This window comes from Triturus cristatus, chromosome 5_2, assembly GCF_964204655.1.
Source record: "Triturus cristatus chromosome 5_2, aTriCri1.1, whole genome shotgun sequence".
In the NCBI taxonomy this organism is placed as follows: Eukaryota; Metazoa; Chordata; class Amphibia; order Caudata; family Salamandridae; genus Triturus; species Triturus cristatus.
Genome location: NC_140588.1, coordinates 895,569,132 through 895,641,220, shown reverse-complemented (window position 1 = coordinate 895,641,220; position 72,089 = coordinate 895,569,132).

The following is a 72,089-nucleotide window of genomic DNA, read 5'->3' as shown; positions in this document are numbered from 1 at the left end:
CAGCGGTGCGCGTGCCACCTTCGCAATGTATCGCCACGCCAGAATGGAACTCGAAATCGTGGAGCGGTATGCCGTATGTGTCTCTGGTGTACTGAGTATCGCTCCCTCCAGTGGGATAGGAGCAACCAGCCAATGTTCCACAGCCGTCTGCGGCAGGAAGGGCATGGGGCGAATCCAGTGATGAATGTAGTGGGCCTGCGCGCTATGATAATACATCTCAAAGTCCGGGAGGTCGAGCCCTCCCTGCACGAATGGACGAGTCAACACCTCCCAACGAAGACGCGGCCTCCTCCCCCCCCAGACCAGGCGAATGAGCTCAGACCTCAAGAGACGAAAGAAGGACTTGCCAGGGTAATATGGGATATTCATGAAAAGGTACAGGAGTTTCGGAAGAACCACCATCTTAATTAAGGAAGCGCGGCCCGCAAAGGAGAGGGGCAGCGTGATCCATCGAGACACGCATGCCTGGATATAGTCAAACGCACGGCCATAGTTCATCCGCATTAGCTCTTCTCGGTCATGGGAGAGAAGTATGCCCAGGTAGCGAACCTCATCCATCTCCCACCATAGAGGGTAGTCCAGAGGGAAAGGCTGAGCGGCCGCAGTCAGGGGAAATATAGTGGATTTTCCCCAATTGATATGGATACCAGACATACCCGCGAAGCGAATAAACTCACGGAGGATAGGGTTGAGGTTGGTAGTGGGATCACGTATGTAGAGCATGATGTCATCCGCGTACAGGGAGATGAGGACCTCTCGCTGAAGACAGCGCAGTGCCTTGTCTCGGTGATGTTGGCGGAGCCGGGCCGCCAGAGGTTCCATCGCCACCGCAAACAGCAGCGGAGATAGTGGGCAACGCTGCCGGGTACCCCGCGACACCACAAAAGCGTCCGATATGTGCCCATTCAACCCCACCCTAGCAACCGGCCGGTCATACAGGAGATCTATCCAGCGCGTGAAGCCCAGCGGCATGCCCATGTTGCGCAAAATACAGTGGAGATAGTCCCATTCCAGAGAGTCGAAGGCCTTGGTGGCGTCCAAAAAAACCGCCACCAATGGCAACTCCGGGTCTACATTATGCAGGATGGAGAATAGCGTCCGGAGATTATTGGAAGTGGCCCTGCCAGGGACGAATCCTGCTTGATCTGATAACACCAGGCCTCCCAGCAACAACTGCAACCGGTTAGCTAGTATTTTAGTCAGGATTTTGGCGCCACAATTGATTAACGAGAGAGGGCGGTACGAGTCGCAACACTGAGGCGGCTTCCCAGGCTTCAACAAGGAGGTGATCAGTGCCTCCTGCATTGACGGAGGAAGCGTGCCCGATTCATGCGCTTCCATGTAGACCTCCCGGAGCAACGGAGCAAGGATATCCATATACGCCTTGTAGAAATCCATGGGCAACCCGTCCAGGCCAGGGGCCCTTCCCGGAGCCATCTGTTTGATCGCATCTCTAACCTCCTCCAGGCCGATCGGCTCTGCCAGGAACTCCTGTTGACGGTCAGAGAGCCATCCCAGTGTGAGCTCCCGAAGGTAATCGTCCATGTCCAGTGCACCGACCCTAGTAGTAGAGTATAGCGTGGAATAGTGTGTAGTGAAGGCCGCCAGAAGCGAGTGCGTGTCATGTATGGGAGTCCCATCCTCCCCCTTTAGCTCCAGCACAAAATTAGAGCCTCGCGGTGGGCGGACCGCTCCTGCCAAAGATTTACCGGGTCGTTCCCCTTCCCCGTACGTACGAGCTTTAAAGTACTTGCCCCGGAAATTTACCTCTCTTTCAGCGGTGGACATGTAGTCCGATAGCGTCTCGCGGTACTTTGCCTGCGCATCTGTATTATTGGCGTAGTCTGGGCTATGTTCTAGGGTGTGGAGTGTAGTTTCAAGTTTGCGTAATGTATCTCGCAAGGTCCTTAGTACCCCGGAGCTCTTGGAAATGCAGAAGCCCCGTATTGTGACCTTTAGCGCCTCCCAGAGAGTGGCCGCCCGGTCTACCGTTCCCTTGTTACGGGATAGGAAATCTTCTAGCTCTTGACCCAATTCGATTCGAAACAGTTCATCAAGTAAGATAGTGGGCTGGAGTCTCCAAGTCCGAGGCTTACCCATTATTTCGGGTAGACGGAACTTGGCCAGTACCGGAGAGTGATCGGAGTACGTACGGCCCACATGTCGCACCTCCACCAGGGAGGGGGCCAGGGCCCTATTCACCATAATGTAGTCTAGTCTGGCCCAAGTTGCATGTGCACTATTCCAGTGCGTGCCTTCCAAAGAAGTCGGGTGTAAGTGTCGCCAGGTATCCACGACATCATGGGTGTCGCAGATGTCCCTTAGGTATCTGTGTGTATTAGTGTAGTGGTGCATAGATGGGTTCGACCTATCCAAAGTGGGGTCTAAAATAGCGTTGAAATCTCCCCCCCAAATGAGGTGTGTGGATCCCACTTCTCTAATCTTGTTCCAGAGAGCAATGAAACTGCTCGGGTTGTCGCAGTTGGGGCCATAAGAGCAGGCAAGGGTGATGGTCTCGATACCTATCCTACCCCACGCCATACAATAACGACCCTCGCGATCCGTGGTGGTGCCTATGGGAACATAGGGAACTCCCCTTTTAACTAGGATAGTAGTGCCTCTCGCATAAGACGAGTATGGCGCATGAAGTGAGTGGGCAGCCCATCTGGCAGCGAAGGTGGCATTGCGAAGGGGGTCCATGTGAGTCTCCTGAAGAAATACAACCTGAGCCTGCAACCTGTCTAAGGCACCCAAGATTCGCCTCCGTTTCCTTGGATCCCCCAGGCCACGTACATTCCAGGTAATAGCAGTGAGAAGTCCTCCCCCCCCCAGCTCAGTGCGTGTGGTGCGGGTCATTTGTGCCGATAAATGAATTATGGGTTAAGGGGCGCATCTGGCAGCAAGGCCATAGATGTATTGGTCGAAAAAGGGTGGCACGCTGTGCTATTTCAACAAGTAAGTACGCAGTGCTCATGCTGAAGAACAACAACAACCCCAAAACAGTCCCTAGAAAACCTAACCCCCCACCCACACCGACATCCCAATCATGTCGGACATCCCCAACCCCCATCCCACCCCCTCCCACCACTGCAGCCCAATCCTGCCGGAATTTAGACCCCCTCCCATCCTTTACAACAAACATATACGCAAAAGTGGGGTATACCCTCTAGGGGACTCGCCGGTGTGCCGGACCCGCCTTTCCCAATCCCCTTTTTTTCACCCACCACACCATCACCCCAGTGGGGGAGGAGTTCAAGTGGGACAGGGGGGGAATGCCAGGGCAAATCCCGTCATCAATGTCCAGACCAGTACCCTGTTAACAGTACGTGACAGCACATACGGGTCCCCAAACAGTAAAGTCTGTTCATCTCTCACATCCTAGAGAGAGGGCGAAAGGCCAAGGCAGTCCCTTACTGGGCCAACGGAAATGGTCCCTCTCAAAAGCATCATCCTCCCCAGCTCCACAGCCAAAGTACAGGTCACTCCAGAGAGAGGAAGCAAGAGCGAGGGGGGGCTGGCAGTGCCAAGGAAGAAAGACAGGCACATGAAGGGGGAAAGAGACAGAACATGAACCAGAACAGTGGTACTCATCAGTCCGGTGCAGACGTCGGAGAGCTGGAGCCCGATCCCGTCACAGGACTGCGTCGCCGAGGGGTCGCAGAAGGCTGTTCTTTCAAGAAGTCCTCCACCTGTTGCGGATTGCCAAAAAAGAGGGGCTTGCCATGATGGGTGACCTTGAGCTTGGCTGGATATTGCATGGAGTAAGGAATGTCTCGTTGCTGTAGTTTCTTTTTTACTCCTGTAAACCTCCGACGGGCATCCTGCACTGCCTGGGTAAAATCCGGGTAGAATGAAATGGTGACGTTTTCATGCAGGATCGGTTGTTTCTCCCTGGCCAGGCGCAGTACGGCGTCCCGATCCCTGTAATTCAGAAATTTGATGATGACAGGGCGCGGTGGGGCACCAGGGACCGGACGAGGCCCCAAGGAGCGGTGGGCCCGCTCCACCACCAGCTGTGGCGAGAAAGAGTCCCTTCCAAATTTATCGATCAGCAGCCGCTCAATGAAATCCTCCATACGGCCCCCACCGCTGGACTCCGCAAGGCCAATCAGGCGAACGTTGTTCCGTCGGGAGCGTGCCTCTAAATCTTCATTTTTGTCGGCAATGACCTTGAGCAGCCGGTCCATCTGCGTCAACTTAGTTGCCCCAGCCACTGCTCCATCCTCCAGCTCCGATATTCGGCCCTCCGCCTCTTTCAGGCGCTCTCCGTGTTGGTCCAGCCGGTGTACCACCGCCTCCAGGCGCGTGTTCATATTGTCAATTTTGGTGTCAATGGACGTTAAGCTCTTCTGCATGCCGAGAAGGGTAGTTTTCCAGTCCACCTCCTCCTCCTCGCTGGGACACGACTCTCCACTCTCCGCGGGCAGCGCGCGTGTTTTCTTTTTGGGGGGGTTGAACTGCAGCGTCGCTTGTTTTGCGTCCGATTTGCCCATGGCGGCCTCAGACGAGAGCCCAGATCTCCAAGAGTTAGTCCGCCAGGTGAGTTCAATGTTGTATGTGACCACGTGAGCACCAATTCGAGGGGTCAGCCACAGTCCGCAGTGCTAACACCAGCTCATCAGATGACCAGTCCCCTCTATCCGCCAGGATTCTGCAGCTCAGCTTGGCTTCAAGGCGCCCCGTGCAGCCACAGCACCTCCTCAGCCCCCGCAAGGACAGGGCCGCGCCACTCCGCTCCGCAGGCCACGAGGCGCCGACCGGGGGATGCACCAAGCCAGGCCCAGAAGAGACGATCGTCAGGCAAGGGGCGCAGCCACCTCTTAGCGTCAGTGGAGGGGTTCTGCCACCAGCCCCCACCTCGATGCAGCTCCCGGTGCCCCCGGCCACGGCACCCCCTCGACCCACGGGCCCAGAAGCGCGCTCCTCCGCCTCAGTGCGGTCCAGCCGGGCGGGCAGGGCACTTACACGCGCCGCGTCCGCAGCCCCGATGCAGCGAGGTCCCTTCAGCGTTCCCAGAACGCCCGGCACCTCAGGTAGGCACCGGCAGTCGCGATGCAGGGAGAGGGACGTCCGGGCCCACCTCGGCTGTCCAGCAGAGCGTCCGCCGCGTCAGCCACAGTCCACAACTCCCCCGCGGCTCGCAGGGCCCGATGAATCCCCGGTCTCGCGTTGCTGGGAGCCTCCGCTCCGACGGTCCGCTCCTCACGCTGCCCCGTCCGCAACGGGTAATATCTTCACCGCCAAGACGCCCACGGACCTGGAACTCACACCGAGTGTACCCGCGACCTTTAGCCGTCCATTGGTGTTGTTTGGATGTCGGTAACTGGCCTGTAGGATGGTGCTGTAGGGTTTATTGTCGCCCGGCTGGCGAGAGCCTCACTAAAGCGCGGCCATGACGGTCCAGCGCCACCTAGCGCCCCTCAGACTAATGAATGTTGTTCTGTTGTTTTTCCTAGCTCCCTTCAGCCTCTCCTTGACTACATACATTCCATACTCCTGGTACATTGTGCTCATGGTGAAGACTGCGCATCCTGGAATAAAGACGGAGCAGAAACAACAACATGTGTGTAAGGAATATTTATTTACAATGGTGAGGGGGAACATTTACATTGGGGTGATAAGTGAAGCAGTGAGTTGACAGTTATGGTAAATGAGAGAATCGAGTAGTCACCACATTGATGTGGTGACCCAGTCCAACAGACAGATGCCCTTTACAATGCAGTGTGGGAAAGGACAGTCCAAAAAGTCAATGCAGTAGTGAAGAGGGTTGCCATCATGGCTGGCTCCATGCCTGACTTTTGGCAGGTGCTTGGTCACGGGATACTCCCAGGGATTTATTGGGACGGCCCCTTCGTCGCTTGGCAGGGTGGGCCTCTGCTGCAGGGCCAGTGGGGTCTGAGGACTCACCCCTCTCTGTGGCCTCAGAGGAGGATGTTGAACTGTCATCCTGCAGCCCAGCAAGAGGAGGTAGAGGTGTTATTTGTGGTGCAGGGCTGTCCCTCAGTACCGCCACTAGCTGGCCCAAGAGGTTCACAATTTGTCCCATGCGGGTGTCCATGGACCTCATAATCAGGAGGAGCTCACAGGAATCTTCCTCTGACCGGCTGTTCGTCCCTGTGCCCGTTCATATGCCCCAAGGACTCTGTTTATGTTGTCCAGGGCTTCGGTCCCAGGCTCTGGTTGTCTGTGAGTGACCCTGCCCCTTCCACCTGCCCTGCTGCCACGGGCCTGTTGCCTCACCACTGTAGGTACCCGCATCCTCTCCCTGCCCTCCTCAGTTGGTGGTGTGGGGTGGTCATCCTCTGTGATAGGGGGGGTGTTGCAGGCACCACTGGTGGTGGTGGTGGTGGAGGATGCACAGGCCGTAACAGCAGGGGTCTGCGTAGCTGTTGGTGTTGCTGCAGATGTGGTAGGGGGATGATGGGGTCCTGGGACCGGTTGCGCCCTGGCATACCAGATGGGCCGGCTCGGAGCTCCTCGACCTCTGAATCCCGGGAGTCAACATCCGAGAGTCCATGTTCCAGGGGGTGAGACTGGCTCTGCAGGTTGCTAGTGTTGTCCTCTGCAGTCAGTTCTTGGTCAGCTGTGGGACAGATGGGAAATGGTCATTGTAGTGCACCCCGCAAGCTTGGTGTTAGCTGTGTATTATTCACTGTTTGTACATCACACAGTTGACTAATCATCACATTGTTTGTATGTGCACAACTGTGCCTCCTGAGATGATGTTGAGGTACATGTATTTCTTGTCCATGGTGTGAGGTGTCAAAACTTACCATTTGCCACATGTATGTTTTGTGATTAAAGGGACATATTGCCATCTAGATTTTCTGTGACGCCTCTTTGTTGATTACTCTGCCCTGGCTGACGTAACATCTGAGCAAGAACTGGCCATTGTTATCTCATGCAAACCTTTTTCATGTCATGTGCAAATCTGAATTTGGACCAACAACCATGCTTTCTTTGTTTTCATGTGGTCCTTGATGCTCTGGCCACATGGCACTTACACATGGCATTCAGTGCTGTGCATGATTGTGCAGACCTTCCTCAGCATGTTAATTGTTGTGCTACACTTTGGTTGCTGTAACAGTTTAATTTGCTTAGCTGTCTGCACACTGTGAGTGGCAATGGTATTGGTGTGTATATTTGTGCAATGAGAGGGCTGGTCTTGTCATATGACACCATGCGTTTTGAGAGGAAGGGCTGGGTGCATGTACTGGCTACTTACCTGTTATTTTTTCACATTTGGGTTGGATTAGTGACACATCTCTGTGTGTGTGTGTGTGTGTGTGTGTGGTGTAGGTCTACCTACCTGTTAGTTTGAAGTGGACAGTGCAATGGCTGACACATGCATCTGGGTGGGAGGGAGTGCTCCTTCTTGATGAGCTGGGGAACAAGGGGGCCTGGTGTGAGTTGTGCAGGCCTCCCGACCCCAAACAGCCCTCCCAGGGAAGGGGTCTACCTACCTGTTAGTTTGTTTGTAGTGAGACAATGGCATCCAAATGCTTTGGGGGGGTTCTCCATCCTGCTCAGGTGTGGGACAGGGGGCATGGTGGGAGTTATAGTGCAGTCTTCCCACCCACAAACACCCCTCCCTGTTAAGATGGCTACCTACCTGTTAGTTTGATTTGAGCAATGCAATCTCTGCCACATGCTTCTGGGGGGGTACTCCATCCTGCTCAGGTGTGGGACAGGGGGCATGGTGGGAGTTGTGTTGCTGGCCTCCCACCCCCAAACAGACCTCCCTGGGAAGATGGCTACCTATCTGTTAGTTTGATGTGAGCAATGCAATCTCTGCCACATGCTTCTGGGGGGCCTCCATCCTGCTCAGGGGTGGGACAGGGAACATGGTGGGAGTTGTGTAGCTGGCCTCCCACCCCCAAACAGCCCTCCCTGGGAAAATAGCTACATATCTGTTAGGTGAGTGTGAACCATTCAATGGCTGGCAAATGCTTCTGGGTGGGGGAGTGCGCCATCCTTCTCAGGGATGGGTAGGGGGCCTGGTGTGAGTTGTTGTGCAGGCCTCCCACCCCCAAACGGCCCTCCCAGGCAAGGGGTCTACCTACCTGTTAGTTTGTGTGTAGTGAGACAAGGGCTTCCAAATGCTTCTGGGGGGGGTGCTCCATCCTGTTCAGGTGTGGGACAGGAGGCATGGTGGGAGTTGTAGTGCAGTCTTCCCACCCACAAACACCCCTCCCTGTTAAGATGGCTACCTACCTGTTAGTTTGATGTGAGCAATGCAATCTCTGCCACATGCTTCTGGGGGAATGCTCCATCCTGCTCAGGGGTGGGACGGGGGCATGGTGGGAGTTGTGTTGCTGGCCTTCTACCCCCAAACAGCCATCCCTGGGAAAATAGTTACCTATCTGTTAGGTGAGTGTGAACCATTCAATGGCTGGCAAGTGCTTCTGGGTGGGGGGAATGCTCCATCCTTCTCAGGGGTGGGTCAGGGGGCCTGGTGTGAGTTGTTGTGCAGGCCTCCCACCCCCAAACAGGCCTCCCAGGGATGAGGTCTACCTACCTGTTAGTTAGTTTGTAGTGAGACAATAGCTTCCAAATGATTCTGGGTGTGGAGTGTTCCATCCTGTTCAGGTGTGGGACAGGGGGCATGGTGGGAGTTGTAGTGCATTCTTCCCACCCCCAAATACCCCTCCCTGTTAAGATGGCTACCTACCTGTTAGTTTGATTTGAGCAATGCAATCTCTGCCACATGCTTCTGGGGTGGCTCCATCCTGCTTAGGGGTGGGACAGGGGGCATGATGGGAGTTGTGTTGCTGGCCTCCCACCCCCAAACAGCCCTCTGCGGAAAAATATCTACCTATCTGTTAGGTGAGTGTGAACCATTTAATGGCTGGCAAATGCTTCAGGGTGGGGAGAGTGCTCCATCCTTCTCAGGGGTGGGTCAGGGGGCCTAGTGTGAGTTGTTGTGCAGGCCTCCCACCCCCAAACGGTCCTCCCAGGGAAGGGGTCTACCTACCTGTTAGTTTGTTTGTATTGAGACTATGGCTTCCAAATGCTTTGGGGGGTGCTCCATCCTGCTCAGGTGTGGGACAGGGGGCATGGTGGGAGTTGTGTTGCTGGCCTCCCACCCCCAAACAGACCTCCCTGGGAAAATGGCTACCTATCTGTTAGTTTGATGTGAGCAATGCAATCTCTGCCACATGCTTCGAGGAGGTTTTCCATCCTGCTCAGGGGTGGGACAGGGGGCATGGTGGGAGTTGTAGTAGTCTTCCCACCCACAAACATCCCTCCCTGATAAGATGGCTACCTACCTGTTAGTTTGATGTGAACAATGCAATCTCTGCCACATGCTTCGGGGGGTGGGTGCTCCATCCTGCTCATGGGTGGGACAGGGGGCATGGTGGGAGTTGTGTTACTGGCCTCTCACCCTCAAACAGCCCTCCCTGGGAAGATGGATACCTATCTGTTAGGTGAGGGTGAACCTTACAATGGCTTCCAACTGCTCCTGGGAGAGGGGGAATGCTACATCCTGCATAGGGGTGTGACAGGGGGCATGGTGGGAGTTGTAGTGCTGTTTGCCTGGACACATAAAACCCTGTAAATGTTGTCTACCTTTGGGGTGATTCAGATGGAGTGAATGTTACATCTGTGGGACATGTTTTGGATATTGTGGTGCATATGGATATAGTTGGGCCTCTGAGATGTGGCTTTGTAGTTTAGCTGGACAGTACATAGCTGTGTAATGGTCTACATTTGTTTGTACTTACCAGCCTGCACTCCCCCGGCTATTCATGTGAGACTCTCTAGATGCAGTATGGCAAGCACCTTCTCCTCCCATTCAGTGAATGTTTTGGGTGCAATGGGAGGGCCACTGCCAGTCCTCTGAGCCAGCTCACGGTTCTTGCTCCTCTTCTCTTTCACAACCTTCTTCAAGTCATGCCACCGCTTCACGATTTCCTTTTTTGTTTTTGGGGTGGTCCCTACTGCATTGACCTTATTGACTATCCTAGCCCACATTTGTGCTCTTGTGGCTAATGGTGTCTGTTGGACCAGGATACAAAACACTTGTGGTTCTACTCTGCTTATCTTATCTACCGTGAACTCACTATCTGTGAATTTGGGCATTTTCTGTGTTGCCATGGTGTGTGATGTACAAAGGGGTTAGAGATGCAGGTGTGAAAGTGGTGATTGTGCTGTGTGTGGTGTGAGTAGTGATGGTGTGTTGATTCGCCTCTCCTTTGTGCTCTGGTGTTGGGCCCTTCAGCTGTGGAGTTTTGCAAAGGATTGTGGTCAGGGAAGGGGCTGGTTTTATACTCAGCTATGTGGGTGTGTCCAAATGGGGTATTTCTGTCATGTGTGTTGTCCAGGGATTTGTATTTTTGTAGTTGCCATGTGGTTGTGTCATTTGGGTGTGTTCTGTGTTTTGGGTGCATGGCTGGTTTGCTGGTTTGCTGTGTCCACTTTGTGGCCTCGTTGTGAGTTTTTCCTGTCGACCACCATATTTGTCACGGAGCGTCCGCAGCGGTGGCTATGCTACAGCTCTTCAGCCGGCGCTCCCATTCATCACTGTTAGCGACCGTGGCGGTCGGAAACAGCGGAACATACTGTGACAGCATCGGGGTTATCCTCATTTTCCATGCGGTGTCTCCGTTGTCATGGCGGTGGTTTAGTGATTTTGCACCGCAAATCCGACCACTGCGGAGAGATTTTGGCCTTCTCCACCCGCTATGGGCGTTTTGTCTTTGCCTCGTTCCACCGCGGTCATTTTTTTCTGCGCGGTTGATCCTAATTGTTCCGCCGGTTTTGCCGCGGTACTGGCGGGCGGTTGTTTTCTGCTACCATGGCAGTCGGGTGGTTTTCTGACCGCCATCCTAATGGGCCCCTAAGGTACTGGAAGCCAAACATCCCATAGGAAAAAACATCACCCAATACGGTGAGAGAAGCACCTTAAAAAGGTAGCTGGTGGTGATGATAAGAAGGGGGAAGCAGCTCGATCATGGTGATAGATGGAGGTGATACGGAAGAAGAAGAGGACAGCTTTACGCAAAGAAACCCTGTCCCCTGCAATTTGCCAGCATCACCAGCATCAGAAACCTCCAAATGGCACCAGACTCAGATGCATACATCACCATATACAGCTATTAGCACAGGATGCACATTGTGCCTACCATCTCTTGGTTCTTCCTGGCAGTATCCTCTGTAGGAGGCACCACAAAAGAAAAAAATCAAAGCTACTATTACAGGAATGTTTAGGCGGCAGGGGCCTTACGGAAGCAATCAACCAACTTACCAATGCAGCGAGCACAAGGTGAATAGTTTTCTTTATTTATTTACTTACCGTACTCTTGCCCATCGTGTGTCTGACTCCACTACCCCCACCCTGCCGATACCCTGCCCTGCCCCACTGTCCCGCAGCACTCCCTCTGCGAGCCGCCACTGTCCCCTTTTATTCAGTCTTTACATCCACCCGTTGATAAATGACCTACAAAGGCGAAAGTAAGAATATTTAACTATGCCGATGATATGCAGCTATTGTTTAACCTTGAAGATATCCCTAACTCTTTAGAGTTCTCCAAGAGCACTATGATCTTTATCAGGTACAGGATAAACTGCCATCAATTGTTATCGTATCTTGTAGAGCGCGACAGCTACCCCAGCAAGGGGGCGTCCCGGCGCTAATGCAGGAACGACAGACACAACAAGAAGCCTGCCAAAAAAACTAGGAGGCGGGGAAAAGATGGGTTTAAATGGCCTTTCTAAATGCCACATAGTTGTCAAGGCCACAGATCTGTGCAGGGAGTGCGTTCCAGAGGATGGCGGCTTTATACCGAAAGGAGCGGCCACCCGACCGAACTCTACGGGGTAGGGAAACCACCACCAGATGCTGGCCCTGTGAGCGGAAGCATCGCGAGGGGGCATAAGGTAGCAGAAGGTCAGCCAAAATGGGAGGTGAGGCCAGTTTCAAAACCTTAAAGGCGATACACAAGGCCTTGAATTCAATGCGTCAGGCTACTGGTAGCCAGTGCAGGCGGCGGATAGCATTGGACACAGAACAGAATTTACGTAAACCTAACAGTGCTGTAGCAGCTGCATTCTGTGCTCTTTGCAGCCTTAGGACCTCCGCTTTGTTGGATCCTAAATAGAGGGAGCAGGCATAGTCGAGTCTAGACAGAACCGTCACCTGAATGATGACCTGACGGGTAGAGGCGTCAAAAAGGCCCAACAGGGGTCTAAGCCCCCGAAGGAGACCAAAACATGTCCCTGCCATTTTTTTTGTTTGGACTTGATAATTTAAGGAAGAGTCAAGCCAAACCCCAAGATTTTTTTTCACCTGTTTATGGGAAGGGCGATTACCGAGACTGGTAGGCCACCAAAGATCACTCCACCGACCATGGTTCCTACCCACTAACAAAAACTCAGTTTTGTTAGAATTCAGTTGGAGGCAGTTGTTGTTCATCCACTCGGCCACTGCCGCAAGGTCGCCCTGAAACTTGATGGCGTCCTGCTCGGTGTTGTTAGAGAGTGCCACCACCAACTGAGTATCGTCCGCGTAGGAGACCATGGTCAAGCCCCTACTGCTGACAACTGCTGCTAGAGGCTGAACATAGATATTGAACAGTAAGGGACTAAGGGAGGAGCCCTGAAGCACCCCTTGTTTGACTTGATGTTCGCCAGAGGCGAACGGGGGGTCAATGACCGAGAATGACCTCTCATGAAGAAATGAGCCCAGCCACTCCAAAGCCGAACCTGTAATTCCAGCCTCTGCAAGGCGTCTCAGCATTATGTCATGCGAAACCGTGTCGAACGCAGCGCACAGATCTAACAAAATCAGCGCCGACGTCCGACCCTCATCATTGGAACTGAACTTGGTTAAAACTGAGGTGGTGATGGTCAATAATAAATTGCACTGCTGGAGTCCTTCTTTTTGGCCTCAGGAGCTGGGTCCTGCTCCTTCTCCAAAAAAAGCGGGTAAGTACCTTGGCATTCTTGGCGATGAAGATCTCTCAATGAAGCCTCTGATTTAAGCAGTGACTTCTTCCTGCTTCTTTCAGTTCCGCAAAATTAAAAAGACCAGGACATTTTTCTCGGTCAAAGCCATCATTCAGATTGCAATTGCTCTTGTGATATCCTGTTTCAATTAAGTCAATGTTCTCTACTTAGATCTCCCTAAGTGCCTGAGTGAAAGACTGCAGCTCCTCCAAAATTAAGCAGCCAGATTGGTCTAGATACTGTCATTCGAAACCTTTGCTAACGGAACTGCACTGGCTCCCAGTTGCTCAGAGAATGTATGATCTTTAAATTTCACCATGGTAAAAGCCCCACCTTTGTGGCTTCTAGAATACGGAATTAAACCCCCCGGTGTAATATCAGATCGGCACACCGCAATCTCTTAGAGGTTCCCAAATTCAATAGGAAAAGATTGGGGTGAACAAGGTGTACTGTGCTAGCTGATGACATTTGGAACTCCTTCCTGGGCAACATAAGAGCCGCTACCTCTCGCGAGCATTTCAGTACCCTGTTAAAAACATGGCTTTTCAGACAAGCCTATGATTAACTGTTGTTTTCACACTGCTGCTTGTGCTTTTAGAGCCAAGAAACCGGCTGGTGAATGTGCACTTTAGAAGTCCCATGCAACATAGCTTAAAAAGCTTACACTGTTACTGGAACAGCACAAAAGGATGAGGGTGATTGGTCAGACTCAAATGCATTAGCTGACCAACTTCTGGGAGACCCCCTGAGTTTGAGAATGACCTGTCCTTTCCTGAATGAGTAAACTACAATTGAACTGTCACATTATTGTCGAACTGCTTTGGTTTTTGGAAAAAATGGATATAGATAGGGGAACATTTTAAAATTTTGTGTCTGACTTATGCAGCTCATCATTTATTCGAATATATGGACTGAATTGGTGTTGGACCAGTGTGCACAGAGGAAGCCTCCCCATTTGCTTAAAGGACATGAACACAATGCCTCCCATCGCTATACTTCTTTATTCCTTCCCTAGCTAGGCATCCCCAGTAAAAATCATTAATTTAAAAGACTGCCATTGTTTGTTTCTTCCATGGGAAAAGAGGAGATACAATAGACAAATGTGTACCACGATGCTCGAAAGAGGTAACTATAGCACTAATGAGTCATATATTGAGTGAGTGTGAGTGATGATTCACAATTGGATTTGCAATGTTTGGGGCCCGATGAGTAATTCTTCTTGAATGTGATGTGATTGGTCGTTTCACACTTCTCTAGAATTACTTACATGGTCCACTCCTTGCTTTACTTCTTCTTTTTGATGAACAGTCAAAATATCGATTTTTTTATATCGACCTTTAGTAATATCGAGTTTTTAATATCGTAGGGACAGAATATCGATGTCAAGAAAATCGTTGACCAGAATATCGACCTTAAGGTAAGTAATACCGTTTTTTTAAATATCGAAGTAAGTACTATCGAAGTTAGTAATATCGAAGTAAGTAATATCATTAGAAAAAATATCGTTGTTAATAATATCGATATTCATATTAGTGTTATGTATTTTAGTATGTATTTTATATGTATGATTAACATTTTTTGTATTGTATTTTTATTATTTTTAAATATATGTATTAAATGTTTAGATATTAGTTTAAAAAAATCAGTAAATTTAGCGTTTTAGTATCAGAGCAAAAATGGCAGATGGGCAGCCGCTCAGTTTAGCTATGAGAACTATAAATTTGTACTATGTGTTGTTTATGGTTCCAATACAGATGAACCGATAATTTTTGATCAGCTGAGCACTAAACTTTTGGATTGGGAGGGAGAACTCATTATTATGGGTGATTTCAACTGCATCATGAATTATAAAATAGACACAACCAACCTCGGTAGCTTTAAAAGGATGCATAAAACTAGGTCCTCTATTCTTGAAATATGCCGCATCCATAATATCAAAGATGCTTGGCGGTATTTAAATCCAAACTTACCTGGATACACATACTATTCCGCACCTCACAAATCTTGTTCAAGATTGGACATGGCATTGGCCAGTGATAACCTATTAAAACATAGCACTATGGAGATATGCCCCCGAATCTCATCAGACCATAATGCTATAATCCTGGTCATTGCTATACCACATAGGAGGCCCGTGCCCAGACCGTTCTCCTTCCCTAGGTATTTAGCTACAGACGTGCAATATTTGACTCAGCTTAAATTACATCTGACGGAATTCTTGAAAATCAATACCAACACAGCTATATGTATCACGGTTTGGGACACCTGCAAGGCCAGTATGAGGGGATTCACTCAAGCATATTTGATTAGACAAAACTCCGAACGTAAAAAAAACAGCGTCCAGATAGTTTCCGAAATAAAGACCCAAGAAGAATTGTTGGTTTCTGCACTACGATCAAAGTCACCAACATTTACAGAAATAGGTCTTAAACTTACCTCACTCAAAAACAAAGCCAAAGCTAAATTTATTCAAAAGAGCAGCGCATATATCCATAAATTTAAAATAACACAATATGAAGGTGGGGATAAAATCGGCAAAATCCTGGCCTATAAAGCTGCGGAGGATAGAGCTCGAACATTGATCACCAACATTCGGGGTAATGGCAACAAAATGTATAGTCAACCGACGGATATAGTGGAACAATTCGCAGACTACTATAGAACTCTATATACTCCAGAAAGCACACCAAATTTAGAAATAATACGGGACTATCTGGACAAATATTCAATAAATTTGCCGACTGATTCAAGAATGGAATCACTCTCGGATGTCATCACCAGGGCAGAATTATGCCAAGCAATAGATCTACTACCGACAGGGAAGTCGGCGGGGGAAGATACAATACCTCTGGAACTGTACAAGGCATGTTTGGATGAACTGGCCCCCCTTCTGTTGAAGGTAATGCAATATGTCGGGCACAATGGCAAAGCCCCAAAGTCATGGAATAAAGCAAAAATAATTTTCTTTCTAAAAAAAGACAAACCAAAGGAGGAGAGAGGGTCATACCGACCTATATCCCTAATTAATACCGACGCCAAAATATTCGCAAAAATTTTGGCTTTAAGAATATCACCTATTCTGCCCCAAAAAATTAATCCCCAACAACACGGGTTCATAATCGGGAGGGACACAACCACACACGTGAACACGGCTATTACAGCTTTCGATGTAGCAGAAACAGAATCCACCCCACTCGGTATGATCTTACTGGATGCCGAGAAGGCTTTTGACCGTGTGGGATGGGACTATCTTTGGTGTGTCCTTTCCAAAATGGGGTTTGGGGGGCAATTCTTACGAGGTATACAGGCTCTGTACGATAACCCTACGGCTTGTACCTGTTACGGGGGTCTGACCTCTACAGACTTTTCAATCTCACGCGGAACCCGTCAGGGATGCCCCCTCTCCCCCCTCCTTTTTGCTCTCACGCTTGAACCATTTTTGTCCGCCCTTCAACTTCAAACTCAAATCCGACCCTTTAGATCAGGTACACAAGAGCTAAAAATAACAGCATATGCCGACGACATCGCGGTCTACTCACAAGACATAGTGGAGGCACTGCGTGGCATCGCTTTTGAGGCCGGGAAATTTGGGACAGTCTCCGGATACAAGCTCAATATCCAAAAGACTCAAATCATAGCTAACTACATACCAGCTGTCGCGGTCCCTGAGATACGTAAAAATGTAACTTACTTAGGAGTCAAATTAACTGCTAAACTCCAAGATATTAATAATATAAACTATAATGAACTAATTAAATCTACTATACTTACACTTAAAAAATGGCATAGGCTTCCTCTGAATATAATCGGCAGAATTAATTTAATTAAAATGAAGGTTCTGCCTAAATTTGTATACTTATTTCGTTCTATTCCACTAATCCTAAACAACGCCTTCTTTAAAAGACTCGATGGGGTACTCAGCAGTTTCATCTGGGGTTACAAAAAACCTAGAAGGTCGGTGAATCTTTTAAAAAATAGCACGAACACCGGTGGACTTAATTTTCCTGATTTCAAGTTATATTTTTGGTCCACATTTGTTTTACGCATACGCTCTCTACTAAACAGAGGAGGGGCTCTTTTTTTTCATTCCTTTATGCTAAAACAAGATTCAAATATGTTTCTACTACGAGCTAATGACCCCAACTATTTTAAAAGAGTCAAATTTAAGACCGCAAGAGACTTAAAAAAAATTTGGGACAATATACTAACCTACTGTAAAACCAGTTTATTTCACTCAAAATTACCTCTATGGGGTAACCCTGGGCTTCCAGCAATTTTCTACGAACAAATCGACAACGGCTGGGCTAGGCTGGGCATCAGAACATTAGGGGACCTATACGGCATGCAAGGGTTTCTAGATTTTAACGCCTTAAAACGGCTCTATGGTCTCCCTGAAACTATGCGATATAAACATCGACAGATGCATGACTATCTGATCAATAAAAAACATCTCGTGGAAAACTCTGATAGCGATATATGGAACCACTTATATTCCACAGAAACTAAATCTGTAATTAGTAACACCTACAGCCTTTTAGTTAATTTTAAATCAAACGACTGCTCCAAACTAGCTGACAAATGGAGCAGGTTATTAGGCTCTAATATTACACTAAAGGATATAGAACGATCTTTTTCAAATATCAATGAAAATGTACGATCCTCTAGTTTAAGGTTACAACAACTCAGAACGAGCTGTATGTTATATTACACTCCAAAACTAATTTCCAGGTGGTCCTCTAATAATTCTTTAATTGACCGTACAAAATGCCCTAAATGTTCTGCCCACGCAGTAGACTTGGATCATATGCTGTTTTCCTGCCCCACTTTTGTAGATTACTGCAGGGATATTCAGAAGGTTCTTGAAATTAAACATATTCAGTTGCCTCCATTTTCTGCTGCATCGGTCCTATTAGATATATATCCCGTTTCTCTCCCTCAGCCTGCTCTGGCCTCAATTCTTATGTCCTGTGCTAAATTAACTTTGGCCAGAGCCTGGATCCGCCCTGACCCACCAACTGTGTGGGATTGGTGGGTGCTGGTAACCGAGATTCACTCGATGGAGCTAGCATTAGCTAATCTAAGGGGGACACGCTCTCTGATGAAATATAAAAAGAATTGGGGTACGTTAATGGAATAGTGAGATCTTTTCCCTCTGTTTTGGATTGCTTTTTATTCTCTTTTCTTTTTTTTTTTCTTTTCTTTTTTTTGTCTTGTTTGCTTTTTTTTTTTTTTAATTTATTGATTGTTAAAATAAATACATGTATTAATGTATGCTATATCCTTCAGCCTGTACTCAAATAAAAAATTTAAAAACAAAAAAAAAAAAGTATCAGAGCGGATTTTTGGTTTATAGGGGAATAGGGTAGGAAGTAATTTAATTATAATTAATTAATTAATACATATATTTTTAGTTATTGTTATTGGTTATTAATTTATTGTTAATTAATTATTAATTGGTAACTAATTGTTATTAATTGATTAATTTATCATCATGTTATTTATAATTAATATGTTATGTTTTTATTTATTGTTATTGTTAATTAATGTATTATTACTTAATTATTAATTGTAATTATTTTTTATTAAGTGATTCATTGATAATTACATTAATTATGTTAATTTTTTAAGTGTAGCGGGTTGTGGGTTTATAGGGGAATAGGGTGGAAAGTAATTTAATTATAATTAATTAATTAATATTGTTATATTAATTGTTAATGATAATTAATTTGTGTTAATTATTAACTGGTAATTAATATATATTAATTGATTAATTTATAATTATATTCATTATAATTAATGCATTATTACTTTTTATTTGTTGTTATTGTTAATTAATGTATTGTTAATTTATTATTAATTGGTAATTAATTTTTATTAATTGATTAATTGACAATTAAATTAATTGTGTTCTTTTTTATGTGTAGCGGTTTGGTTGTATATAGGGAAGTAGGGTGGGAAGTAATTTAATGTTATTTAAGTAAATATTAATTTAATTGTATTGGTATTTATTAATAATTTTTTAGTTAATCCATTTTTAATGTTATTTATTTTACAAAAGTTATTTAATTAATCAGTATGTTAATTTAACCCCTACGCTATCCTAGATTTTCCACACTGTTACATTCACTGGTGTTGGAATAGTAATTTTAACCCCTATGCTATCCAACACTTTCCTTACTGTTGCACTCACTGGAGTGGGAATAGTAATTTTTACCCCTACGCTATCAAGCATTTTCCCTACTGTTGCACTCCCTGGAGTGGAAATAGTAATTTTAAGCCCTACGCTAACAAGCATTTTCCCTACTGTTGCACTTACTGGAGTGGGAATAGTAATTTTTACCCCTATGCTATCCAGCACTTTCCCTACTGTTGCACTCCTTGGAGTGGGAATAGTAATTTTAACCCCTACCCTATCCAACACTTTACCTACTGTTGCACTCACTGGAGTGGGAATAGTAATATTTACCCCTACGCAATACAACACTTTCCCTACTGTTGCACTCTCTGGAGTGGGAATAGTAATTTTAACCCCTACGTTATCAAACACTTTCCCTACTGTTGCACTCATTGGAGTGGGAATAGTAATGTTTATCCCTATGCTCTCCAACACTTTCTCTACTGTTGTACTCCCTGGAGTGGGAATAGTAATTTTAACCCCTACGCTATCCAATACTTTCCCTACTGTTGCACTCACTGGAGAGGGAATAGTAATCTTTACCCCTACGCTAAACAACACTTTCCCTACTGTTGCACTCATTGGGGCGGGAATAGTAATTTTTTCCCCTACGCTATCCAACATTTTCCCTACTGCTGCACTGTTTAGAGTTTGAATAGAAATTTTATTACCTCCGTTATCTAATATTTTTTGTATTATTTTATTTATATTATTGTTTTATGTGTATAGATGTATTTATAATGTATATTTTTAAACAAAGTATGTTCTTAAAATAATCATTACAAATTATTAGTAAGTATTATCAGTAAGTATTATATTGTAAGTATTATAAGTAGTAAGTATTATATATTAAATGTATATATTTAATTTATTTTTGCATTACATATATATTACTTATAATTTTTAAACATTGTAAAATATTTTTGACTATGTTTATTTTAATTATGTGTATTATTTACTTTATTTTACATTATTTTTTAACTTAAATTAAAAACGATCTTTTTAACAACTATGGGGCCGATTCCGATCCTGGAAAAACCGGGTACGAACTGTCGGTCGGAGCGTTTTCTCTGTCCGACTCGTACCCGGTAAAAACACCATACAAACTTGCAAGTACGATTCTTACAGAAACACCATTTCTGTACGAGTCGGAAAAAACACCGACCGACAGCAAAATCCATACGAATGTGGTCCGGGACACCGCGGATGTGACGTCCGGACGGAGTTAGGCGTGTTTTTATGTCCCAGAAAGTACGATTCGCACCAACAGCAGTCCGGACGGCAATATTTTTACGGCACCCAAAAAGTGCCGGAAAAGAGAAGGACGCCGCGATGCGAGCGGAATAGGGGGCCCGGTACGCGCCGTCTCCCACCCAGCCCCCCGTATGTGCGCGCCATCCCCCCCAGCCCCCCGTATGTACGCGCTGTCCCCCCCAGCCCCCCGTATGTACGCGCCGTCCCCCCCCAGCCCCCCGTATGTAACAGACCAGTCAGTTTAGTTAACAAAACTACACGAAATGCTCAAATTAGTTTGCTCTTCTTGTTCATCAACAGCGCTACAGGTCAATCTCATTTGGGTCAGGACTCGGAGTCAGGACTCAGAATGGGGCTGCCTCAACAGCCAGAAAAAGAAAGTTATGAACAATGCCTATCTGCTTCAAAGGTAAACCAACATGATTTAAAGACTTAAGACTTAAGACTTGGCTGGCCGAAGCAGTGGAGAATTTCGCTGGTCCGCCTGGTCGATTCGATTCATAAACTTTATTCGATTCAAAAAGAAAGAATCATAAAAGTATACAGAACACCACTAGAAAATCATTCTACAATTTGTACATTAAAAGAATAAAAAGAAAAATGTGTACAATTTTACATCATTTGTCAGAAAGCAGTGGGAACCACAAAAGGTTTTTAGACCAAACTAGCTATACTGTTTCCTAATCTGGAGAGACAATCTTATAAAACTTATAGCACATCATACTCCAGGAGATGATAATGATAACAAGTAGTCATAGCCTTCTTTATAATTACATGGTTGCTGTTCTTTTAGAATAGGCTTAATAAACCTACTCCTTGGTTCCTTATATAAAGGACAAAAAAGAACAATATGGATAGTACTTTGACTAACTTTGTTAATACAAGGACAAGGGGGCAGCCTCTCACACCAAGCCCCTTGTTTTGGAAAGGCAAAAAGAAAATGAAGTGTGTTTAGTCTAAACCTTGTCAGGTAAAAACGCCATTGCACATGAGTGGTAAATGTTAGATAAAATTGGTGCTGTAGTTTGCCCAAGCAGTTTATTGACTGGTCTAGACATGACATGCTTAAACTTTTACGATAACTTGTTTTAATTAGAGTTTTTATGTCTCCCTGTATTTTTTCGGGGTTGTCATAAAAGTGGCCCAGACCTATTCTGTGCAAAGTATCGCTGACGTATGAAAGCCATGGGATCTGCATTGCATGGTCAAGATTTTTGCAGTCTTGGAGGATATCTTTAGAGAGCTGAAGGTCTTCTGATAGCCATATTTTACCCCATAATAATAAGGGCGAAATGCGAATGATGTCAGTCACATATTCCATTCCCATCTCAGTGTGACAGAAACTGTTAGATGATCCTGATGGGATTGACAACAAACGCTTCATAAATTTGTTTTCCATGACCTGGATCATGGCTGGGCTTTCTGTACCCCAGACCCCTGCCCCATAAGTGGCCACAGATAAGCATTTTGCTCTATACAAGCTTTTTAATTGTGCGACCGGTTTTTGCCCTAGTTTACTACAAAAGCGAAAAAGACCCTCTATGGATCGACTAGTACTTTGTACTCGCGCCTTCATCAAGGGGACCCAACTCAATTTACTGTTAAAAAGATTTCCCAAGTAATTAAAATTATCCACTTTTTCAATGGTGTTGTTGGTTACCATAAACTTACGGGTTGTTGTCCCTTTTGGACCACAGACCATTACAAAAGATTTTGCAAAGTTTACCTTTAGGTCCAGGTCCAACATGAAGTTATTAAATGCGTCCAGACAAGTCTGCATGCTATTTGCTGTGAGGGTCATTAATACCGTATCATCGGCATAAGATAACATAGGTATCTTCTTGCCGTTTACCTTTGGGAAATCAGAGCAATGGTCCAACAAGTACTTTTCCAAGCCATTTGTATAAACTAGGAACAAAAAAGGCGCTAAAATGCAACCTTGTCGCACACCCTCAGTTGAGGGGATAGATTTTGTTTTTTCCCCCCCTGGCCCAAACCTTATTGCCACGGTTGTAGCTGCATGTAATCTGCGGAGCAGGGTAACCAAGGGTTCCTCAAAACCCATATCCTCCATCATTCGCCATAATTTGTTTCTGCAAACAGTGTCAAAGGCACTGGATAAGTCCATGAAGGCCAGATGAACAGAAGAATTCCTGGCCTTCATGTACTTACTCATAATCAGTGCCAAATTTAGACACTGTTCGATTGTTCCCTTTCCTCTTCTGAATCCATATTGGGAATCTACAATTAGGCCCACAGAGTCTGCCCACGTCTCCAATCTAATAAGGATTATCCTTCCCAGTAATTTACATGATGCGTCAATTAATGATATTGGGCGATAACAACGAGGGTCGCTCTTATCACCCTTCTTGAAAATCGGCACCACCACTGCCTCCTTCCAGGATAGGGGAATACGACCAACAATAACCGCTTTAAATACATGTAGCAGCAATGGGGCCCATACAACAATGTTATGTTTAAAAAAGTCCAATGGCACTGCATCTGGGCCAGGGGCTTTTAGTGGGACACCTTTCCTCAAGGCCTCTTCAACTTCCTGCAATGTAAGCGAAGAACTAAGCAAAGAAGCTGTCAGCGAGAACTCCATATCCTTTGTTTCATCCTGCAGTCCTAAGAGCGCTAGTGAATTGGGATTAAAAATTGCCCCAAAATGGGCCTCCCATGTCTCACCTGTTATCTGCATCACCATATTATCCTTATCATTGCTAGAAAATAGGGGGCGATTTACCACTTCCCAAAAAAGCTTGCTGTCTTTTAATTCCGAGGCCTTCTCTAAATCATCCCAAGCGAGGTTTTTTAAGTCCAACTTCCGTTTTCTAATTGCCTCTTTGAAGGCGCCTCTAGCCGTTTTTACCAGCTCCTTATTCCTTGGTTTTTGTTGCAAAGCCATTTTTAATGATTTTAGGAGGCAGAACATACAGCATCAAACCATTTAAAACCCTTGATCTTGTCATTACCAATTGTTTTTTTAAGATACTCTGCCACATTTCCACATAGGATTTCAAAGTTCGTAATAACAATTTCAGGGTCAGTTGTTGGTAATAAACAGGACTCAATTTCTGAGCTATTGGCACTTAAAACCTCCGCCTCTAACCCAATTGCGTCTACTTTCCCCCACTTCAAGATAACACCTTGGTTCCTATTATATTTTATAGGTTGGTCCCAGATTGGGTGCCTTGTGCTAACAGGGGGGCATAATGTTAGAATCAGAGGGTTGTGATCGCTTGCCAAATTTGCAAGCGTCTCAAGTTTATCAATGTATTGAGAATAACCACTGGACACAATGGCAAAGTCAATAACACTCATCGAGCCTCTAGTTCCCTGGAAAGTTGGTATTGGGAGGGAATTTGGGGCAACCCATGGTTCCATTATGCATAAATCGTTAATTACAATAATGTTATTTAACGCATCACCATGGGGTGTGTGCTTAAAGTGTTGCACAGGGTGTTCATTTAGATCTTCCAAGCCACATACATTTGACCCACCAAATTTACACAATGAACAGTTGAAATCACCAACCCAAATGATAAAAAGTAGGGGTAAATCGCTACGCACCTTGGATATAGCTTCCTGCAAGCTCATAATTACAGATATTTCATTTTTATCAAAGACATTGTGATACCAATTAATCAACAATAAGGGCACAGGAAACAGAGATTGTAGCAAAAGTAATTGGTACCAGGGAGTGTCCACTATTTTAGATGTTATTAAATTATTCAATTTTAGGGAAAGTGCAGTCAGTATCCCACCCTTTGCCCTTCCTGCCTGTGATGGCACAGCTAGTACACTAAAGGACTGAAAACCGTCAATATCCTGATCAGTTCTACTCCATGTCTCCTGGAGACACAAGATATCATGGCTACCCGCATAATCCAGCCATGCTTCATCTTGTAGTCTCCCATAAAGGCCTGCAATATTCCACGAAATCAGGCGGAACCTTGTTTCCCCTGACGGATTACCTGGATGTTCGATACGGGTGGCCCCATTCAACCTAGGGGCAGGCAAGGTCAGCTCATAGTCTACAATATCACAAACCTCTGATTCCAAGAGATTATCCCGTTGTACATTACAAGTTAATACCACCTCATTAGTATTATCCCTCGATCCATCATAACTATGTTCCACTAAGGAACTAGCCTTTTCGCAGAATAATTCAATGGGCTTTTGACTGGTTGGTAGTCAGTCTATCCCCTCCATCCCCATGAGTGGGTCAAAACGATTACTTAGGGCAATATTATTTGGCATCCACCCAAGGTATTCCTCACCCCGAAATCTCATTCCGTGATGATTTCGCGGTGGTTGTAAAGGAATATTACTTGGTGTCCACCCGAAATATTTCTCACCCTGGGGTCTCATCCTAGGATAATTTTGGGATTGTTGAAAAGCAACATGCTTTAGATTGGGGTAAAAGTATTCTAAGCCTATACATTGTATATCCCCCAATCTACCAAACCTTAGTTTACAACAAATAAAATCTTTAACCCACTTGTCCCTAAAGTTTATGAGGATACAATCCCCCTCCAAATCTTTCTCACTTGGCCCCACCCAAGGAACCCTTCGGACACTTAATATTTCTGTTCTAGAGGCAGGGGGAAGTGCCCTATTTTTATTGAGCCAAAAGGTTACTTTATTTCTAAGATCCATGTTTGACTCCAATTGATTTGGCCTGACTCCTGGGACTCCTGTCAAAATTGCGATAAAAGGAGCGCAGTCAGGGGGTAGATCTACACAAACCGGCTTCTTTAGTGGAGCTTTTTCTCTATGATTTATAAGTCCCTGTTGTGGTATTACCCTAGGCCCAGAAGTGACTGCCTGCTTGGGTGCGGATAACTTTGATGTGGATGCAGCGGCCACTACGGGCTTTTGCTGACAACCCATAGCAACCACCAAAGTAGGATTATTTGAGGCAGTTTGTAAGGGTACTTTAGCAAGAGTAGCAGTTGCAGCCATTTGCGACACTGCAACTTGATTTTTTGGTCCCACTTTCTTTATAGCATTGGGGTTACCCCCCATGGTTTCAATAGGTTTACTGTTCTTAGCCAATTTCTCAAGACAACGAGTATTGACCGATATAAGATGTTCTAATTGGTCCAGTTTCAAATTTACTATTTGCGTTCTTTCTACAAGAGGCGTCAGAAGCCCTTTAACCAGCTTTTCAATATTAAGCAATAATTCATCATTATTTGGGCAGGAATGATTTGTATGTACATAATCCCCAGATGAAATCCCCCTTTGTTTTGCTGATTTGGCTCTACTACCTTTATTGTGACCCCCTCCTTTTTTCCGTTTACTAGTTTTTATAATTTCAGTTCCTACTGGCTCGGGTTCTAAGACCTGGGGTTGTGTTAATGTGGGCACTATAAGGCTCAAATTACAGTTTTGGATGCTATCCCCACTAGCAGTGCTTGATGATATGCAGTCTTCGTTTGGGCAGTCCATCAGGTCAATCGAAGAAATTAAATAAGAATTAGAATTCATTACAGGAATTGAGCTATCTACCAGATCATTTACTAAACTTTTTTCAGGGGTAATTATAGAACCAATACGTCCTAGTGAAGAGCGTTTCCCTGTTACCAGATCTATTGAGAGGTGCTTTTCTGTAAGAGCGATTTCTTTTTCCAATATCCCTGTTGCCCGAATTATAAAATCATCCAAAGTTCCAGTTGCTTTAACACTACTCGTTTTCAATGTAACCTGCCTACCCTTTCCGGAACGTAAGGCCATCATGGGGAAATTCTTTTGAGAGGAGTAATACAGGACAAGATCCCAACTGAAGAAAACAACCTATAAATCAGACCAATAAAAGATAATAATAATAACACTTAAAAATATTAAAACAAATACTTCAGGTCTGTGGTGAAAGAGGATAAGCCCGGCCCGTCCTTATTCGTCCTTGGACGGCCTTAGACGGCCCGCCCTTTGCCCGGGCTTAGCCCCGGGCGCTCCCGCGCGGCGGGCGTGCGTCCTTCTAAAATAGCAAAAGGAGGGAGTGATGGGCGGGGGGGCGGGGCCAGCAGGGCGAGCAGCCCAGGTGAATCAGATTGGGCTCGCAGGGACTCCTGGGCGATGGAGTCCCTGCTAACGTGCTCGCAGCTCTGCCAGCAACAACACGCCCCAAGTCCCAGCACAAGAGACCGCCCCTCTCCCGACAGCAGCTCCAGCAGCTCCCGCTGATGTCACACGCGCTGCGGGACCCGCGGAGCGGGTCCGGCGAGTTGCTGTAGCTTTTCCAAAGGGCAGAGGGTGAAGAAAGAAACAGCAGCAGTCCGGTGGCAGGTCCAATCAAGAGCAGGTAAGCGTCCGCCTGGTCATAAAAGAGCAAGAAAGTCTCCGTCCCAACCTTGGTTTTCTAAAGAATTTAAAAAACAAAAATCTGCATGTAAAAAGCTTGAACGGGTCTGGAGACAGGCTTACACTCCTCTAGCGAAATCAGCCCTTAGGAATGCTCAGAATGACTATTACTCTATGGTGAAGGCTGCCAAAGGTGATTTTTTTGCAGAGCGCATTGCCCAATCAAAAAATAATTCTAAAGAAATATTCTCAATTGTTCAAAGTTTCCTTGATCCCAGGGCCGAACAGAGGACCTCTCCTGGATCTAATGATAGGTGCGAACAGCTTTCAGTTTTTTTTCCCGACAAAATTAAAGCCATACAGGATAGCTTTGGGCCCGTCAACCAGTCTCTGGAGACTCAGCTTCACCCTAAATTTGCAATGCCGGGTTTGATGTGCTCTTCTTTGGCTACATTCTCTATTATTCCCCTGTCCGACACCCTGACGATTCTTAAATCGCTCAAATCAGGTTCTCCCACTGATCCTTATCGAGCAAGGCTTCTGGCAGCTGTTGCAGACATATTCAACCCGGAAGTGAACAATATTGTTAATAAGTCCCTCCAGACTGCTATGATTCCACCTGAGTGGAAGCAGGAGAAACTTCTTCCCTTGCTGAAAAAACCATCACTTAACCCTGCAATCCCAGCTAGCTACTGTCCAATTTCACTTCTTCCGGCTGTGGCAAAGGTTTGTGAGAAAGCTTCCCATAAGCAACTCTCTGAGTTTGTTGAGACCTGGGGCGCCCTCCACTCTGCCCAGTCGGGCTTTAGGGCATCCCACAGCACTGAGACGACCTTGGTCAAGATGGCAGAGGCTATTAGAGATTGTCTAGATACGGACGGCAGAGCAGCATTAGTGCTTTTAGATCTCTCTGCCGCGTTTGACACCGTGCCTCACGAACAACACCTGGCATAGTTGTCCCACATCGGCATCTCTGGGCAGGTATGGTAGTGGATTGAATCCTTCCTTGCCAATAGTTCGCAGCAAGTATGGCTGCCTCCTTTTTCTTCTACTCCTAGAAATTTGAATATGGGCATCCCAGAGGGCTCTACACTGAGCCCTCTTTTGTTCAATGTTTATATGACGCCCCAGGTCTATTTGGCAGAGGAGCTGGATGCTAAGATTATAGCCTATGCTGACGATACCCAGCTCCTCTTCATGAGTAGTAAAATGGACTCATCTCGGACCACTGCCAAGAATTGTCTCATGGAGGTCTTTAGGTGGCTAGCAAAGGCCTAATTGAAGTGCAATGAGGAGAAATCGGAAGTGCTCCTCTATGGTTCCTTCCCCTCACATTTTAGAGAAGATATTTGGCCTGTGGGTTATCCTATGCTTAGCTCCTCCGGATGTCCAACAAAAAATCTGAGGGTCTGGTTTGGTGAGGATTTGAGATTTCTGCCTCAGATTAACAAACTAGTGGGTGTGTGCTTCGGCACACTGAAACGTCTTAAGAAGTTTTTGCCTCTTTTACCGAAAAGGGCTAAGGAAATGGTAACCCGCGCGCTCATCTTGTCAAGGTTAGACTGCGCCAACGCCCTGTACATTGGTCTCCCGGCATATCAGTTAAAAAAGTTACAGATTGTCCAGAACGTGACGGCTAGAATCTTGTTGGATATGCCAGGTAGATCCAGTGCTAATCAGAACCTTCGAGATCTACATTGGCTCCTGGTTGAGCAGCGAGTACGGTTTAAGGCCCTGACATTAGTCCATGGTGCCCTTTACAAGACTGGGCCTCAATATCTTAGGAGATGGTTTTCGTTCTATGAGCCGTCTCGATACCTTCGTTGTACAGGCCAATGCCTTGCTGTGGTTCCTAGGTTCCACCAGACTAGGTTAGGCAGCTGCTCTCTTTCTGTTAAAGCGGTCAGGGCCTGGAATGCCTTGCCCTTTGAATTACGAAACATGGAGAGCCTCAGGGTATTTAAAAAACAGTTAAAAACCCTGCTATTTAAGTAATCTTCTGCTAGGTCATTTCTTTTTTCCTCTTCTACCATTTGGCTATCGCACCGGGACACTTTCGAGTAGCCTTGCGCGTTATAAATGGAGGCTAACATAACATAACATAACAAAGAGCGCATTGTTGTTCGCCAGCAGGCTATTGATTACATCTAAAACGTACCCTTATAGCATGGTTCATGGCTTAACTTTTTTCTCAATGATTTCGGGAGAGAGGAGGGTGTGAGAGAAATGGGACAATATTTACTAAGTGTGTTAAAATCAATGGAAAGCTTTTTTAATAGGGGAATAACCATGGCATATTTCCAGCTGCCAGGTATGATAGCAGAGGTTAAGGAAAGCCTACATAGATCCCTGAGGGCAGGACAACTAATGTCAGATGCCATAGAAAGAAAATGAGGTGGACGAGGGTCGAGAGGAGAGCCCAATTTGAGATCCCTAAGGGAAATGATGATCGATTCAAGTGACAGGAAAGAGCGATTAGATAACGAGGAACCTGTTGTGGAGGTGGAGGGTGAGTTGAACCATTGCAGAGAGTCAATAGAGGGTTGTGAGTCAAAGCAGGATCTGATTTTAGAAAGTTTGTGACGAGCGAAAAGAAATAAGTTTCACATCTAGTAACGGTAATTAAGGTGTTGGTAATGGTGGTGGAAGTGATAATGGTGGTGATAAAGGTTACAGCAGTAATGGCTCTCACAAAAGTCCTCTGAAAAACATTACACAAAGCTTATTTGAGTACATAACGTTATAAAAAGCATCAGCTAAAGAATTGATTGTGTGATGACTGAGTGTCTTTTCACATGTAAAATAGTTCATCCTGGATTGCAATGCAAGCACTTCAAAGGAAGTGGGATTATATGAACAGCCAATAGCATAAGGAGGGATAGTAAGACTCATCGGAGTGGGGCCACAACCCATTCTATGGCTATTTTAATGCACTGGTAACAATACATTAGGCTATGAGTTTAAAACATGGAAAATACTACCAAAGATTCAGATGTACTTTGTATCCAGAAACTGGCCGATCTCCCAGTTCTCTAATATTAGAGAGCTTGAAACCAAAGCACAGTTATATAATCTTCTAAGAAATTGCATCTCTCACCGCACATCAGGCACTGTGACTTTTCCTGGATCGTATTATGAATTGAGTTATCCTGGAGATGAATTGCATGCACAAACTATAGGAAGAGAGATAAAATGTCCCACACTGGCCCCAGGAGAACTTTGGAAACTCAGGTGTGAACTTGTTTCACTCTGTAGACTAAGTTAGAGACTCCGTCAAATCTCCACTTCAGATGCTGAGAGATGGAAAATCGTTTATAGGAGAGAGTGAGGGCAACAGGTAAAGAGATTGCCATGCTGAGTGAAAAGGGATGAACATAGAACAAGAAAAGGAAAATTACTAGAAGTTGGGTTCTGTGGAGAAAAGAGAGGGGTCCCATGAAACTGGAGTATTTCTAGCCAAAAGGTGAGGAGACAAGGAGTGGTGAGATCTTGAGATTCGTGAAAGAGAGGAACAGAGCCTCTGAAAGAAACAAGCTGTTAGTTGCCCCTAATGTAAATATGTGCATGATTGACAGATATTTGTTCATATCGCTATATAAGTTTGCGACCTTACACATCTGAACCGTCTTTGTATGTGATATGAACAGCTGTCGGCTGTGGGTCCTCACATGTGACACATTAATAGTGTCTTAACTGCTTTGCGGAATTAGGTTTTTCTGCAGGTTGAAATTTCTTCCAGTGTTCGTCCTTACACACATTTACTTAGTATTGTGGGCTTTTTTTCTCTGATTTCGAGGTTGAGACTGATTTTTTCTTCTTCTTTTCTCACCATGGCGGAACGCTTGGGTCTAACTTTTGATGACACCATAGCACAAGCCATTTTAGACACACCAAGTATCATGGACACGTTTCATAGTCCTCCCACCAATGCAGAGGTGGATTGGACCAGGGTTTTGACTTTAAAGAAATCACATTCACGTATATTCATTCATGGAGCCATCATGACTGAGTATTTGAGAGCCAATTGCGCTCCCACAGGACTCATTGTGACTAAGGCACCACGACTGTTCCTTGATGATAAAACTTTCCTCAATGATTGGTCCCTTATTGCATGGAAGTGTACCAGAGATTGGTTGATTCTTATCATCAGCACTGCTAAACGGGTTGCTGATGCTGTCCTGATTGAGATTCAGGCTTTAGAATCTCAAATTAAAGTGACACTCACAGGCGCTCTGTTTAAAAAACAACAAGAGGAATCAAACAAACATAACAAAGAATTTAAAGATGCAGTATTGATGACTAAGATTAATAAATTCAAAAAGGATTTGGCCCGTTTCTCCCTAGAGAGAGTGTACCCCTACACTAGTACTGACCATGTGCCCCCACAATTAAATCGACAGGGTCGCAGGTACGGGTCGGATTACTCCACATCAGGGAGTGATGAATGGTCTAGTGGGTCAGACACTGCCTCAGGCGAAGATTCCTCTACTAGAGGCAACAAAAGGAGAGGCAGGGGTAATAGGAGAAACCTTCGGGGTGCGCCCAATACCATGTATCCCCCTCAGTGGTGGCATCCCGGTCCATACAACTATCCACCCTATCCTCCTTTTGGTCAACCTCCTCCTTTTGGTCAACCCTGCCCTTATCCCCCACCTCCACAAATGTACTCCAACCAGGCTTTTTTAGGGTATGGCCGAGGCCGGTCGAGAGGAAGGAGACGGAACCAAGTCCACTGGGCAGACCAACAACCAGCAACACCAGCCGCGGTTGCGAGAGAGACTCCAGTAGTCCCGAGCACGAGCACAACTTAGTCATCAATCTGTCTAAGAGAGTTCTTACACATGAAGAGATGTCCCTCTTAAACAAAGGTCTAGGGTTTGTCCCCTCTTTTAGAGGTGATTTGTTCTCTATAAATCAAGAACTCGCTCTATTTTTCAGAAAGATCCGTCTGAATTTCTTTTTCCGAACAGATCGTGACAGCTGTTCCGATGATCAAGACCTCAACACGGGCTTGCGTAATAAATCTATATTTAATCCTTTGCCAAGTCAAGTTCCTCCACAGGTACTTACATATGAGAAAGCGGTGACTACACAGGTGTTAACCACTTGTGCAGCCGAAAGCCGTCAATATCAAAATCTTACCAAGTCTGAGCGTCAGGCCTTAAAGTCTCTCACTTCTGATGAAACAATCATGATTAAGCCGGCGGATAAAGGTGGTGCCACGGTCATCATGGACACCACCTCTTATCGCACCGAATGCTTAAGACAACTGCAAAATGTACATTTCTATCGACCTCTCACTGAGGATCCTACTAAAAGATTACAACAGACCATTCAGATTATGGTAAATGAAGCCAGCACTAATGGTTGGATCACTACTAATGAAGCCCAGTATTTGGTCAAATCCTCCCCGATCGTGCCTTACTTTTACATTCTGCCTAAGGTGCACAAAAATGTGAGTCCCCCTCCTGGTCGTCCGATTATTTCCGGACTTGGGTCTCTCCTGGAACCTCTATCGGCATTTGCAGATCATTTTTTACGTCCCTTGGTCGCCAAAATGCCTACGTACCTAAAGGACACCAAGGATATTTTGATCCTACTCAAAGATCTATCCTTTGATGGTGAGACGGAATTCGAGTCTCATTTGATGTAGAGTCCCTTTATACATGTATTCCACAGGATGAGACATTGGATGTCATCGAGACTCTCCTGTCGGCTAATCCACCGGACTCCATCACTCCAGTTTCGTTCATCATGTCATGTGCTAGTTTAGCCATGAAAGAAAATTTTTTCCAATTTGAAGATCAGTTGTTCCTACAGGTGTCAGGCACTTCGATGGGGAGCATTTTTGCTCCCAGCCTGGCTAACCTGTATGTTCATATTTTGAGGAACAACATGTGTTCGGCACCAATAATCCTTATAAAGATCAAATAAGGATATGGAAGAGGTACATAGACGACGTGTTCGTACTATGGCACGGATCATTGACCTCTCTTTTGGCTTTCAAGAACTGGCTTAACAATTGCAATACCTTTCTAAAATTCACCTGTGAGTACTCCAAGACCCAACTTCCTTTTTTGGATATTTTGATAACCCCCTCTGAGGGAGGTTTGAGTACCGAATTGTACAGAAAACCCATGGCGGTGAATGCCCTTTTGAAATATGACAGTTTTCACCCACGGGCATTGCGGGATAATCTGCCGTTTGGCCAGTTTTTGCGCTTGAAAAGAAATTGCTCCTCAGTTGATAAGTACAGAGAACATGCGAGCAACTTATCTAAACAATTACTGGCCAGACAATATCCCAAGCAACTGATCCGTAGAGCTTCTAAACGTGCAGCAAATAACAATCGTGAGGCTCTACTGGAACCCAAGGTCCCTAAATCCACTGAGAATAGACTTACCTGTGTGCATACTTACTGTAAGTTTTCCAACCAAATCAAAAAAATCATCTTGACGAACTGGAAAATTTTGAACATAGGAGAGGTCAAGTTGCCGAGACCTCTTTTTGCTTTTAAGCGCAGCAGTAATATTAGGGACCAATTAGTACACACCCGCCCACGTACTCATCAAACAGGCACTCAACAAACCCTTTGGGGTCTACCACCAGTCGTAGGACACTACCCTTGTGGTTCCTGCGCGGCTTGTTGCCATACCTCTGTGACCAAAGAGATCGATATTGGCACTGGCAGGCCATGGACCCTCAAAAGTCACAGCAACTGTAACAGCTCCAACCTGATTTACTTAATCACATGTCCGTGTGGGTTACGATATGTTGGAATGACCACCCGCCGGGTAAAAACCCGCATTCTGGAACACAAAAGCACCATACGGTGTGGTCGTACTGCTACAAAACTTACCAACCACTACTTAGCATTTAACCATGCACCAAATGACTTACACTGGACGGTCCTTGACAAACCTGTCATACCATCCCATCTGACAGACTGCTCCTCCTTTCTATTTAAACGAGAACAGCGGTGGGTTTACACACTTAATACGCATGTAAAAGGATTGAATGACGACATTCCTTGGTTATCATTATGATATTCATATATTCCTTTCCTAGTCCCGCATTACTACACATTTAGCAGATGGGATTAGTGCAAAGAGCCAGTTATGAGCAGGTCTTAACTACGTTGGGCATTCATTTACCATGTCATTAACCCTGGTCCTGGCTAGCGCTATCTAGCGCTTGCCACCTTTTGAAACCACTAGGTCTGACACCCTGCGTCAATTGACTATTTTTAGTGTTTCGCTGTTTTCTGTCATGCACAATAGAACGTTTTTGATTGTTTTTTTGTATACAATGCATATTCTTTTTGGCGGTATGGATCCTCGTTTTATGACGAGCGTCCGTGCGATAATTACAGAGCGAATGCTTTGACTAATTGTATTTACCCCGTTTCCGCCGTATGAGCTGATGTTAAGCTCATCAGTATCAAGTTTTTTATTTGTTACTTTCCTAATCGGAGCCAGCACTTTTATCGAAGGTCTCCCCCATTTAGGCATTATCTTCAGTCCAGTGCCTAGATACACACGGCCGGCACTGGTGTTTTGTATTTAAGTTTGGCCATTGCGTACAGTCCCTTTAAGAGGAAACCACTCCTTTGGCTGTTTTTACCGTTGCCTAGACTACGAGCACAGCGCGGCATTACAGCGGTGATTGGTTTCTTCATTTTGCGCATTGTGTAGGACGAGCTTTTCTATTGGTCCCTGATCGAAGACATTGACGCTTCATATTGTACGTTTGCCTATCCCGCGGGACCTCCGGCTTCAGGCTCATATCAGCCGCGGTACCCCGACGGATAGGTAAGCGTTTGGATTAGCTCTTCGTTATTATTATTTCTTATTTACTGCAACTGTTATTCAGTTCTTGTGTTGGTTTATATTTAGTCGTCTCTCTGGCGGCTTTTGTCCCTTCAAGTATGAGGGGTCATTCGTTATTATGCACTATGCACTCGTGTGCTTGTACATCGAGTTCATTCATTGTTTGAACTTAGATTTATCGTTTTTGCTTTGGATGTGTTCTAATTAAGCATTTAACACAGCGACACTTGTCAATAGCGCATACATTTCAGAAAACCTGGCATAGTCTTGGGTTCTTCATTCATACAGTACTTTGTGAAATTAGTGAAGATACCGGTCTCCCTCATTTCTAGTTTATTAGTCCACCCCTTTTATTGAACATTCGCTCCTGAGATGTAGATATCAATTTCTGAGCTTCTTACATCATTTTTCAGGGCGGTGTTCCACTTCCTGAGCGGATGCCAGGTGGAGGTTAGAGTTGCACCCAGGGTTTACGGGTGAGTGGTTCATGCAATTAGTTATTATTTTTCACGTTTGATGTCTGTTTAACCTTGCATTTTGAACCAACTTGGTTTTTAAACTGAGTTTTCTTTATTTAGGTGATGCCTGAGATGACTAAGCGACACACACCCATCTAGCAACTATTGGGTGTTCACAGTATCCTTTTTCTGTGTAGTCAGCACACAGTGTTTTATCTTGCAGTAGCTTTTGGTCCTGATGAAAGCCGAGCCCACTTAGGCGTTTAGGCTGAAACATGTCGACCTTTTTCCATTGTCACACACCATGGCTTACATTGGTCTAGTGGTGTCCACGTTTTTAATCTAGCTTCGGCATGGTTGTGTCAAGAGAATCTTCCTTGCCGTCCCGTGACTAGTTTTAATACACCTTCACTGCACTATCAATTGCTCAGCACTGCACCCCTCACTCATACGTAGCTCGTCATATGTGGATTTAGTCTATCCTTTAGTATACAATCAAAACATCCCTGAGCTCCTCCCTCTCATAGAGGGGGTCGTAGCCCCCAGAGAAACTAGGATTTTTCTCTGGGAGGAGAATCCCATATGATGAAGCATGTCACCCAGGGTGAGTGAGGGATTACGTCCTTAAAAGGGATTGCCCTTTCATTACTTGAAGTGGGCCTTTTTCTGTTTGTCATCTTCACACCACCTTTTCGTTTTTCCTTTTCGGCGATTTTAGACCTCAGGGTTTATTGTGTTATAGATACTTTAATTGGGGATCTAACCCTGTGTGGTCTTAAAACTTGTTCCCTTTGACCCTCCGGTCTCTGAACCGTCTTTGTATGTGATATGAACAGCTGTCGGCTGTGGGTCCTCACATGTGACACATTAATAGTGTCTTAACTGCTTTGCGGAATTAGGTTTTTCTGCAGGTTGAAATTTCTTCCAGTGTTCGTCCTTACACACATTTACTTAGTATTGTGGGCTTTTTTTCTCTGATTTCGAGGTTGAGACTGATTTTTTCTTCTTCTTTTCTCACCATGGCGGAACGCTTGGGTCTAACTTTTGATGACACCATAGCACAAGCCATTTTAGACACACCAAGTATCATGGACACGTTTCATAGTCCTCCCACCAATGCAGAGGTGGATTGGACCAGGGTTTTGACTTTAAAGAAATCACATTCACGTATATTCATTCATGGAGCCATCATGACTGAGTATTTGAGAGCCAATTGCGCTCCCACAGGACTCATTGTGACTAACGCACCACGACTGTTCCTTGATGATAAAACTTTCCTCAATGATTGGTCCCTTATTGCATGGAAGTGTACCAGAGATTGGTTGATTCTTATCATCAGCACTGCTAAACGGGTTGCTGATGCTGTCCTGATTGAGATTCAGGCTTTAGAATCTCAAATTAAAGTGACACTCACAGGCGCTCTGTTTAAAAAACAACAAGAGGAATCAAACAAACATAACAAAGAATTTAAAGATGCAGTATTGATGACTAAGATTAATAAATTCAAAAAGGATTTGGCCCGTTTCTCCCTAGAGAGAGTGTACCCTTACACTAGTACTGACTATGTGCCCCCACAATTAAATCGACAGGGTCGCAGGTACGGGTCGGATTACTCCACATCAGGGAGTGATGAATGGTCTAGTGGGTCAGACACTGCCTCAGGCGAAGATTCCTCTACTAGAGGCAACAAAAGGAGAGGCAGGGGTAATAGGAGAAACCTTCGGGGTGCGCCCAATACCATGTATCCCCCTCAGTGGTGGCATCCCGGTCCATACAACTATCCACCCTATCCTCCTTTTGGTCAACCTCCTCCTTTTGGTCAACCCTGCCCTTATCCCCCACCTCCACAAATGTACTCCAACCAGGCTTTTTTAGGGTATGGCCGAGGCCGGTCGAGAGGAAGGAGACGGAACCAAGTCCACTGGGCAGACCAACAACCAGCAACACCAGCCGCGGTTGCGAGAGAGACTCCAGTAGTCCCGAGCACGAGCACAACTTAGTCATCAATCTGTCTAAGAGAGTTCTTACACATGAAGAGATGTCCCTCTTAAACAAAGGTCTAGGGTTTGTCCCCTCTTTTAGAGGTGATTTGTTCTCTATAAATCAAGAACTCGCTCTATTTTTCAGAAAGATCCGTCTGAATTTCTTTTTCCGAACAGATCGTGACAGCTGTTCCGATGATCAAGACCTCAACACGGGCTTGCGTAATAAATCTATATTTAATCCTTTGCCAAGTCAAGTTCCTCCACAGGTACTTACATATGAGAAAGCGGTGACTACACAGGTGTTAACCACTTGTGCAGCCGAAAGCCGTCAATATCAAAATCTTACCAAGTCTGAGCGTCAGGCCTTAAAGTCTCTCACTTCTGATGAAACAATCATGATTAAGCCGGCGGATAAAGGTGGTGCCACGGTCATCATGGACACCACCTCTTATCGCACCGAATGCTTAAGACAACTGCAAAATGTACATTTCTATCGACCTCTCACTGAGGATCCTACTAAAAGATTACAACAGACCATTCAGATTATGGTAAATGAAGCCAGCACTAATGGTTGGATCACTACTAATGAAGCCCAGTATTTGGTCAAATCCTCCCCGATCGTGCCTTACTTTTACATTCTGCCTAAGGTGCACAAAAATGTGAGTCCCCCTCCTGGTCGTCCGATTATTTCCGGACTTGGGTCTCTCCTGGAACCTCTATCGGCATTTGCAGATCATTTTTTACGTCCCTTGGTCGCCAAAATGCCTACGTACCTAAAGGACACCAAGGATATTTTGATCCTACTCAAAGATCTATCCTTTGATGGTGAGACAGAATTCTTAGTCTCATTTGATGTAGAGTCCCTTTATACATGTATTCCACAGGATGAGACATTGGATGTCATCGAGACTCTCCTGTCGGCTAATCCACCGGACTCCATCATGTCATGTGCTAGTTTAGCCATGAAAGAAAATTTTTTCCAATTTGAAGATCAGTTGTTCCTACAGGTGTCAGGCACTTCGATGGGGAGCATTTTTGCTCCCAGCCTGGCTAACCTGTATGTTCATATTTTTGAGGAACAACATGTGTTCGGCACCAATAATCCTTATAAAGATCAAATAAGGATATGGAAGAGGTACATAGACGACGTGTTCGTACTATAGCACGGATCATTGACCTCTCTTTTGGCTTTCAAGAACTGGCTTAACAATTGCAATACCTTTCTAAAATTCACCTGTGAGTACTCCAAGACCCAACTTCCTTTTTTGGATATTTTGATAACCCCCTCTGAGGGAGGTTTGAGTACCGAATTGTACAGAAAACCCATGGTGGTGAATGCCCTTTTGAAATATGACAGTTTTCACCCACGGGCATTGCGGGATAATCTGCCGTTTGGCCAGTTTTTGCGCTTGAAAAGAAATTGCTCCTCAGTTGATAAGTACAGAGAACATGCGAGCAACTTATCTAAACAATTACTGGCCAGACAATATCCCAAGCAACTGATCCGTAGAGCTTCTAAACGTGCAGCAAATAACAATCGTGAGGCTCTACTGGAACCCAAGGTCCCTAAATCCACTGAGAATAGACTTACCTGTGTGCATACTTACTGTAAGTTTTCCAACCAAATCAAAAAAATCATCTTGACGAACTGGAAAATTTTGAACATAGGAGAGGTCAAGTTGCCGAGACCTCTTTTTGCTTTTAAGCGCAGCAGTAATATTAGGGACCAATTAGTACACACCCGCCCACGTACTCATCAAACAGGCACTCAACAAACCCTTTGGGGTCTACCACCAGTCGTAGGACACTACCCTTGTGGTTCCTGCGCGGCTTGTTGCCATACCTCTGTGACCAAAGAGATCGATATTGGCACTGGCAGGCCATGGACCCTCAAAAGTCACAGCAACTGTAACAGCTCCAACCTGATTTACTTAATCACATGTTCGTGTGGGTTACGATATGTTGGAATGACCACCCGCCGGGTAAAAACCCGCATTCTGGAACACAAAAGCACCATACGGTGTGGTCGTACTGCTACATAACTTACCAACCACTACTTAGCATTTAACCATGCACCAAATGACTTACACTGGACGGTCCTTGACAAACCTGTCATACCATCCCATCTGACAGACTGCTCCTCCTTTCTATTTAAACGAGAACAGCGGTGGGTTTACACACTTAATACGCATGTAAAAGGATTGAATGACGACATTCCTTGGTTATCATTATGATATTCATATATTCCTTTCCTAGTCCCGCATTACTACACATTTAGCAGATGGGATTAGTGCAAAGAGCCAGTTATGAGCAGGTCTTAACTACGTTGGGCATTCATTTACCATGTCATTAACCCTGGTCCTGGCTAGCGCTATCTAGCGCTTGCCACCTTTTGAAACCACTAGGTCTGACACCCTGCGTCAATTGACTATTTTTAGTGTTTCGCTGTTTTCTGTCATGCACAATAGAACGTTTTTGATTGTTTTTTTGTATACAATGCATATTCTTTTTGGCGGTATGGATCCTCGTTTTATGACGAGCGTCCGTGCGATAATTACAGAGCGAATGCTTTGACTAATTGTATTTACCCCGTTTCCGCCGTATGAGCTGATGTTAAGCTCATCAGTATCAAGTTTTTTATTTGTTACTTTCCTAATCGGAGCCAGCACTTTTATCGAAGGTCTCCCCCATTTAGGCATTATCTTCAGTCCAGTGCCTAGATACACACGGCCGGCACTGGTGTTTTGTATTTAAGTTTGGCCATTGCGTACAGTCCCTTTAAGAGGAAACCACTCCTTTGGCTGTTTTTACCGTTGCCTAGACTACGAGCACAGCGCGGCATTACAGCGGTGATTGGTTTCTTCATTTTGCGCATTGTGTAGGACGAGCTTTTCTATTGGTCCCTGATCGAAGACATTGACGCTTCATATTGTACGTTTGCCTATCCCGCGGGACCTCCGGCTTCAGGCTCATATCAGCCGCGGTACCCCGACGGATAGGTAAGCGTTTGGATTAGCTCTTCGTTATTATTATTTCTTATTTACTGCAACTGTTATTCAGTTCTTGTGTTGGTTTATATTTAGTCGTCTCTCTGGCGGCTTTTGTCCCTTCAAGTATGAGGGGTCATTCGTTATTATGCACTATGCACTCGTGTGCTTGTACATCGAGTTCATTCATTGTTTGAACTTAGATTTATCGTTTTTGCTTTGGATGTGTTCTAATTAAGCATTTAACACAGCGACACTTGTCAATAGCGCATACATTTCAGAAAACCTGGCATAGTCTTGGGTTCTTCATTCATACAGTACTTTGTGAAATTAGTGAAGATACCGGTCTCCCTCATTTCTAGTTTATTAGTCCACCCCTTTTATTGAACATTCGCTCCTGAGATGTAGATATCAATTTCTGAGCTTCTTACATCATTTTTCAGGGCGGTGTTCCACTTCCTGAGCGGATGCCAGGTGGAGGTTAGAGTTGCACCCAGGGTTTACGGGTGAGTGGTTCATGCAATTAGTTATTATTTTTCACGTTTGATGTCTGTTTAACCTTGCATTTTGAACCAACTTGGTTTTTAAACTGAGTTTTCTTTATTTAGGTGATGCCTGAGATGACTAAGCGACACACACCCATCTAGCAACTATTGGGTGTTCACAGTATCCTTTTTCTGTGTAGTCAGCACACAGTGTTTTATCTTGCAGTAGCTTTTGGTCCTGATGAAAGCCGAGCCCACTTAGGCGTTTAGGCTGAAACATGTCGACCTTTTTCCATTGTCACACACCATGGCTTACATTGGTCTAGTGGTGTCCACGTTTTTAATCTAGCTTCGGCATGGTTGTGTCAAGAGAATCTTCCTTGCCGTCCCGTGACTAGTTTTAATACACCTTCACTGCACTATCAATTGCTCAGCACTGCACCCCTCACTCATACGTAGCTCGTCATATGTGGATTTAGTCTATCCTTTAGTATACAATCAAAACATCCCTGAGCTCCTCCCTCTCATAGAGGGGGTCGTAGCCCCCAGAGAAACTAGGATTTTTCTCTGGGAGGAGAATCCCATATGATGAAGCATGTCACCCAGGGTGAGTGAGGGATTACGTCCTTAAAAGGGATTGCCCTTTCATTACTTGAAGTGGGCCTTTTTCTGTTTGTCATCTTCACACCACCTTTTCGTTTTTCCTTTTCGGCGATTTTAGACCTCAGGGTTTATTGTGTTATAGATACTTTAATTGGGGATCTAACCCTGTGTGGTCTTAAAACTTGTTCCCTTTGACCCTCCGGTCTCTGAACCGTCTTTGTATGTGATATGAACAGCTGTCGGCTGTGGGTCCTCACATGTGACACATTAATAGTGTCTTAACTGCTTTGCGGAATTAGGTTTTTCTGCAGGTTGAAATTTCTTCCAGTGTTCGTCCTTACACACATTTACTTAGTATTGTGGGCTTTTTTTCTCTGATTTCGAGGTTGAGACTGATTTTTTCTTCTTCTTTTCTCACCATGGCGGAACGCTTGGGTCTAACTTTTGATGACACCATAGCACAAGCCATTTTAGACACACCAAGTATCATGGACACGTTTCATAGTCCTCCCACCAATGCAGAGGTGGATTGGACCAGGGTTTTGACTTTAAAGAAATCACATTCACGTATATTCATTCATGGAGCCATCATGACTGAGTATTTGAGAGCCAATTGCGCTCCCACAGGACTCATTGTGACTAACGCACCACGACTGTTCCTTGATGATAAAACTTTCCTCAATGATTGGTCCCTTATTGCATGGAAGTGTACCAGAGATTGGTTGATTCTTATCATCAGCACTGCTAAACGGGTTGCTGATGCTGTCCTGATTGAGATTCAGGCTTTAGAATCTCAAATTAAAGTGACACTCACAGGCGCTCTGTTTAAAAAACAACAAGAGGAATCAAACAAACATAACAAAGAATTTAAAGATGCAGTATTGATGACTAAGATTAATAAATTCAAAAAGGATTTGGCCCGTTTCTCCCTAGAGAGAGTGTACCCCTACACTAGTACTGACTATGTGCCCCCACAATTAAATCGACAGGGTCGCAGGTACGGGTCGGATTACTCCACATCAGGGAGTGATGAATGGTCTAGTGGGTCAGACACTGCCTCAGGCGAAGATTCCTCTACTAGAGGCAACAAAAGGAGAGGCAGGGGTAATAGGAGAAACCTTCGGGGTGCGCCCAATACCATGTATCCCCCTCAGTGGTGGCATCCCGGTCCATACAACTATCCACCCTATCCTCCTTTTGGTCAACCTCCTCCTTTTGGTCAACCCTGCCCTTATCCCCCACCTCCACAAATGTACTCCAACCAGGCTTTTTTAGGGTATGGCCGAGGCCGGTCGAGAGGAAGGAGACGGAACCAAGTCCACTGGGCAGACCAACAACCAGCAACACCAGCCGCGGTTGCGAGAGAGACTCCAGTAGTCCCGAGCACGAGCACAACTTAGTCATCAATCTGTCTAAGAGAGTTCTTACACATGAAGAGATGTCCCTCTTAAACAAAGGTCTAGGGTTTGTCCCCTCTTTTAGAGGTGATTTGTTCTCTATAAATCAAGAACTCGCTCTATTTTTCAGAAAGATCCGTCTGAATTTCTTTTTCCGAACAGATCGTGACAGCTGTTCCGATGATCAAGACCTCAACACGGGCTTGCGTAATAAATCTATATTTAATCCTTTGCCAAGTCAAGTTCCTCCACAGGTACTTACATATGAGAAAGCGGTGACTACACAGGTGTTAACCACTTGTGCAGCCGAAAGCCGTCAATATCAAAATCTTACCAAGTCTGAGCGTCAGGCCTTAAAGTCTCTCACTTCTGATGAAACAATCATGATTAAGCCGGCGGATAAAGGTGGTGCCACGGTCATCATGGACACCACCTCTTATCGCACCGAATGCTTAAGACAACTGCAAAATGTACATTTCTATCGACCTCTCACTGAGGATCCTACTAAAAGATTACAACAGACCATTCAGATTATGGTAAATGAAGCCAGCACCAATGGTTGGATCACTACTAATGAAGCCCAGTATTTGGTCAAATCCTCCCCGATCGTGCCTTACTTTTACATTCTGCCTAAGGTGCACAAAAATGTGAGTCCCCCTCCTGGTCGTCCGATTATTTCCGGACTTGGGTCTCTCCTGGAACCTCTATCGGCATTTGCAGATCATTTTTTACGTCCCTTGGTCGCCAAAATGCCTACGTACCTAAAGGACACCAAGGATATTTTGATCCTACTCAAAGATCTATCCTTTGATGGTGAGACGGAATTCGAGTCTCATTTGATGTAGAGTCCCTTTATACATGTATTCCACAGGATGAGACATTGGATGTCATCGAGACTCTCCTGTCGGCTAATCCACCGGACTCCATCACTCCAGTTTCGTTCATCATGTCATGTGCTAGTTTAGCCATGAAAGAAAATTTTTTCCAATTTGAAGATCAGTTGTTCCTACAGGTGTCAGGCACTTCGATGGGGAGCATTTTTGCTCCCAGCCTGGCTAACCTGTATGTTCATATTTTGAGGAACAACATGTGTTCGGCACCAATAATCCTTATAAAGATCAAATAAGGATATGGAAGAGGTACATAGACGACGTGTTCGTACTATGGCACGGATCATTGACCTCTCTTTTGGCTTTCAAGAACTGGCTTAACAATTGCAATACCTTTCTAAAATTCACCTGTGAGTACTTCAAGACCCAACTTCCTTTTTTGGATATTTTGATAACCCCCTCTGAGGGAGGTTTGAGTACCGAATTGTACAGAAAACCCATGGCGGTGAATGCCCTTTTGAAATATGACAGTTTTCACCCACGGGCATTGCGGGATAATCTGCCGTTTGGCCAGTTTTTGCGCTTGAAAAGAAATTGCTCCTCAGTTGATAAGTACAGAGAACATGCGAGCAACTTATCTAAACAATTACTGGCCAGACAATATCCCAAGCAACTGATCCGTAGAGCTTCTAAACGTGCAGCAAATAACAATCGTGAGGCTCTACTGGAACCCAAGGTCCCTAAATCCACTGAGAATAGACTTACCTGTGTGCATACTTACTGTAAGTTTTCCAACCAAATCAAAAAAATCATCTTGACGAACTGGAAAATTTTGAACATAGGAGAGGTCAAGTTGCCGAGACCTCTTTTTGCTTTTAAGCGCAGCAGTAATATTAGGGACCAATTAGTACACACCCGCCCACGTACTCATCAAACAGGCACTCAACAAACCCTTTGGGGTCTACCACCAGTCGTAGGACACTACCCTTGTGGTTCCTGCGCGGCTTGTTGCCATACCTCTGTGACCAAAGAGATCGATATTGGCACTGGCAGGCCATGGACCCTCAAAAGTCACAGCAACTGTAACAGCTCCAACCTGATTTACTTAATCACATGTCCGTGTGGGTTACGATATGTTGGAATGACCACCCGCCGGGTAAAAACCCGCATTCTGGAACACAAAAGCACCATACGGTGTGGTCGTACTGCTACAAAACTTACCAACCACTACTTAGCATTTAACCATGCACCAAATGACTTACACTGGACGGTCCTTGACAAACCTGTCATACCATCCCATCTGACAGACTGCTCCTCCTTTCTATTTAAACGAGAACAGCGGTGGGTTTACACACTTAATACGCATGTAAAAGGATTGAATGACGACATTCCTTGGTTATCATTATGATATTCATATATTCCTTTCCTAGTCCCGCATTACTACACATTTAGCAGATGGGATTAGTGCAAAGAGCCAGTTATGAGCAGGTCTTAACTACGTTGGGCATTCATTTACCATGTCATTAACCCTGGTCCTGGCTAGCGCTATCTAGCGCTTGCCACCTTTTGAAACCACTAGGTCTGACACCCTGCGTCAATTGACTATTTTTAGTGTTTCGCTGTTTTCTGTCATGCACAATAGAACGTTTTTGATTGTTTTTTTGTATACAATGCATATTCTTTTTGGCGGTATGGATCCTCGTTTTATGACGAGCGTCCGTGCGATAATTACAGAGCGAATGCTTTGACTAATTGTATTTACCCCGTTTCCGCCGTATGAGCTGATGTTAAGCTCATCAGTATCAAGTTTTTTATTTGTTACTTTCCTAATCGGAGCCAGCACTTTTATCGAAGGTCTCCCCCATTTAGGCATTATCTTCAGTCCAGTGCCTAGATACACACGGCCGGCACTGGTGTTTTGTATTTAAGTTTGGCCATTGCGTACAGTCCCTTTAAGAGGAAACCACTCCTTTGGCTGTTTTTACCGTTGCCTAGACTACGAGCACAGCGCGGCATTACAGCGGTGATTGGTTTCTTCATTTTGCGCATTGTGTAGGACGAGCTTTTCTATTGGTCCCTGATCGAAGACATTGACGCTTCATATTGTACGTTTGCCTATCCCGCGGGACCTCCGGCTTCAGGCTCATATCAGCCGCGGTACCCCGACGGATAGGTAAGCGTTTGGATTAGCTCTTCGTTATTATTATTTCTTATTTACTGCAACTGTTATTCAGTTCTTGTGTTGGTTTATATTTAGTCGTCTCTCTGGCGGCTTTTGTCCCTTCAAGTATGAGGGGTCATTCGTTATTATGCACTATGCACTTGTGTGCTTGTACATCGAGTTCATTCATTGTTTGAACTTAGATTTATCGTTTTTGCTTTGGATGTGTTCTAATTAAGCATTTAACACAGCGACACTTGTCAATAGCGCATACATTTCAGAAAACCTGGCATAGTCTTGGGTTCTTCATTCATACAGTACTTTGTGAAATTAGTGAAGATACCGGTCTCCCTCATTTCTAGTTTATTAGTCCACCCCTTTTATTGAACATTCGCTCCTGAGATGTAGATATCAATTTCTGAGCTTCTTACATCATTTTTCAGGGCGGTGTTCCACTTCCTGAGCGGATGCCAGGTGGAGGTTAGAGTTGCACCCAGGGTTTACGGGTGAGTGGTTCATGCAATTAGTTATTATTTTTCACGTTTGATGTCTGTTTAACCTTGCATTTTGAACCAACTTGGTTTTTAAACTGAGTTTTCTTTATTTAGGTGATGCCTGAGATGACTAAGCGACACACACCCATCTAGCAACTATTGGGTGTTCACAGTATCCTTTTTCTGTGTAGTCAGCACACAGTGTTTTATCTTGCAGTAGCTTTTGGTCCTGATGAAAGCCGAGCCCACTTAGGCGTTTAGGCTGAAACATGTCGACCTTTTTCCATTGTCACACACCATGGCTTACATTGGTCTAGTGGTGTCCACGTTTTTAATCTAGCTTCGGCATGGTTGTGTCAAGAGAATCTTCCTTGCCGTCCCGTGACTAGTTTTAATACACCTTCACTGCACTATCAATTGCTCAGCACTGCACCCCTCACTCATACGTAGCTCGTCATATGTGGATTTAGTCTATCCTTTAGTATACAATCAAAACATCCCTGAGCTCCTCCCTCTCATAGAGGGGGTCGTAGCCCCCAGAGAAACTAGGATTTTTCTCTGGGAGGAGAATCCCATATGATGAAGCATGTCACCCAGGGTGAGTGAGGGATTACGTCCTTAAAAGGGATTGCCCTTTCATTACTTGAAGTGGGCCTTTTTCTGTTTGTCATCTTCACACCACCTTTTCGTTTTTCCTTTTCGGCGATTTTAGACCTCAGGGTTTATTGTGTTATAGATACTTTAATTGGGGATCTAACCCTGTGTGGTCTTAAAACTTGTTCCCTTTGACCCTCCGGTCTCTGAACCGTCTTTGTATGTGATATGAACAGCTGTCGGCTGTGGGTCCTCACATGTGACACATTAATAGTGTCTTAACTGCTTTGCGGGATTAGGTTTTTCTGCAGGTTGAAATTTCTTCCAGTGTTCGTCCTTACACACATTTACTTAGTATTGTGGGCTTTTTTTCTCTGATTTCGAGGTTGAGACTGATTTTTTCTTCTTCTTTTCTCACCATGGCGGAACGCTTGGGTCTAACTTTTGATGACACCATAGCACAAGCCATTTTAGACACACCAAGTATCATGGACACGTTTCATAGTCCTCCCACCAATGCAGAGGTGGATTGGACCAGGGTTTTGACTTTAAAGAAATCACATTCACGTATATTCATTCATGGAGCCATCATGACTGAGTATTTGAGAGCCAATTGCGCTCCCACAGGACTCATTGTGACTAACGCACCACGACTGTTCCTTGATGATAAAACTTTCCTCAATGATTGGTCCCTTATTGCATGGAAGTGTACCAGAGATTGGTTGATTCTTATCATCAGCACTGCTAAACGGGTTGCTGATGCTGTCCTGATTGAGATTCAGGCTTTAGAATCTCAAATTAAAGTGACACTCACAGGCGCTCTGTTTAAAAAACAACAAGAGGAATCAAACAAACATAACAAAGAATTTAAAGATGCAGTATTGATGACTAAGATTAATAAATTCAAAAAGGATTTGGCCCGTTTCTCCCTAGAGAGAGTGTACCCTTACACTAGTACTGACTATGTGCCCCCACAATTAAATCGACAGGGTCGCAGGTACGGGTCGGATTACTCCACATCAGGGAGTGATGAATGGTCTAGTGGGTCAGACACTGCCTCAGGCGAAGATTCCTCTACTAGAGGCAACAAAAGGAGAGGCAGGGGTAATAGGAGAAACCTTCGGGGTGCGCCCAATACCATGTATCCCCCTCAGTGGTGGCATCCCGGTCCATACAACTATCCACCCTATCCTCCTTTTGGTCAACCTCCTCCTTTTGGTCAACCCTGCCCTTATCCCCCACCTCCACAAATGTACTCCAACCAGGCTTTTTTAGGGTATGGCCGAGGCCGGTCGAGAGGAAGGAGACGGAACCAAGTCCACTGGGCAGACCAACAACCAGCAACACCAGCCGCGGTTGCGAGAGAGACTCCAGTAGTCCCGAGCACGAGCACAACTTAGTCATCAATCTGTCTAAGAGAGTTCTTACACATGAAGAGATGTCCCTCTTAAACAAAGGTCTAGGGTTTGTCCCCTCTTTTAGAGGTGATTTGTTCTCTATAAATCAAGAACTCGCTCTATTTTTCAGAAAGATCCGTCTGAATTTCTTTTTCCGAACAGATCGTGACAGCTGTTCCGATGATCAAGACCTCAACACGGGCTTGCGTAATAAATCTATATTTAATCCTTTGCCAAGTCAAGTTCCTCCACAGGTACTTACATATGAGAAAGCGGTGACTACACAGGTGTTAACCACTTGTGCAGCCGAAAGCCGTCAATATCAAAATCTTACCAAGTCTGAGCGTCAGGCCTTAAAGTCTCTCACTTCTGATGAAACAATCATGATTAAGCCGGCGGATAAAGGTGGTGCCACGGTCATCATGGACACCACCTCTTATCGCACCGAATGCTTAAGACAACTGCAAAATGTACATTTCTATCGACCTCTCACTGAGGATCCTACTAAAAGATTACAACAGACCATTCAGATTATGGTAAATGAAGCCAGCACTAATGGTTGGATCACTACTAATGAAGCCCAGTATTTGGTCAAATCCTCCCCGATCGTGCCTTACTTTTACATTCTGCCTAAGGTGCACAAAAATGTGAGTCCCCCTCCTGGTCGTCCGATTATTTCCGGACTTGGGTCTCTCCTGGAACCTCTATCGGCATTTGCAGATCATTTTTTACGTCCCTTGGTCGCCAAAATGCCTACGTACCTAAAGGACACCAAGGATATTTTGATCCTACTCAAAGATCTATCCTTTGATGGTGAGACAGAATTCTTAGTCTCATTTGATGTAGAGTCCCTTTATACATGTATTCCACAGGATGAGACATTGGATGTCATCGAGACTCTCCTGTCGGCTAATCCACCGGACTCCATCACTCCAGTTTCGTTCATCATGTCATGTGCTAGTTTAGCCATGAAAGAAAATTTTTTCCAATTTGAAGATCAGTTGTTCCTACAGGTGTCAGGCACTTCGATGGGGAGCATTTTTGCTCCCAGCCTGGCTAACCTGTATGTTCATATTTTTGAGGAACAACATGTGTTCGGCACCAATAATCCTTATAAAGATCAAATAAGGATATGGAAGAGGTACATAGACGACGTGTTCGTACTATAGCACGGATCATTGACCTCTCTTTTGGCTTTCAAGAACTGGCTTAACAATTGCAATACCTTTCTAAAATTCACCTGTGAGTACTCCAAGACCCAACTTCCTTTTTTGGATATTTTGATAACCCCCTCTGAGGGAGGTTTGAGTACCGAATTGTACAGAAAACCCATGGTGGTGAATGCCCTTTTGAAATATGACAGTTTTCACCCACGGGCATTGCGGGATAATCTGCCGTTTGGCCAGTTTTTGCGCTTGAAAAGAAATTGCTCCTCAGTTGATAAGTACAGAGAACATGCGAGCAACTTATCTAAACAATTACTGGCCAGACAATATCCCAAGCAACTGATCCGTAGAGCTTCTAAACGTGCAGCAAATAACAATCGTGAGGCTCTACTGGAACCCAAGGTCCCTAAATCCACTGAGAATAGACTTACCTGTGTGCATACTTACTGTAAGTTTTCCAACCAAATCAAAAAAATCATCTTGACGAACTGGAAAATTTTGAACATAGGAGAGGTCAAGTTGCCGAGACCTCTTTTTGCTTTTAAGCGCAGCAGTAATATTAGGGACCAATTAGTACACACCCGCCCACGTACTCATCAAACAGGCACTCAACAAACCCTTTGGGGTCTACCACCAGTCGTAGGACACTACCCTTGTGGTTCCTGCGCGGCTTGTTGCCATACCTCTGTGACCAAAGAGATCGATATTGGCACTGGCAGGCCATGGACCCTCAAAAGTCACAGCAACTGTAACAGCTCCAACCTGATTTACTTAATCACATGTCCGTGTGGGTTACGATATGTTGGAATGACCACCCGCCGGGTAAAAACCCGCATTCTGGAACACAAAAGCACCATACGGTGTGGTCGTACTGCTACAAAACTTACCAACCACTACTTAGCATTTAACCATGCACCAAATGACTTACACTGGACGGTCCTTGACAAACCTGTCATACCATCCCATCTGACAGACTGCTCCTCCTTTCTATTTAAACGAGAACAGCGGTGGGTTTACACACTTAATACGCATGTAAAAGGATTGAATGACGACATTCCTTGGTTATCATTATGATATTCATATATTCCTTTCCTAGTCCCGCATTACTACACATTTAGCAGATGGGATTAGTGCAAAGAGCCAGTTATGAGCAGGTCTTAACTACGTTGGGCATTCATTTACCATGTCATTAACCCTGGTCCTGGCTAGCGCTATCTAGCGCTTGCCACCTTTTGAAACCACTAGGTCTGACACCCTGCGTCAATTGACTATTTTTAGTGTTTCGCTGTTTTCTGTCATGCACAATAGAACGTTTTTGATTGTTTTTTTGTATACAATGCATATTCTTTTTGGCGGTATGGATCCTCGTTTTATGACGAGCGTCCGTGCGATAATTACAGAGCGAATGCTTTGACTAATTGTATTTACCCCGTTTCCGCCGTATGAGCTGATGTTAAGCTCATCAGTATCAAGTTTTTTATTTGTTACTTTCCTAATCGGAGCCAGCACTTTTATCGAAGGTCTCCCCCATTTAGGCATTATCTTCAGTCCAGTGCCTAGATACACACGGCCGGCACTGGTGTTTTGTATTTAAGTTTGGCCATTGCGTACAGTCCCTTTAAGAGGAAACCACTCCTTTGGCTGTTTTTACCGTTGCCTAGACTACGAGCACAGCGCGGCATTACAGCGGTGATTGGTTTCTTCATTTTGCGCATTGTGTAGGACGAGCTTTTCTATTGGTCCCTGATCGAAGACATTGACGCTTCATATTGTACGTTTGCCTATCCCGCGGGACCTCCGGCTTCAGGCTCATATCAGCCGCGGTACCCCGACGGATAGGTAAGCGTTTGGATTAGCTCTTCGTTATTATTATTTCTTATTTACTGCAACTGTTATTCAGTTCTTGTGTTGGTTTATATTTAGTCGTCTCTCTGGCGGCTTTTGTCCCTTCAAGTATGAGGGGTCATTCGTTATTATGCACTATGCACTCGTGTGCTTGTACATCGAGTTCATTCATTGTTTGAACTTAGATTTATCGTTTTTGCTTTGGATGTGTTCTAATTAAGCATTTAACACAGCGACACTTGTCAATAGCGCATACATTTCAGAAAACCTGGCATAGTCTTGGGTTCTTCATTCATACAGTACTTTGTGAAATTAGTGAAGATACCGGTCTCCCTCATTTCTAGTTTATTAGTCCACCCCTTTTATTGAACATTCGCTCCTGAGATGTAGATATCAATTTCTGAGCTTCTTACATCATTTTTCAGGGCGGTGTTCCACTTCCTGAGCGGATGCCAGGTGGAGGTTAGAGTTGCACCCAGGGTTTACGGGTGAGTGGTTCATGCAATTAGTTATTATTTTTCACGTTTGATGTCTGTTTAACCTTGCATTTTGAACCAACTTGGTTTTTAAACTGAGTTTTCTTTATTTAGGTGATGCCTGAGATGACTAAGCGACACACACCCATCTAGCAACTATTGGGTGTTCACAGTATCCTTTTTCTGTGTAGTCAGCACACAGTGTTTTATCTTGCAGTAGCTTTTGGTCCTGATGAAAGCCGAGCCCACTTAGGCGTTTAGGCTGAAACATGTCGACCTTTTTCCATTGTCACACACCATGGCTTACATTGGTCTAGTGGTGTCCACGTTTTTAATCTAGCTTCGGCATGGTTGTGTCAAGAGAATCTTCCTTGCCGTCCCGTGACTAGTTTTAATACACCTTCACTGCACTATCAATTGCTCAGCACTGCACCCCTCACTCATACGTAGCTCGTCATATGTGGATTTAGTCTATCCTTTAGTATACAATCAAAACATCCCTGAGCTCCTCCCTCTCATAGAGGGGGTCGTAGCCCCCAGAGAAACTAGGATTTTTCTCTGGGAGGAGAATCCCATATGATGAAGCATGTCACCCAGGGTGAGTGAGGGATTACGTCCTTAAAAGGGATTGCCCTTTCATTACTTGAAGTGGGCCTTTTTCTGTTTGTCATCTTCACACCACCTTTTCGTTTTTCCTTTTCGGCGATTTTAGACCTCAGGGTTTATTGTGTTATAGATACTTTAATTGGGGATCTAACCCTGTGTGGTCTTAAAACTTGTTCCCTTTGACCCTCCGGTCTCTGAACCGTCTTTGTATGTGATATGAACAGCTGTCGGCTGTGGGTCCTCACATGTGACACATTAATAGTGTCTTAACTGCTTTGCGGAATTAGGTTTTTCTGCAGGTTGAAATTTCTTCCAGTGTTCGTCCTTACACACATTTACTTAGTATTGTGGGCTTTTTTTCTCTGATTTCGAGGTTGAGACTGATTTTTTCTTCTTCTTTTCTCACCATGGCGGAACGCTTGGGTCTAACTTTTGATGACACCATAGCACAAGCCATTTTAGACACACCAAGTATCATGGACACGTTTCATAGTCCTCCCACCAATGCAGAGGTGGATTGGACCAGGGTTTTGACTTTAAAGAAATCACATTCACGTATATTCATTCATGGAGCCATCATGACTGAGTATTTGAGAGCCAATTGCGCTCCCACAGGACTCATTGTGACTAACGCACCACGACTGTTCCTTGATGATAAATCTTTCCTCAATGATTGGTCCCTTATTGCATGGAAGTGTACCAGAGATTGGTTGATTCTTATCATCAGCACTGCTAAACGGGTTGCTGATGCTGTCCTGATTGAGATTCAGGCTTTAGAATCTCAAATTAAAGTGACACTCACAGGCGCTCTGTTTAAAAAACAACAAGAGGAATCAAACAAACATAACAAAGAATTTAAAGATGCAGTATTGATGACTAAGATTAATAAATTCAAAAAGGATTTGGCCCGTTTCTCCCTAGAGAGAGTGTACCCCTACACTAGTACTGACTATGTGCCCCCACAATTAAATCGACAGGGTCGCAGGTACGGGTCGGATTACTCCACATCAGGGAGTGATGAATGGTCTAGTGGGTCAGACACTGCCTCAGGCGAAGATTCCTCTACTAGAGGCAACAAAAGGAGAGGCAGGGGTAATAGGAGAAACCTTCGGGGTGCGCCCAATACCATGTATCCCCCTCAGTGGTGGCATCCCGGTCCATACAACTATCCACCCTATCCTCCTTTTGGTCAACCTCCTCCTTTTGGTCAACCCTGCCCTTATCCCCCACCTCCACAAATGTACTCCAACCAGGCTTTTTTAGGGTATGGCCGAGGCCGGTCGAGAGGAAGGAGACGGAACCAAGTCCACTGGGCAGACCAACAACCAGCAACACCAGCCGCGGTTGCGAGAGAGACTCCAGTAGTCCCGAGCACGAGCACAACTTAGTCATCAATCTGTCTAAGAGAGTTCTTACACATGAAGAGATGTCCCTCTTAAACAAAGGTCTAGGGTTTGTCCCCTCTTTTAGAGGTGATTTGTTCTCTATAAATCAAGAACTCGCTCTATTTTTCAGAAAGATCCGTCTGAATTTCTTTTTCCGAACAGATCGTGACAGCTGTTCCGATGATCAAGACCTCAACACGGGCTTGCGTAATAAATCTATATTTAATCCTTTGCCAAGTCAAGTTCCTCCACAGGTACTTACATATGAGAAAGCGGTGACTACACAGGTGTTAACCACTTGTGCAGCCGAAAGCCGTCAATATCAAAATCTTACCAAGTCTGAGCGTCAGGCCTTAAAGTCTCTCACTTCTGATGAAACAATCATGATTAAGCCGGCGGATAAAGGTGGTGCCACGGTCATCATGGACACCACCTCTTATCGCACCGAATGCTTAAGACAACTGCAAAATGTACATTTCTATCGACCTCTCACTGAGGATCCTACTAAAAGATTACAACAGACCATTCAGATTATGGTAAATGAAGCCAGCACTAATGGTTGGATCACTACTAATGAAGCCCAGTATTTGGTCAAATCCTCCCCGATCGTGCCTTACTTTTACATTCTGCCTAAGGTGCACAAAAATGTGAGTCCCCCTCCTGGTCGTCCGATTATTTCCGGACTTGGGTCTCTCCTGGAACCTCTATCGGCATTTGCAGATCATTTTTTACGTCCCTTGGTCGCCAAAATGCCTACGTACCTAAAGGACACCAAGGATATTTTGATCCTACTCAAAGATCTATCCTTTGATGGTGAGACGGAATTCTTAGTCTCATTTGATGTAGAGTCCCTTTATACATGTATTCCACAGGATGAGACATTGGATGTCATCGAGACTCTCCTGTCGGCTAATCCACCGGACTCCATCACTCCAGTTTCGTTCATCATGTCATGTGCTAGTTTAGCCATGAAAGAAAATTTTTTCCAATTTGAAGATCAGTTGTTCCTACAGGTGTCAGGCACTTCGATGGGGAGCATTTTTGCTCCCAGCCTGGCTAACCTGTATGTTCATATTTTTGAGGAACAACATGTGTTCGGCACCAATAATCCTTATAAAGATCAAATAAGGATATGGAAGAGGTACATAGACGACGTGTTCGTACTATGGCACGGATCATTGACCTCTCTTTTGGCTTTCAAGAACTGGCTTAACAATTGCAATACCTTTCTAAAATTCACCTGTGAGTACTCCAAGACCCAACTTCCTTTTTTGGAAATTTTGATAACCCCCTCTGAGGGAGGTTTGAGTACCGAATTGTACAGAAAACCCATGGCGGTGAATGCCCTTTTGAAATATGACAGTTTTCACCCACGGGCATTGCGGGATAATCTGCCGTTTGGCCAGTTTTTGCGCTTGAAAAGAAATTGCTCCTCAGTTGATAAGTACAGAGAACATGCGAGCAACTTATCTAAACAATTACTGGCCAGACAATATCCCAAGCAACTGATCCGTAGAGCTTCTAAACGTGCAGCAAATAACAATCGTGAGGCTCTACTGGAACCCAAGGTCCCTAAATCCACTGAGAATAGACTTACCTGTGTGCATACTTACTGTAAGTTTTCCAACCAAATCAAAAAAATCATCTTGACGAACTGGAAAATTTTGAACATAGGAGAGGTCAAGTTGCCGAGACCTCTTTTTGCTTTTAAGCGCAGCAGTAATATTAGGGACCAATTGGTACACACCCGCCCACGTACTCATCAAACAGGCACTCAACAAACCCTTTGGGGTCTACCACCAGTCGTAGGACACTACCCTTGTGGTTCCTGCGCGGCTTGTTGCCATACCTCTGTGACCAAAGAGATCGATATTGGCACTGGCAGGCCATGGACCCTCAAAAGTCACAGCAACTGTAACAGCTCCAACCTGATTTACTTAATCACATGTCCGTGTGGGTTACGATATGTTGGAATGACCACCCGCCGGGTAAAAACCCGCATTCTGGAACACAAAAGCACCATACGGTGTGGTCGTACTGCTACAAAACTTACCAACCACTACTTAGCATTTAACCATGCACCAAATGACTTACACTGGACGGTCCTTGACAAACCTGTCATACCATCCCATCTGACAGACTGCTCCTCCTTTCTATTTAAACGAGAACAGCGGTGGGTTTACACACTTAATACGCATGTCAAAGGATTGAATGACGACATTCCTTGGTTATCATTATGATATTCATATATTCCTTTCCTAGTCCCGCATTACTTTTTTTGAGTTCAAAATGTTTTATTAGATTTTCCATAAGAATGAACAAATACAGACAATACAGAAAAAATTTATCACAAGCGAAAATACCTATATAAAATAAAACATTTCTAAAAGCAATTCTAAATACAATAGTTAAAGATGTATATATAATCAATTAGAAGGAGGGAAGATAAACTAAAAAGAAGGGCAGGGAGGGAGCCATGAAGAATTGCATTGTCAACTTATTAGAAAAAAGGAGCTACATTCATCATATAAGGCGTTAAATAGAATGACTGTAAAACGGTGAATCAAGTATAAATATACAATTATAAAGATAAGTATACATCTATGGGTAACCAAAACGAGTGAAACAAACTAGAATTGTGATTGATCCCTTTCAGGGATAATTGAGCACCTCTTCTTGTAAAAATGACCCATGACCACCAAGCATGAACCGATAAAGACGAAATATCCTTCCAGCAAAATGTAATGGACTTTAAAGCAGCTGATATTAGGAAGTTAAACAGTTTACCTTCTAATTCAGTTAAGTTATGCGTAAGATCAACAGCTTTACATATTAATATTTTGTAAGAAATAACATCATGAATATGAAATATTTGTTGAATAATATCCCAAACATCAGACCAAAATTTAAAAATTAATGGACATTCAAAAAGCATATGTCGTAGTGAACCAGGGAGTAATTTACAATGCCAACAAATGTCGTCATGCATCAGCTTAGCACGAAATAAACGCACTGGGGTCCATAAACAATTAAATAAAATATAAGAATTGGTTTGGTAAAGTGAAACAGGCAGCCATCCTGAAATACTATTAAGCCAAACAGTCGTCCATGTATCGTTAGACAAAGAAAGGGAAAGCTCATCATTCCAAAATGTTGAAATAATATTTAGATTGTTTCCTATAGAATTAGATAATTTTTTATATAAAATAGAGACAGTATGTGATGACGTAGAGATAGTTCGAATATATAGTGCTAAATCTGCTTTAACATTAAATGGGATACCATGAGGGAAGGAGTCTAAAATTGAATTACATAACGATTCATATTTAATAAAATCAGATTGAGGTAAATTAAATTTCATTTGTAAAGCTTCAAAAGAAATAAAAACATTGTCAAAATAGATATCTTTAAGATAAAAGATACCAGCTTTAATCCAAGCATTCCAAAAAGTAACATTTCTATTCAATTTAATCACATTACTATGCCACAATGACATATCTTCAGTATGAGTCATAGGGATCAAAAAGATTGAATCCAGGTCATTAAAAATGAGTTTAGTGGATTTAATAATAACCGATTTATGCACATATATTGACCTATTGGACATTGTTAGCAAGGTGGTCAATGGAAAAGGATCCACAAGAGACTGCTCTATATGAAACCATGTAGGTTGGTTCTTTAAAGAGGAAGGAGAAAACCATATGGAACTTTGTTTCAGTATAAATGCTTTGTGATATAGAAAAAAGTCAGGCAAGCCAAATCCAGCATTGCATTTAGGTACTTTTAATTTTTTATAACCAATACGAGTTGATTTATTATTCCAGAGAAATTTGGAGAGAAGTCTATCAATGTTTTTATAGAATTGTAAAGGAAATTGAATAGGAATCATAGCAAGTGTATAAAAAATTTTAGGAGCAATAGTCATTTTAATGGAGTCCATTCTACCCCACCAAGAGAGGTGAAGTGAAGACCATTTAGACGTTTTATCTTTAATATAATTCAGAATAAAATTACTATTTAATGTTAATGTTGCTTTTACGGAGGACGCAAATAGAATCCCAAGATATTTTAATTTATCTTTTTGCCACACAATATCAGCCATGGGTAACATATCAGGAGTACAAAAAATGTTTAAAGGGAAGAATTCAGTTTTATTAATATTAAGTTTATAACCAGAAACCATGGAATATTTTGTAATAATTTCTAATAGGGCAGGCATTGAGGATAGAGGTTCACTAATAAATAACAGCACATCATCAGCATAGGCTAAAGTTTTGATATTAATCTCCTTAATCTGAATACCTTTGATATTAACACAATTTCTTATATGAGTAAGGAAAGGTTCAATTCCAATGAGAAATAAAAGTGGAGAGAGGGGACAACCTTGTCTTGTGCCTCTAAAAAGAGAAAACTGACTAGATACTTGACCATTAATAAATAAACGAGCAGTAGGGGCATAATACAGAGCAGAAATCATGCGTATAAACGAAGCACCAAAATTAAATGATAATATGGTTTGAAATAAAAATTGCCAATGGATTTTGTCGAAAGCTTTCTCTGCATCTAAAGCCAAAATTCCTGCGGGGGAACTTAAAGTGGAACTCTGTTCAATAATGTGTAATAAGGTTCTTGTGTTATTTGTAGAATATCTATTCTTCATAAAACCAGATTGATCAAGATGTATAATAGAATCCAATATAGGGGACAGTCTAGAAGCAAGTATTTTAGCATACAATTTACAATCTTGATTAATTAAGGAAATAGGGCGATAATTTGAAACAAGAGTGGGGTCTTTATCTGGTTTAGGAAGTACAATAATTAAAGCATCAGTAAAGGAACCTGAAATCGTTCCTGAAGAACCAAAAAAAGTAAAAAGTTGAAATAAATAAGGCGAAAGTTGGGACTGGAACTCTTTATAAAACTCTGCTGGGATACCATCTGGGCCAGGGGATTTTTTTTTTTTTATGGATTTAATAGCAGCTAAAATTTCCTCAGTAGTAATGGGTAAATCTAGCCTAAGCCTGTCCGAGTGTGAGATTTTGGGCAAATCACATGTATCTAAAAAAGAGTCCAGTATGGAAAGATCATGAGGATCAGGCTTATTATATAAAGTAGAGTAAAAATCCAAAAATTCCTTAACAATATCATTATGAGATATTGCAATGTTACCATTAGGGCCATGAATTGAGGTAATTTGCGTTCTATCTTTTTTTATACGTAAATAATTAGCTAAAAGCTTCCCAGATCTGTTGGCATTAAAACGGAACTTAGCCTTAGAATTAGAAATTTGGATGCCCGCTCTAGTACTAAGGATTGAGTTAAATTCATATCGAAGCTTTTGCAGCTTGACTTTAAATTGAGGATCATTTGATGAAATAAAAAGCCTTTCAAATTTCGCAATTTGTTTTTCCAAACACCTGATACGTGCGTTGAATGTTTTATTTTCATAGGCCATAATTGAAATAGTTACACCCCTAATGTAAGCTTTAAAGGCGTCCCATCTATTGACCATGGAAGTGGAACCTTCAGGATTGAGTAAAAAATAGTCCTGAATAGCATTTAAGATTTTAGGCTTATTATGTTCATTAAGAACAATTCCAGTATTCATACGCCATCTAGTTTGGTTTGCAAAAGTTGAAGTTAAATTCAGAACAAAAGAAATCAAGGCATGATCTGAGATATCAATATTACCAATCTTAGGAGTCTTAACAGATTGGACTAATTGTGTGGAGACTAAAAAATAATCAATTCTAGAATGCGAATTATGTGGATTAGAGAAAAATGTAAAACATTTTTCTGTGGGAAAGTGCAAACGCCAAATGTCAACTAATTTGGTGTTATGAATAAATGACTTAAAAGCATGAAAAACCTTAGGAGGCCGAAATTTAGTACTAGATATTCTATCCAATAATGGGTCAGCAATAACATTAAAGTCACCTCCAACAATTAAAGGAACTTTACCCAACTTTAGAACCTCGGTGGTAATATTAGACCAAAAAAGAGGGTCATCCGCAGTAGGACCATAAACATTGAGCAAAAATATGACTGAATCATGAATTTTAATTTTAGCTATAATAAATCTTCCATCTGCATCCGAAATTTTGCTTAAGACTTGGCAATGCAATTTTTTCACAACAAAAATAGCCACCCCATTTTTTTTACCAATTGCAGGTGATGAAACAATAGTATCTACCCATTTCTTTTTCATATAATTTAAGATGTTGTCATCTATATGAGTCTCTTGAAGAAAACAAATATCTGCCTTACAACTACCTAAATAATCTAAGATTTTTGTACGCTTAACTGGATGATGTAAACCTTTAACATTTAGTGAAACAACTTTAATATTGTGGATATTAGCCATAATGAAGAGAGAAAGAAGAAAAAATCAAGATGAGGAGAAAAAGAAAAGAAGGAGAGCGATAATGAGAGAAAATAGTAGCTCCAGAACAAGTAAAAGGAGGTGAAAAAATTAAAAAAAGGAGAAAATGACAAACAAGGTACAAAAATATCAAAGATGAGACGCACATACGCTCAACAAGCATAACCTAACCGTTGGAGCCCAATGTAGTAATGGTTCATTAACCTGTCAGAAAACAAAAAGGAAATTAGCTATAATCAGGTATTAGAGTCATGAGTATCCATGGATTGCTGTGAACGTTGATCCAAAAACTGACGCAAGTCCTCAGGACGTTGAAAAGATTTTGACAGATTGTCTTTCCAGATACGCATTGTTGAAGGGTCAAAAAGACCATATTTGAATCCAAGACTTCGCAGTTGAGGCCGAAGAGTAGAAAATTCCTTGCGGATTGAGACTGTTTCCTTGGCAAAGTCTTGATGAATAAAAATTGTATTCCCATTGACCATTAAGGAAGGAATCTCTCGTGCTGCCTTTCGAATCAAAACCAAATGATGATGTCTGAGGACTTTGAAAATCATTTGACGAGGTTTGGTATGTTGAGGATTGCGATGTGAAGGGATTCTATGGGCCTTGTCAATCTCAAATTTTTCTGGAAATTTAATTTGTAGAAGCCCAGGAATCAAATTTTCCAAATACAACCTACAGTTGCCACTCTCCACATCCTCTGGTAAATTAAAAATGCGTAAATTGTATTGTCTGTTACGATTTTCCATCTCTAGGAGCCGGGTAGACAAAGGAGATATTTTAGCTACAAGAGGAGTGAAAGTCTCAAGCTTAGCCTTATTATCGTGTATTTTAATTGCATTATCAGATATTTTCATTGACATACTCGCCATTTCCTTTCGAACATTTTTAATCTCGGAGGCAATAGAATCTGTGTTAACACGAAGCGCTTGAATTTCCTCCAAAATTAAGGATAATGAAGGTTCTGCTGACTCTACCGCCTTTGATTTAATTGGCGGAGGTGAAACCTGCTGCTTTCTTTTAGGATGAATATTTTTATTATCCATGTTGATTTGGTAGCAAAAGTAGGATAATAATAATAACACTAAAATAAAATATCAAAATTGCAAAAATAACAGCAACAACGCAGAAAAAATGAAGGAAAAGAATATTGCAGCAGTAAGAATATCCTTATTATAGCTGGTGCAGCAGCTATAACAGGCTATGGGAGTGGCTAGGCCCAAGCCAGGCCCTTTCCTGAATGCTTGCTCCGCCCCCTGACAGACAAAGCTGGGAATACCTGAAGGGAGAGCTGGAGGCAGAGGCTGGACACTGGAAAACGCCTCAGACAGCGCCCAAATTCCAAGAAAAACTCAGCAATTGACAGGTAAGATGCTCAGCATCCAAGCGACCTTATTTGCGGTAAAAAACTGACAGGAATCGTCGTTTTAAACGAAAAACGGGCGAAAAAACGCCGGAGCTCTCTACACGGCGGCCATCTTGTTTCGCGCGCTCGCGCGTCTCTCCCCTAGTCCCGCATTACTACACATTTAGCAGATGGGATTAGTGCAAAGAGCCAGTTATGAGCAGGTCTTAACTACGTTGGGCATTCATTTACCATGTCATTAACCCTGGTCCTGGCTAGCGCTATCTAGCGCTTGCCACCTTTTGAAACCACTAGGTCTGACACCCTGCGTCAATTGACTATTTTTAGTGTTTCGCTGTTTTCTGTCATGCACAATAGAACGTTTTTGATTGTTTTTTTGTATACAATGCATATTCTTTTTGGCGGTATGGATCCTCGTTTTATGACGAGCGTCCGTGCGATAATTACAGAGCGAATGCTTTGACTAATTGTATTTACCCCGTTTCCGCCGTATGAGCTGATGTTAAGCTCATCAGTATCAAGTTTTTTATTTGTTACTTTCCTAATCGGAGCCAGCACTTTTATCGAAGGTCTCCCCGATTTAGGCATTATCTTCAGTCCAGTGCCTAGATACACACGGCCGGCACTGGTGTTTTGTATTTAAGTTTGGCCATTGCGTACAGTCCCTTTAAGAGGAAACCACTCCTTTGGCTGTTTTTACCGTTGCCTAGACTACGAGCACAGCGCGGCATTACAGCGGTGATTGGTTTCTTCATTTTGCGCATTATGTAGGACGAGCTTTTCTATTGGTCCCTGATCAAAGACATTGACGCTTCATATTGTACGTTTGCCTATCCCGCGGGACCTCCGGCTTCAGGCTCATATCAGCCGCGGTACCCCGACGGATAGGTAAGCGTTTGGATTAGCTCTTCGTTATTATTATTTCTTATTTACTGCAACTGTTATTCAGTTCTTGTGTTGGTTTATATTTAGTCGTCTCTCTGGCGGCTTTTGTCCCTTCAAGTATGAGGGGTCATTCGTTATTATGCACTATGCACTCGTGTGCTTGTACATCGAGTTCATTCATTGTTTGAACTTAGATTTATCGTTTTTGCTTTGGATGTGTTCTAATTAAGCATTTAACACAGCGACACTTGTCAATAGCGCATACATTTCAGAGAACCTGGCATAGTCTTGGGTTCTTCATTCATACAGTACTTTGTGAAATTAGTGAAGATACCGGTCTCCCTCATTTCTAGTTTATTAGTCCACCCCTTTTATTGAACATTCGCTCCTGAGATGTAGATATCAATTTCTGAGCTTCTTACATCATTTTTCAGGGCGGTGTTCCACTTCCTGAGCGGATGCCAGGTGGAGGTTAGAGTTGCACCCAGGGTTTACGGGTGAGTGGTTCATGCAATTAGTTATTATTTTTCACGTTTGATGTCTGTTTAACCTTGCATTTTGAACCAACTTGGTTTTTAAACTGAGTTTTCTTTATTTAGGTGATGCCTGAGATGACTAAGCGACACACACCCATCTAGCAACTATTGGGTGTTCACAGTATCCTTTTTCTGTGTAGTCAGCACACAGTGTTTTATCTTGCAGTAGCTTTTGGTCCTGATGAAAGCCGAGCCCACTTAGGCGTTTAGGCTGAAACATGTCGACCTTTTTCCATTGTCACACACCATGGCTTACATTGGTCTAGTGGTGTCCACGTTTTTAATCTAGCTTCGGCACGGTTGTGTCAAGAGAATCTTCCTTGCCGTCCCGTGACTAGTTTTAATACACCTTCACTGCACTATCAATTGCTCAGCACTGCACCCCTCACTCATACGTAGCTCGTCATATGTGGATTTAGTCTATCCTTTAGTATACAATCAAAACATCCCTGAGCTCCTCCCTCTCATAGAGGGGGTCGTAGCCCCCAGAGAAACTAGGATTTTTCTCTGGGAGGAGAATCCCATATGATGAAGCATGTCACCCAGGGTGAGTGAGGGATTACGTCCTTAAAAGGGATTGCCCTTTCATTACTTGAAGTGGGCCTTTTTCTGTTTGTCATCTTCACACCACCTTTTCGTTTTTCCTTTTCGGCGATTTTAGACCTCAGGGTTTATTGTGTTATAGAAAAGAGAGGGGTCCCATGAAACTGGAGTATTTCTAGCCAAAAGGTGAGGAGACAAGGAGTGGTGAGATCTTGAGATTCGTGAAAGAGAGGAACAGAGCCTCTGAAAGAAACAAGCTGTTAGTTGCCCCTAATGTAAATATGTGCATGATTGACAGATATTTGTTCATATCGCTATATAAGTTTGCGACCTTACACATAAGGTGGAGTGTGGGGTTCCTCAGGGCTCATCACTTTCCCCCCTCCTATTTAATTTATACATTTACCCCCTCATTTTTTCGCTACAGCAGATGGAGGTCACGGTGTTCAATTACGCCGATGACCTCCAGCTAATTTTCAATCTTTCAAATTCCTCCTCATCTGTCCTTAACGTCCGGACAGTTATGACATTTATCCAGGAATGGATGAACTGCAACCACCTCAAACTCAACCCGGACAAGACCGAGTTAGTCTTGACCGGAGGAGGTTGCAGTCCGTGGGCCCCTTCTCACTGGCCCTTGTCACTTGGTGTTCCCCCTCTCCCTGTCCCTAAAGTCAAAACGCTTGGGATTCTTCTAAACTCACAACTTTCCGTTCATTCACATGTTGGATCAGTTGTCTCTGCCTGCTTCTTTTCACTAAGAGTAATCAGGAAAGTTTCCCGCTTCTTCTCCCTATCTGCCCTAAAGATCATTGTGTTGGCCATGGTACTATCACGAATTGACTATGGCAACATCATTTACAATGGGGCTCCTGCTTATGCTTTTCATCGCTTGCAACTTGTACAGAATCAAGCGGCCCGCTTGATCTACGGCCTACCCAAACACCATCGAGCCACTCCATTGCTTAAAGCATTGCACTGGCTCCCGGTGAGAGAGCGCGCCCTTTTTAAACTTGGCTGCCTCACTTTCCAGGCTAGGTCGGGAACCGCCCCTGAGTTTATATGCTCTGCCATAAAATCCTATCTTCCAAGCCGAGAACTTCGCTCCACCCATATGGCTCTTTTGGCCATTCCTCGTTTTAAGAAACAGAAATCTGGCGGAGCAAAGTTCGCTGTTCTCGCCCCGCTCTTTTGGAATTCCCTTCCTGCTGCCCTTCGTACATCTCCTTCCTATGTACAGTTTCGGAAGGACCTCAAAACCTTTTTATTTTTGCGCGCCTACAATGCCTAGCCTCCCACTGTCGACGGCCACTGCACCACCCAAAGCGCCATGAAACCGCATGGTATAAGTGCGCTCAATAAATGCTTTTAAATTCAAATTCAATATAAGAAGAGATAGGTAAGTATATTTAAGTTATTCCATATGACACGTGGAGGATTAGATCAAAATTCTAGAGTGGCTGGTGGAACCTCAAATTGTTAACAAGCATTTGCAATGCAATAGGTCTCGCATTTGTTGAAGTTGGAGCTATTGGCATTGTAGATGGCAATGTTTTTTATTTATGTTTTTTTTGCAGTGAATTGATTATTTAAAGACAAAAAACATGCGCTATTGATGAAGTGGAGCCATCGTAAGCCTTTGAAATTCGGAATGCTCTACACTGATTGTTTATTCAGCGACATTGCTTTTTAGGAAACGGTCAAAACCTTCTGTAAACTAGCACATCTGAGACTTTGTGGAAATGAAATGTAAGAGCTGATTGTTAAGTGTGGTACAATGAAAAAGCACGTGGCTGCAGCCGTAAACAAAGCAATCAGAAGCTTGAGAATTTGTTGCAAAAACACAAACAACAAATGAAATTAGGTCATTTGTTTGCAACATGTTTTCTCAGAACTTAAAAATGTGGGCTTCTGTCCAAACTGGGTGATCGTGTTTCTGCTACACTATTAACTGGGATAGCCAACTATGATGGGCCCCAGACACAGGCCGGATATTCCTTACCCCCAAAGTTTCTGATACCCGGGTCCTGGTAACTCTAGGGGTGTGGAAAATCTGGCATATTACGAGATAGACCACGGGTGTCACCATGGCCCTCACTAGGAGTAGTCTCTTAATGCCCCATCGGAATTGTAAGATCTGTGGAAACATTACGAGTCTCTTTATCTTTACCTGGATGTTTCGATTGCTGCTAACAGTCAAAACCAACCTGTGAAATGAGGAACTACAAGTGAGACCATACCCAGCATTTCCAATTTCCAGGTGATTCCTCATTTCTTGGTGGACCTTCAGGATCCGACTTGTAACGGGATGGTTTATTGCCAACCCTGGATGTACACCTGGCCCAAGTATCGATAATACCCTCAGATCTACCTGTACGTGGTTATTGCTAACTCTTGAGGGGGAAATCCAGCTGGGGGGTTTGAGAAAATCTAGGCCATTTAGCAGGCCAGTCGAAATCAGGAATTCCCACAGGAAACAGTCATTCTGGGTTGATTTCCGATGGTAAATCCTCATTTTGGCTAGACTTTCACACAGGTTTTTAGGCTGTTTTTGCAACTCAAAAATCTAGGTGCCAAAAAAAAATGTATTCAAATGAAGATGGTACTGGCCCCATAGGAATTCAGAGTGCTCTTATAGTGGTGAGGACCTTAGTTTGGAGTCTGCCACTCTTGAATGTATTAGTTATAGCAGACAAATGAAACCACAACTGAGGTTTTCAGTATTTATAGGGTGTGGCAATTACTGCCTTTCGCAAATTTTGTGATATACTGGTCCAATTTCCTTGGTTATTCCTCATTTCTCCCACCCTTTCACAGAAAATGTGGCATTTTTCAATGTCAAAGGACATATATTCTCGGTATTTCCAGATCTCATATTTCCGGGGAGGCAGATAACTGCTCTTACCAGCCCAGTTACAATTAAAGAGGTCACTCCTAATTAGGGCCTAGGAGGTTACACGGTGGCTGACTTCACTCCAGAGTGCCCTGGGCTTGTCTCTATGGCTGCCCCATTTCGAGTCTCTATGGTTCGCAAGTAACCTTCACCAAGGAACAGGGCTCCTAATGCTTAACAACAATGCCAGTTTGTTTTCTTGCTTGCAGACTATACGGGAGATCACCGTTTCTAATAAAGCTGTCCAAGCCTTATGACATATGACAAGGCCTAGAACACAGGCTGCGGTAATGCGCCAGGCAGCGTCTCCAGTCCCTAGCTGTGTTTATATGCAGACCTGTTAAGCACTGCCACGCTCCCGATTAAACTTCACGCTGCTCTTTGGACTTCTTATCCTTTCCAATGCTAAAACAGATGTATTTAACAATTAAAACAATACCCAGAGTCTTTACTCTTTCATACAGCATCCCTCTCGCTAATACCATGGGTTCCCAAGCAGGCTAGGTTACGCCAGTAGGTTAGGGAATGAAATTGACTTTCAAATAACAGGGGTCTTTACAGCAGCACGTAGGATGGGACCCTAACTTGGCCAGTGTTCAAGGGAGTGCTGTTCAAACTAAATCTGCTGCCCGATGTAGCGTGGGCATAGAGACCAGGGATGGCAACACGTTCAGACACCACAGGCTGGCAGCAGAAAGGGAAGCTCTGATCTCTGCTAGTACTTATCCCTCTGGCGCAGACAAGATGCGCGTGCCCTACAAGGGGCTACTTCCCACTAGATTAGTATTCAACCATATAGGATCACATCTGACCCCAACAGCCCCTGAACACAGGTCACTGAACAGTGCTTTAACCAAACACCCTGTCACCAGAGGTTGTCGTCACCAGCCTGTAGTGTCGGCGGAGGTACCACGCAGACACGTGTGAGGGTTCAACTCTTCCTTTATTACACGCAACCTACTTCGTCGCTAGCCTGCATCTAACTGCCGTTCCTTTGCCCCGGGCATCCCCTTGCCCCTCCCTAGTTCCGCCCCTCCTTGCCTCCTAGTCCGAGGCGGTCCTAGCGCCCTTCCAGATCAGCACCACATTACATCTCCCCCTTTCTTAACAAAATTCAAAACGTGCATACTAATACTTTATGTACATACTCAAATAACATCAACATAGTTACAGTTCCTCGATCAGCCGACTCGGCCTCTTGATGTGTCGTCGAGGACGACTATCGACTCCAGGACGATCACTGCCTCCTTCATTCGAGTCCGCTCTTGGTGGCAGAATACTGGTCTCAGTTTCACGGGGACCGGTTTCCCTTTGGCTGGCACTGCCAAGAGACTCTCGCACCTTGGGACTACATTTCTGAAAGTGAGTCACGTTCCTGGTTATCCTCTTGTCATCCGACTCGGCAGTGATCATAGTCCCCTTTTGTCTGACGACCACCAGAGGAGTCTCATTAAAACGACAGTCCGTTTTCTTCTGCTGTTCCTGTTTCACCAGGACCCAGTCACCTTCCTGGATCCCAGATGGAGCAGCCCTCCTACGATGGTCCGCATACGCTTTCATTTTCTCCTTTTTGAGTTGATCCGTTCGAGCAATGTCATCGGTGTCCGATTCTGGCCACACGGCCTTGTCAGACCACTCCGCCATCGGGATCCTGGTGCGCACGGGCCGACCCAGCATTAGCGTGGCGGGACATTTCCCCGTCGTGGAATGAGGAGTGTTCCGGTATGCCCGTAGAACTTCATTGAGCACTGTCTGGATGTCTTGCCGTGCCACCTCTGCTTACTGAATGGCTTACTTTAGCGTGGACATGAATCTCTCGATCATCCCATTGGCTTGAGGCCACAGAGGCGTGATTTTGCGATGTCTGAAATTTAGATGCTTGGCAAAGTCCGCAAAATCCTGACTATTGAACGGGGGCCCATTGTCTGTTTTCACCGTTATAGGGATGCCCCAGGCCGCGAATACTTCATCTAGCACAGGTATCGTACTTGAAGCTCTGGTGGATGATATGATGTGAGCAATGGGGAAGCGAGAGTATTCATCCATTATGGCTAAGATGTATTGTCCCGACTTAAATGGACCAAAAAGGTCTACTGCCACTTGTTGCCACACCCCCTCCGGTAGTCTGGACATTTGCAGGGGTGCAGGAGGATCAGGTCTGCTGACTAGTTGGCATTGAGGACAGTCTCTCAACGTGTTTTCTACCATTTCATCAAGACCTGGGAACCACACTCGTTCCCTCAGAGCCCTCTTGGTAGCCACAATTCCGCGATGACCTTCATGGGCTAAGTTGACTACTCCCTGACAGAGACTTCTGGGGATGACGAGTCGAGTGTCCCTTAAGACTAACCCATTGGGGGCCACTGACAGTTCCTCTCTCACGTGCCTGAAGACAGCCAGCTCATTTTTGTCAGCCTCTCTGTTTTGATCGTTACCTTCCAGATGTCTCCACTCATTGTGTAGCAGTCGCCTCTTCACCTCTATCAGCGTGGCGTCCTCCAGAGTAGCATCGATGATGGCGTCGACCGGGACAGCTGGTGGCCGGGCTTAGTCTGCCACAAAGCAAATGTATTCTTCTGCCACCGACGATTTGCACCGTGTTGTTACTTTGGGATGCCGAGACATGTAGTCAGCGGGATTCTCCGTTTTGCCTGAATTGTGCACAATGGTATATGTGTACTCTTGAAGGCGAAGACCCCATCGTTCTATTCTGGGGGGCATTTTTGCCCGTGGATTGCCAAAGATGGTAATAAGAGCTTGATGATCAGTGATTAGCGTAAAGTGTTTGCCGTACACAAAAATGTGAAATTGTTCGCAGGCCCAGACAACGGCCAAGCTCTCCTTCTCTGGTTGTGAGTACTCTTTCTCGGCCTCCGTCAGACTCCTGCTCGCGTACGCGATTATGTGTCGTTGGTCTCCCTCTGATTCATATTGAGCCAGTATTGCTCCCAAACCAACTGGACTGGCGTCCACCGTAATTTCCGTTTTCTTCTTTTGATCAAAATATGCCATGTTGTCGGCAGACTCCACAGCTGCCTTATGTCCTTAAAGGCCCATTCACTCTCCGCTGACCACTGAAACGAGTGCCCTTGTTTCGTGAGCTGCCGCAGCGGGTAACTGATTGTCGCGTAGTTTTGGATGTAGCGCGAACAGTAGCTAGCTATTCCAAGAAAAGATCGAACGTCCCCTACATCTCGGGGGCTGGGGGTATCATTTAGCGCTGCCACCTTCTCTGGGTCTGGTCTCATTCCTGCTTGCGAGAAGATGTGGCCAAAGAACTTTAGCGTGGATTTGTGGAACTCACACTTAGCTTTGTTTAGAGTGAGATTGGCTTCCAACAAGGCGTGGCACACTCGCTCCAATGCAGTGTCATGATCCTGTGTGGTGGACCCGTACACGAGGATGTCATCACTGTAGTTAAGAGTGTTAGGAATGTGGTGGATGACCTTCCTGATGGCTTCCTGAAATATTTCAGCCGCGGATGACACACCAAAGCTGAGTCGCTTATACCGGAACAGGCCGACATGAGTGGAAAACGTCGTTATGTATCTTGATTTTTCGTGTAACTCGAGTTGGTGATACCCTTTGTTTAGATCTAATTTGGAGAATATCGTGGCTCCATTTAGTGCCGCTATCATATCACTGATATGCGGCCCTGGGTGTCTCTCTCGCTCAATGGCAGTGTTGGGCGCCCTCATGTCCACACACAACCTAACCTTGTCAAGTTCGCCCTTCTTTGGCACGACAACCACCGGAGAGACCCATGGTGTAGGTCCCTCTGTCCGTTCGATGATATCCGCATCGAGCAGATCTTGTAGCTCTCGTTCAACGGCTTGTTGCAGGTGGAAAGGGATCCGCCGGTGATGCTGTGCTATGGGCGCTACCTGGTCATTGATATGCAATCGAATCTGGCAGCGAGTCATCTTCCCCAGGCCAGAGAACAGTTTTGGAAATTTCAGTGTCACATCAAGCTCATCATCCACGCGATACAGGATGTCCACCAGGCGTAGTCGTTCGGCAGTTGGAAGGCTTAGGAGACAGTCAGCTTCCGGCCCTTCGATGACGTGAATGTGTGCGGGGATGGTCCGATCCCTGTACGTGAGTTGCGTAGAAAATTTCCCCAAGCATGGGAGTGGCTTTCTTGACATCCATGTATATACTTTTACATGGGCAGGGCGCAGTGATGGACGAGGTTTGATTCGCTGGTATTCTGCTACTGGCATGTAGTTCAAGGAAGCTCCACTGTCCATGACAAACTTCGTGTGATGTTTTCCCACTTGTAAACTGAGTCAGGGATACTTTTTGAGTCGGTCAGGATCCGCGACCATGCATACATACTCGTCACTGTCTTGCGAGATGGGAGATAGTGACCTAGAGTCTTGAGACGACGTCTGCCTTTGTCTGTGACTTTTGTATGACTGACAACTGGACTGAGAGGAACCCGTTGACGAGTCCCGCCGATCCCCTACTGCCTTGGCCTGATGTCTGGTGCCAGCCGATCGAGAAGCCCTGTCATGGCCTCTTGATGTGCGCCTTCTGTGATTACAGCAAACATTTTCAAAATGATTTTCCCCTCCGCACTTACGGCACTCCTGACCCACAGCGATAGCACTTGAGCCGCCGATCCCTCCTTCTGTTGTTGCGACTGGAGCTGCGATGTCTCCTACGCACCGACTGTTGTGCCCTCTTGTCACTAGACGGCCTGTGTTTCGCCGGTGAGCATCTGAATCCGGTGCGTGATTGAATTCTGAAGGCTTGCTCACGCTTTTCACCTCTCCCAGCCTCCATTTTTTTTGCATGTTCTTCCGCTTGGTCATGCACCTGTGTCATTTCTTCTATCTCATCGAGGGAATAACTCTTGTTTAGCAACTTCCTTCTCAGGGATTCTGATTGGCACCCCTCAATGACCCGCAGGCGCAGAGCATCCTCTGTCGAGAAGGAATCAAATTCGCAGTAACGAGCCAAGCGTCTGAGGCGGGTGATGAATGAGCTCATGGGCTCATCTTTCTCTTGAGCAGTAAGATTGAAGGTGTACCTCTCATAGTCTATATTGCGTTTGTGAAGGAATTTCTTGTTGAGCGCCGCACACACAGAGGGGTAGGATGCCGCATCCGCTGCCGGTAGTTCTTTTATTATTTGCCCAACGTCCTTGCCTATCAGGTTACGTAACGCTATGAGCTGTTGGCCAGGATCCACCACCTGCGACCCTTTCATGAAATCCTTGAAGTCCTCGAGCCATTCTTTCCATCGGAGGCCCATGCCTCTACCAGTTTCAAGGACCAACTTCTCAGGTGGGCGCAGGAAAGACACACCAAGCATACCCAACTGCCCAGCGATGGGCAACGTAGACCCAGACTGGCGGACCGGTAACGTCGACATGGCAGGGGCCGTTTGCCACCGTTGATGGTGCTTTTGATACGATTTCCTTTAATGCTACCAATGCTTCATGATTGTCCAGGCTCGCAATTGCAGGCGTCAATGCTTGATGCCACTGTCAATGGGAAGATACCAATGCTTGATGGTTTTCTGAACTTTGCACTTGCTCGTGTCAATGCTTGTTGCTGCTTTCAATTTACTGTTACCAATGCTTGATGGTTTTCTTGGGCTTGCAATTGCTTGTGTCAATGCTTGTTGCTACTTTCCGTTTAATGTTACCAATGCTTGATGATTTTCAGGCTCGCAATTGCTTGTGTCAATGCTTGTTGCCACTGTCAACGTGATGTTACCAATGCTTGATGGTTTTCTGAACTTGCAATTGCTTGTGTCAACGCTTGTTGCTACTTTCACTTTAATGTTACCAATGCTTGATGATTTTCAGGGCTTGCAGTTGCTTGTGTCAATGCTTGTTGCCCAAATCAGCTTCTGCCTGACTTAAAGATGGCCGCCGGATGACCTCGCAGCGGATAGGTGCAGGCGCCTGACTCAAAGATGGCCGCCTCAGTTGCACACGCCCCTCCAGGCTCGATCTCCACACGCAGACCACCGCTCTCCAGCCAGTCCACCAACTGCTCCACATGTATCCCTCGAGGTGAGGCACTCACCACGAGTCCTCCAGGGCAGGCAGCACACTGCAGGGGTGGGCACCCAGATCACGATC